The sequence below is a fragment of the Geotrypetes seraphini genome, chromosome 2 (assembly GCF_902459505.1).
Source record: "Geotrypetes seraphini chromosome 2, aGeoSer1.1, whole genome shotgun sequence".
Taxonomy (NCBI): Eukaryota; Metazoa; Chordata; class Amphibia; order Gymnophiona; family Dermophiidae; genus Geotrypetes; species Geotrypetes seraphini.
Window position 1 is genome coordinate 198,158,787 of NC_047085.1, and position 72,089 is coordinate 198,230,875.

A 72,089-nucleotide genomic window follows, 5' to 3' on the forward strand; every position below is an offset into this window, starting at 1 on the left:
ACATGTAAAAATTATTTTAAAAATGACAGATTTTAGTTTCTACTCCATAGTGTTTTCGGGCTTGCTGAGATGAATACTCAGCATAACTCTGAAATGCATGGAGAAATTTCAACCAAACTTGCTATATATATGACTTACTATCTGGGGACAAATATTGTGGGAGGGGGAAAGGAGGTGACATGTGGATGGGTTTTTTAGGCACCTAAGCACAGTAGAAAAACAGCATTTAAATTCTATTTTTCACTAATTTTCAAGGCACCTACTGGAGGCACAATTCTTATCAAAGGTAGGTGCCAAAAATGTACGCCTGGAAAACCATGGCCTACATTTCCGGTATCTACCTTTCTTGGAGGCGCGATTCTCTAACCAGCGCCATTGCGTGATAGACACAGAATCGGCGGCTGCTTTTAAGGGGGCCACCGGCAACAGTGCTGGCTAGAGAATCAGGGCCAGAGAGTCTACTGACAGAAAAAGGAAGAGAGAGAGAAGGGGCAGTTTGATTATTTTGTAGGATTAAATCATGAGAAATAAGGAGCGGACAGCTAAAACCCTGGTAGGTATCTCATACTAAAAAAAAAAAAAAGATAATAAATAGAAAAGTCATCTTTAAAGTGGACACACTGTTTTATCCTAGAAACAACAACAAAAAAAGAAATCATGCATAACACTCATAAAAGTGAAGCATCAGCAAGACAACTTGAGATTTTGAGGTAGGGGCAAGAGTTTTTTTTTTCACTCTGAGTTTGAGCTATTGCAGGGGTTTTTTTTTTCATACAGATCTTGCCTTAAGTAGTTGGCTGATCTAGCAAGAGGGGGTGGGGAAGAGCTGCCATTTGGTGGCATTCAATGAGTGAGATGCATCTGTGCACACAGCCAGTCATTTCCATGAGGCACACATATCTTAAATACAATGGAAAACTCCTCATTTAAATTCCAGAATTCAGAAACAAACAGGGTGATGAGTGACACTGGCTTATGAGCCATGGATAACATTACTATTAACAACAGCCCGCCCCAGTGAATCTCTTTAGGTGAACCGACACGGATCTCCACCTCCCAGAAATAATAATGTAATTATTTAGGTAATTTAAAGCTGACATCCAGCAACGATGATAAAAAAAAAAAAAAAAAAAAGGCAAAACAGCACGCAGTACTTGGCTGAGAAGACTTATTAATGATATCAAAAGTTCCCCATCAATTCTTTCTGGCAGGTGAAGTTCCTGTTAATCATAGATGTGTGCTAATGTCTGCAAAACTATTTTCACATTCTACATGCAAGATTTTCTAGAAGTAGAAACCACCTCCTTGTCTCGTTCTCCCACTCAAGACACCATTTGACATTTTCAGCACCACAGAGATAGTGCATTCATGATAGAGATGTGTTGGTAAGGCACTTTCCATTACTCTTAGAAAGATCTTGGGTCTAGGGTTTCTCTTGGTCTGACTTGCTGCCTTTATGATTCTAATTGGCTGTCACATTACCTTTTGGGTCAAAATCAAAAATAGCAGGATTAAAATGAACTATAAATCTTTAATAATTATTCCCCCCCCCCCTTTTTTACAAAAGTGTAGCGTTTTTAGCACCATCCACAGCGGTAACTGCTCCGACACTCATAGAATTCCTTTGAGCATAGGAGCTGTTACTGCCATAGCCGGTTCTAAAAAACACGCTACATTTTTGTAAAAGGGGGAGTTATTTATTTATTTAAAATATTTACTATCCGCCTACGACCTAGGCGGCTCATAATAGTACACACATAATATAGGCCAACAAGAAAAAAAAAATTTTTTTTAGTGCCTTTAGTGGGATTATTTGGGGCGCTGATTCAGAAAATTTGCATTGAATAGACTGCATCAGCTCTAGTTTCTTAGATATGGTAGAATTTATTAATTTTTTTTACTTCTATTTAAAAGATCTCTTCTGCAGCATAGGGATTTCATAACAAGCTTTCTCTTTTGAATGGGAAATTTATGTATTTAAATTACCCACTTTTTTTGTGTATAATGACCTTTGTTTCACAGCCACTCGTCTACTTTCTTTCCTATAATGCATACTGGAAAAAATGTAAAGCTCAAATGACAAAATCGCCTTTGTTCTATTACATAATTATGTGCAAAAAATTTAGATGGTAAACATGGTTTCCTTAGACTCCATAAATTTGTATTTCAAAGGTTTCTCAACCTGATCTGTTAAAAACAGTTGCACATAGATTTAAAGGTCCTTTTATCAAGCTGCGGTAGGGGTTTAATGCGCGTAATACCGTGCGTTAAACCGCCTGCCGCGCTAGCCGCTAATGCCCGCATTGAGCAGGCGTTAGTTTTTTAGCCGGCCGCGGGGGTTAGCGCATGATGTAATGTAATGTAATTTATTTCTTATATACCGCTACATGAAACGTCCGACACGCTAACCCCGCTAGCACGGCTTGATAAAAGGACCCCTTAAATTCTAATGAGTTTTTCAACTTTGCCTTCTGTTACCTGGTTTGTGTTTTTGCATACACGTTAGCAGATATAGTGAGAGTGTGTATATATTTCTAACCGAAGGCAAGAATTTTTGACAATGTGGCCAAAATAAGATATTCATCATTTAGGCTTCAAGTGACATAGCCGGACTGATCTCTTCCAGAATTGATTTGTTAGTTCTTCTGGCAGTCCATGGCAGGCACAAAATCCTTCTCCAGCACCAAAGCTCAGATGAGTCAATCTTCTTTCTGTCTTGTTTCCGTGGGGGAAGAGGTAAAACGCGGACCTCACGGACCTGATGGACCTCGCGGATCTAAACCCGCACGTCCTTAAAAATCTGAGGTCCGTGCCATTTGTAGTTAGTTTCTGGCTCCGACAGACCTCGGTGACAATTTAGTGCTGACGGATCCGTCTCAGCATAGGGAGGGAAAAGTATTAGGATCCGTCAGCGCTACCATGTCATCGAGGTCTGTCAGAGCCGATTTACTGGGGCTGCAGGAAACCAGTTTAAAGAATTCGTTTTAGAGCCTCTCCAGCACTAGTCTCTGGCTCCGACAGACCTCGGTGACATTTTAGCGCTGACGGATCCTAATACTTTCCCCCCTCCCTATCCTGAGATGGATCCATCAGCACTAAATTGTCACCGAGGTCTGTCAGAGCCAGAAACTAACTACCCCTTCCCTTTCCATGGTATCCAGCTTTTGCATCCATAACTGTCCACTGAGAAAATGAGTGTGGACAAGTTTAATCTTCCCATGTAGTAAGCACTGACTTTAGCTGACACAATAGTCTGAGAGCAAAATGGAGCCATCAGAACTACTTTCATTACTTGTACACTCATTATCAATTTCATGTCAAGCGTAATGTCCAACAAAGTGATTTCCTTTTTTTTTTACCATAATTAAGTGGTCATTTACATGCACGCTGTTAGGACAAAAATGTTCACTAATTTTTCCCACAATCATAAACTCAGTCCTTGCTATATTTAGCACAAACCCATTCTTACACATCCTTCTCATACAGTTGAGAGGCCAAATCCTCCCCCCAACACTTTGGGCTCCATTTACTAAGGTGCGTTAGGGCATTAACGCACGGAATAGCGTGCGCTGAATTGCCGCGTGCACTAGACCTTAATGCCAGCATTGAGCTGACATTAGTTCTAGCCAAGTAATGCACGGTGTAGCACGCGGTAATATCCTGCTTGCGCTAAAAACGCTAGTGCACCTTAGTAAAAGGAGCCCTTTATGTCGAAGAAAAACTGAACATCATCAATTAGAGGTACAATATAAGGAAAGATTACATAAAATGTGGCCCTGCAGTAAATGAAATGTGACAAGTGGGTGACAGGCGGAACGGGGTGGAACTGGGTAAGCCTAGGGGCAGGGCCATGGGTCAGGATTTTCCTTCGGGAAAAGCTGGTAACCCTAACATTACCGGCATCTATGTTTGACAACCACACCTCTGTAGACGTGATTATGTTTATTAAAAATTTTATATACCGCAAAACAGCCAAAAAAGGATCCAAGTGGTTTACAATATTTCACAACAATTAAGAAAAGAACTCCATTCAAAAATAGAAAAGAATTTTAAAAAAGATTTGGTGTTTTTTTTCCTAAAATTCATAAAAATCTATGAGAATCAAAATGCCATTAATAAAATTAACTAATTAATACAAACTGAAAATTTTCTTAACAAAAAAATCAATAACTACATAAATACAGATCACAGTCACAGAGATCTACTAAACCTTTAGCAGGAAGCATTGTTTTGGGACATTATAAATGTGGCTGTTGTAACATCTGTAGCATCACTAAAGAATGTAAAAAGTTCATCAATCCACAAGATCAGAAGACGTATTTTCTCAGACATTTCACTAACTGCAAAACCACATATATTGTTTATTTGATTGTGTGTCCATGCGATAAGTTTTATGTCAATATGACATCAAGAGACTTAAGGACTAGAATGTGTGAGCACAAATCAAATTTGAAGCTTGAACGGTGCTCTGAAGTCATAGTCGAGCATTGTAAACTTATGAACCATTCATTTCAAGACTTAAAATGTTTTGTCATTGACATTGAACCAAAGTCCATTAGAAGGGGAGATCGAGTCTGCCGTCTGAAACAGTGAGAATCTAGATGGATTTACAGATTAAATAGTACATACCCCAATGGATTAAACACTAAAGTTGAATGGTCCATGTTTATATAGCAGTCTGTTGGATTTTCTTTAAATTTACATATATATATATATACTAGCTGATGCCCCGGCGTTGCACGGGTATTTAATTATAGCAATAACACTGTAAATGGATTCAAATAAAGATACTTTATAGTGGTGAATGAAATTATTTTTTTACAGCTTTATAAAAAGTACAATATTCAAATTATAATGTGAAATATTTGACAAAATGAATACAATAAAACTAACACAAAACTTGATTATAAACAACATTTTTAGTTTCACCTCCAGGAGCAAGAACATATAAATTCTTGGGTGAACCCACCCTTGAGCAAGCAACATAGAGCTGTCCATGGGAAAAACAGGGGGATCTTAAATCCACTCCACAGTATGTAATAGTCTGTCCCTGTAAAAGAAACTCCATGCAGTTTTTTCCCGGTTCAGAATGGAACCTGTGTTCCTAGTTCAGCATATGTGAGTACTCATGTAATGTAATAGCATTATGAACTGGGGTGCATGAAGGAAACAGTTACAAACACAGTTAGAACATACAAACTCTATATGTATGGTGTCCGTGGTAGAATAGAAACGATGTCCCTAGTGGTTATAGTGTCATAGAAAGTGTTTTATAGTTGGAATTACTGTGAGAATGGCAGCTTTTTACATTTTTTCCATTGACATGAATGGGTGAAATCTGATTTTCTGTTTGTAGCTCCGCCCACATGTGCAGGTGGGCTGCGAGACCCCCAGAACATATCACCCCAGGTAGTGAGGGATCTGCATACCAAGTTTCGTTCAAATCGGTCAAGCCGTTTTTGCGTGATCGCGGCACATACACACACACATACATACACACATACATACCTCCGATTTTATATATATAGATTCATGATTTCCTTTATAATAGATTTCCCGATAAATGTTCAACAATCTCTATAAGAATTTTCACAATAACTTAATATACATTCGAATCACTAATTATTTAAAGATGCTAGCAAAATTTGTTTAGCTAGCACGCATGCGCTAGGTTATAATAGCTATGTGATTTATATTTACGTCATCAGCATTCACTGCGCATGTGTTGGCGCTCTCAGTAGTTATAAGCGCCATTTTGTACTGAATCGGGTGTGAATAGCATAGGTCTATCCCACAAAAGCAGTACCGGTAAGTAATTTTTAACTTTTAATTTTGTGATTCTTTTGTTAATATGTTATTGTTATATAGTAGTTTGAATGACTTTTTAATATTTTATATCAATCCAGCTCGTTTCCTGATGAAGCCCTTTGTAGGGTGAAACGGGACCCGTTGAGAGCTAATGAACTGAGATTAAGAGCGATTTAATGATCTGAGACGGGCTTGTGCAATATGCTTTTGAACTTAGCAGGGTGCATGTGAAGTGCCATTTTTACGATTGAGCATAGAGCACTTTAAACTACAGCACTTTAACCTGCTTCTCCAATTTGCAGATAAGTATTTTTTCTGCACTTTAAATTATATTGTGCAACTTTGTTGAGCACTGAGGACTTTAACATTTTTTGTGTGCTATCTTTTTCAGCTTTGGCTTCTTGCACTTTTCGATTGGAGCACTCAAGCACTTTAACCTGTCCTCAGCTGCAGATAAGTAATATTTTTCTGCATAGTAGCAAAATAAGAATAATTTATTACTAAATAGTGCACTTTATGAGTTTTAATTCAAACACAAATATAAACAAAAAATTATAAAAAAATACAATGGGGTTTTTTTGATCAATGAAAGAAATCTATCACCACATGATTACAGGGAGAATACATATGTGTTCCCTTAGTGGTGGATCTGAGATCTTTTCCTCCATTTAGGTTTATCTATTTACTACCAACCTGTTGCTGTATCTTGCTGTATTAAATAGTTGGTATACATCTTTCACTATCCTGTTTGATAGTTCAATTTAAAAAGGCCAATTGGAACAAATGTACTTTTACAGGTCTTTTAAAATGTATATATGATTCTTCTTTTCTCAAACCTATAGGCAAATTATTCTATAGCTGTGGAACTAAATTAAAAAACACAGTCTCTAGTTGAAGCAAGATGTGCCTTCGAGATATTGTCATTCAAAGATCGTAATAAACGCCGTGGGGCATAAAATAACACCAAGTTAAAAAGATATGATGGTTGTAACTGATATAATGCTTGATGTGCCAACATCGAGATCTTAAATTTAATCCTAAATTTCATTGGTAGCCAATGGAATTTCAGATATAAAGGTGTCACATGATCATGAATATATGCATGGCCTAACAATCGAATCGCAGCATTTTGCACTGTTTCTAAGCGCTTCAACTGTCCTGACCCTATACCTGCATATACTACATTTCCATAATCTAACTTAGATCATACAAAAGCATGAATTAACTTATGCAATGATGTCTCATCCAAAAAATCTCGAGCTATCTTAGTGCCCCAAAGCCTTTGACAACCACAGATGAGACCTGTTCCTCAAAATTCAGATGACAATCAATTATGATCCCCAAATACTTGAAACTATTTACCGTGCTGATTAACACTAATTAAAACAATTAAGTTAGATAGCCTATCTCAGAAAAGAGCACGTGATGCAGTGAGGAGAGCGGACGTGTGCTCTGCAGCTCCCGGGCCCTCACGCGCATACATAGTAACATAGTAGATGACGGCAGATAAAGACCTGAATGGTCCATCCAGTCTGCCCAACCTGATTCAATTAAAATTTTTTTTATTTTTTTTAATTTTTTCTTCTTAGCTATTTCTGGGCAAGAATCCAAAGCTTTACCCGGTACTGTGCTTGGGTTCCAACTGCCAAAATCTCTGTTAAGGCTTACTCCAGCCCATCTACACCCTCCCAGCCATTGAAGCCCTCCCCTCCCCATCCTCCACCAAACGGCCATACACAGACACAGACCGTGCAAGTCTGCCCAGTAACTGGCCTAGTTCAATATTTAATATTATTTTCTGATTCTAAATCTTCTGTGTTCATCCCACACTTCTTTGAACTCAGTCACAGTTTTACTCTCCACCACCTCTCTCGGGAGCGCATTCCAGGCATCCACTACCCTCTCCGTAAAGTAGAATTTCCTAACATTGCCCCTGAATCTACCACCCCTCAGCCTCAAATTATGTCCTCTGGTTTTACCATTTTCCTTTCTCTGGAAAAGATTTTGTTCTACGTTAATACCCTTCAAGTATTTGAACGTCTGAATCATATCTCCCCTGTCTCTCCTTTCCTCTAGGGTATACATATTCAGGGCTTCCAGTCTCTCCTCATACGTCTTCTGGCGCAAGCCTCCTATCATTTTCGTCGCCCTCCTCTGAACCGCCTCAAGTCTTCTTACGTCTTTCGCCAGATACGGTCTCCAAAACTGAACACAATACTCCAAGTGGGGCCTCACCAATGACCTGTACAGGGGCATCAACACCTTCTTCCTTCTACTGACTACGCCTCTCTTTATACAGCCCAGCATCCTTCTGGCAGCAGCCACTGCCTTGTCACACTGTTTTTTCGCCTTTAGATCTTCGGACACTATCACCCCAAGGTCCCTCTCCCCGTCCGTGTATATCAGCTTCTCTCCTCCCAGCATATACGGTTCCTTCCTATTATTAATCCCCAAATACATTACTCTGCATTTCTTTGCATTGAATTTTAGTTGCCAGGCATTAGACCATTCCTCTAACTTTTGCAGATCCTTTTTCATGTTTTCCACTCCCTCTTCGGTGTCTACTCTGTTACAAATCTTGGTATCATCTGCAAAAAGGCACACTTTTCCTTCTAACCCTTCAGCAATGTCACTCACATACATATTGAACAGGATTGGCCCCAGCACCGAACCCTGAGGGACTCCACTAGTCACCTTTCCTTCCTTCGAGCGACTTCCATTAACCACCACCCTCTGGCGTCTGTCCGACAGCCAGTTTCTGACCCAGTTCACCACTTTGGGTCCTAACTTCAGCCCTTCAAGTTTGTTCAACAGCCTCCTATGAGGAACTGTATCAAAGGCTTTGCTGAAATCCAAGTAAATTACATCTAGCATATGTCCTCGATCCAGCTCTCTGGTCACCCAATCAAAAAATTCAATCAGGTTCGTTTGGCACGATTTACCTTTTGTAAAGCCATGTTGCCTCGGATCCTGTAACCCATTAGATTCAAGTACACTATCCTTTCTTTTAGAAACACTTCCATTATTTTTCCAACAACTGAAGTGAGGCTGTAGTTTCCTGCTTCATCCCTGTGACCACTTTTATGAATAGGGACCACATCCGCTCTCCTCCAATCCCCAGGAATCACTCCCGTCTCCAGAGATTTGTTGAACAAGTCTTTAATAGGACTCGCCAGAACCTCTCTGAGCTCCCTTAGTATCCTGGGATGGATCCCGTCTGGTCCCATCGCTTTGTCCACCTTCAGTTTTTCAAATTGCTCATAAACACCCTCCTCCGTGAACGGCGCAGAATCTACTCCATTTTCTCGTGTAACTTTGCCAGACAATCTCGGTCCTTTTCCAGGATTTTCTTCTGTGAACACAGAACAGAAGTATTTGTTTAGCACATTTGCTTTCTCCTTATCACTCTCCACATATTTGTTCCCAGCATCTTTTAGCCTAGCAATTCCATTTTTTATCTTCTTCCTTTCACTATATCTGAAAAAATTTTTATCTCCCTTTTTTACATTTTTAGCCATTTGTTCTTCCGCCTGTGCCTTCGCCAAACGTATCTCTCTCTTGGCTTCTTTCAGTTTCACCCTGTAGTCCTTTCTGCTCTCCTCTTCTTGGGTTTTTTTATATTTCATGAACGCCAATTCTTTCGCCTTTATTTTCTCAGCCACTAGGTTGGAGAACCATATCGGCTTCTTTTTTCTCTTGTTTTTATTGATTTTCTTCACATAAAGGTCCGTAGCCATTTTTATCGCTCCTTTCAGCTTAGACCACTGTCTTTCCACTTCTCTTATGTCCTCCCATCCTAACAGCTCTTTCTTCAGGTACTTTCCCATTGCATTAAAGTCCATACGTTTGAAATCTAGGACTTTAAGTATCGTGCGGCCGCTCTCCACTTTAGCCGTTATATCAAACCAAACCGTTTGATGATCGCTACTACCCAGGTGAGCACCCACTCGAACATTAGAGATACTCTCTCCATTTGTGAGGACCAGATCGAATATCGCTTTTTCCCTTGTGGGTTCCGTCACCATTTGTCTGAGCAGAGCCTCTTGAAAGGCATCCACAATCTCCCTACTTCTTTCCAATTCCGCAGACGGAACATTCCAGTCCACATCCGGCAGGTTGAAATCTCCCAACAGCAGAACCTCCTCTTTCCTTCCAAACTTTTGGATATCCACAATCAGATCCTTATCAATTTGCTGCGATTGAGTTGGAGGTCTGTAGACTACACCCACGTAGATAGAAGTTCCATCTTCTCTTTTCAGAGCAATCCATATAGCTTCTTCCTCTCCCCAGGTCCCTTGCATTTCGGTCGCTTGGATATTGATCTTTACATAGAGAGCTACTCCTCCACCTTTATGACCATCTCTGTCCTTCCTAAAAAGATTATATCCCGGTATGTTTGCATCCCATCCATGTGATTCACTGAACCATGTCTCTGTGATAGCAACAATATCTAGATCTGCCTCTAATATCAGGGCTTGCAGATCATGAACTTTGTTGCTTAGACTGCGAGCATTTGTGGTCATCGCTTTCCAGCTATTTTTCAGCGATAATCTCCTTTTTCGTATGGATTTTTGTGTCGTTTCACTTTCCGTTGCAATACTAAGAAATGAGTTGCTGATATTGCTTATGTTGCAGCCTTTACTACTATCACATCTTTTCTTTTGCTGGGGGTGGTCTCTATAATTGTCCTTCGTACAAACACCACCCCCACCTTCTAGTTTAAATGCCTAGAAAAATATTGTCTAAATTTCTCTGCAAGGTTTCTTTTTCCTGCTGTAGTAATATGTAGCCCATCAGTGCAATATAGCTTCTTGTCCTTCCATGTATTTCCCCATCCTCCTATGTACCTGAAGCCTTCTTGATGACACCAGGCTCTGAGCCATCTATTGAAGTCCTCTGTGTTTTTCACTCTTTGCTCTCCCTTTCCATATGCAGGCAGTATTTCAGAAAAAGCTAAAGTCTTTACAAAAGGTTTCACACCCTCACCAAGCTCCCGAAAAGCTTTCTGTGCTGCAAGTGTGGAGTTGTTGGCCAGGTCATTTGTTCCCAGATGGATAACAACATCAGTGTTAAAATCCTTAGTTTCTTCCTTAATTATAGTCAGTATTTGCCTTGAACTCCTGGTAGCTGAGGATCCTGGAAGACATTTCACTATTTTGGTCTCCTCGCCCTGTGTTCCAAGGTTAATGCCTCTGATGATGGAATCCCCCAACAGTAATAGTTTTCTGTTTTTGGCTTTTTTATTTGTACTTAGGGTGCGCTTGTTCTCTTGAGTTACCTTCATTGGTTCCAGTCCCACCTCCCTTCTGTTTTCCTGAGTATCGCAGTGCACTAGTGGAGCGAAGGAATTCTGTAGAGGTAATATTAGTGAAGGTGGATGTTTCTGTGTTACATGTTGCAGTCTTCCTGAGCCTACTGTGACCCATTTATTCCTGGGCTGTTTTATTCTTTGAGGTAGAGGTGGTAAGTTGGTATGATTTTGTGGAGTGATGGAAGCTGCTTTAATTGTATTCAATTCCTGTTTAAGTTTGCCGAGCTCCTCCTTAATACTGGCAAGTTGAAGACAGATGGGGCAAGCCTTAAGCCTCCAAATAGTATGTCTTGGAATTAAAGCACCACAGTGATTGCATAGAATAAAGGTCATCTTGATTGGTTGTGAAGTCCTGATTATATGGGTCTCTATATATGAATAGTGGTCCCTGGGGTTGGTGGGACTATAAGTCTTACCCTTATTCCTATGAAGGGAAAGTGAAAGAGGAAATAAGATTTAACAGAGGAAAGAGAAGGGTTTATTTTTTTGTGTTTTTTTATTTTTTTTTTAGTAAGAAACAGGGAGGAGAAGAGAAATTAAGCAGATATAATGCTGTAAACCAGTTAAAAGAGCAGAATATGAAATGCTGAGTAACTTAGCTTTTAGAAGTTCACAGGGCAGCCTTGTTTCAGCAATGTCCTAAAGATAATTCAATTAACCTTAGAAGTAAAACAGAGCCCCTCCCTTCTCCACCTAATCAGCAGAAAAAAATGGCTGAACACTAGTAAGACAGAAATATAGGCTTTATACTACCTAAAACACAGTATTTTAAACAAAAATGCAGGTTCTATCAGTGCTACCCTAAAACACAGGATTTATAACAGGATTTTCCCTACTTTAGTCACCCTGAGCCACAGGCACCAGGATTTAATTAGAGTTAACAAAGTCTTACCCTTTTTCCTATGAAGAGGAAATAAGATTTAACAGAGGAAAGAGAAGGGTTTATTTTTTTGTGTTTTTTTATATTTTTTTTAGTAAGAAACAGGGAGGAGAAGAGAAATTAAGCAGATATAATGCTGAAAACCAGTTAAAAGAGCAGAATATGAAATGCTGAGTAACTTAGCTTTTAGAAGTTCACAGGGCAGCCTTGTTTACTTATCTTTTACAGGTGATTTGCAGCTTCACGGCTTCCCCCCCCCCCTCCCCGTTGGTCGCCTTATGGACCACTTTGTGTCCAAATCGGGGGGCAATTGATCCGGTAGAATAGCAGCCAAGCCTAAAGAAAAAGCGCAGCCAGCTGACGACACCATGGCGGAGGCAGGCTCGGCTACCACGGCGGACTTTACCGATAGCCAGCTGCGGCAGCTTACATCGGCGGTGACATCGGCCCTGGCCCCGCAAATGGAAAAATTGTCCAGCCAAATGTTACACTTGGAAACCCTGTTAGGAGACACGGTAACCCGCACTACCGAGTTGGAGACGAGAGTCTCTGCGACGGAGGACTCTACTCGGGCCCTGCAGGACCAGCTTGCACACTTGGAACAGTGCTTGGTGGTGAGCGAAGAGAAAGCGGAGGACCTAGAAAACCGATCTAGGCGGAACAATCTTTGGTTTATTCGGGTTCCAGAGACTCTGTCTGATCGCCAACTGAGTATCACCTTTAAAGATTGGCTAGCCGCTGAATTTACCCTGCCCGCTGGCTCAGGTTCCATCTGTCTGGAATGGATTCATAGGGTTGGACGCCCGGAAGTGGATCGGCAATTGCCTCGGGTCATGGTGGCTAAATTGCATAATTATCTCCACAAGGTGGAGATCCTCAAACAATACCGGCTTCGGAGGGATGATCTTCAGTTTGATGGCACGCCAATCCGCATCTTCCAAGACTACTCCGTGGCTCTCCAGGCAAGGAGGCGGAAGTTTCAGCCTTTATGTGCGGCCTTAGCGGTATAGAAGATCAGATTCCTGTTTTTGTATCCAGCAGTCCTTGGGTCCGGCAGGGCAATGGGGTTTGGAAGTTGTTTGACTCAGTGGAGGCTGCACAACCCTTGGTGACACGTCTTACTTGAGCACGACCACGGAGTTCCCTATTTTGGCATTTTTACTTTAGTTCATTGTTAGCTTTTGCCAGGAACTGGGGTATATAGTGCACTGGTTTGGCTGCGCACTGAGTGTGACTTTTTGCTTTTTCCTTTCTCTGTACATTTTTATAAAAGTTGTGTGTGTGCGTGGGTGCCCATTGCATTTTGTTGTTCTCCTGGGGCTCCACAGTTTGTGGGTCCTGTTGGTGGGTGTGGTTGTGTGGGGGTTGTTAGGGGTGGGATGGGGGGTAAGAGGAGGGTGAGGTCTGGTTGGGTTGTTGGGATAGGGGGGGGACCGGAGTTCCTGTTGGGTGCTTATTATGCCTTTTCATATCTTATGTTTTCCTATGTCTTGTATGTAGCTTACATTTTATCTCTTTATTTTTTCTTGTTCTTTTGGTTTGGTTTTACCCCGGGGGAGGCTGTGCTTCTGGGATTTGTTTATCTTGGGACTTATATATGCCTTCTTAGTGCGAGGGATGCTGGGCTCGTCCTTTAGGCTGGTCTCTTGGAACGTAGGGGGCATTACTTCGCCCATCAAGCAGCAGAAAATCTTAACCGCGTTGCAGCGCACTGGCACTGATTTGGTTTGTCTCCAGGAAACCAGGCTAACAGATGAGGAGCACAAGAAGTTGAGACGGTCTTGGATGGGAGAGGTGTATTTTGCCTCACCTACGTCATGGAGGAGTGACTTTGCTCTTACGTAAATCCTCTCCTATTGGTGTTACAGTTTTGGAGACTGATCAGCTGGGTAGATATTTGCTGGTTCGCTTGCAAGTGGGGAATTTACATTACTTATTGTTGGTGGTTTATGGGCCTAATTCAGGTGAAATGCTTTTCTTTCAGAAACTGACTGCTCTTCGTTTAAAATGTCCTGATGACTCATTTCTACTGCTTGGGGATGTCAATTTAGTTATGGATCCAGATATTGACAAATCCTCTCATCCATCGACTCCTTTGGGGCCTAAGAGCCTTTTGCTCTCTAATTTCTATTCTGAGTTGGATTTAGTGGATCCCTGGAGGCTGTTAAACCTGGAGGTGCGTGATTATTCCCATTTATCTCGAGCCCATGGCTCATGGTCTAAACTTGATTACATTCTAATCTCTTCTTCCCTACTTTCGCAAGTAACGGCAGCAAGAGTGGGCTCAATACATATCTCTGATCACGCGCCTGTCTGGAAAGATATTAATCTTGATGCTAGCTTTCACCGCTCCAGACACTGGAGATTTCTAGCTTACCTGCGGAATGACGTTGATTTTCAACAGTTTTTATTGGAGAGATGGGAGGATTATGTTTTGACTAATGAACAGCATCAGGATGATCCACTTTTATTCTGGGAGACAGCTAAGGTTGTTCTCCAGGGTCATATTTTAGCTTATACATGTGCACGAGTGCGGAGACTAAAGAAAGCCATTATCTTCCTGGAGCGCTCCTTGCGGGTGGCATGTCCTTCGGCATCCACCAGGGAACACTACTTGGCCGCACAGGCGGCGCTCAATTCTCTTTTACATTCTTGATCACAACACTGGTTGACTTATCGACATTATAACGTTTTGGTAACCAATCAGGTAAGCTACTGGCTAGAATGGTGGATGCTCATGCGGGCAAGAAACTAATTTTAACTTTGCGCTTCCCGGGAGGTGTGGTTGTGTCGCGCACGGATGATATAGCTAGGGTATTTTACGATCATTTTGCAGCCCAATATAGTTCTATCTCGGGACCCCATGGAGATTTAATTGATGACTATCTTCATTCATCGGGCATGCCCCGTTTGTGGGAGGTGGATATTGATCATTTGAATCGCCCTTTGCAGGAGGTAGAATTACAACGTGCTATTTAGTCTTGCAGGGAGGGCACGGCCCCGGGCCCTGATAGTTTCTCAGGGGAATTCTATAGGATGCTGTAGACTTAGCTTTGCGGCCTTTTGCTGGCTTACTATAATGGTGCGGTAGAATTGGGGGTCTTCCCCAGATATGCTAATAATGCCTCCATAGCTCTGCTCCCTAAGCCCGGTAAGCCGGCCTATCTTCCTGGATTGTACCATCCCATCTCCCTGATTAATATTAATGTTAATCTTTTTTCTAGGATTTTGGCGGATCGTCTCCTTCTCTTGATTCCGACCTTGATCCATGGGGATCAGGTAGGTTTTGCTCCGGGGAGGCAATCGGTGTTAAATGTTCAGAAAATTCTTTTAGCCTTGCTCATGCTCAACAGGTCCAGGGGCCCACATTGTTAGTAAGTTTAGATGCGGTTAAGACCTTTGACAACGTTTCGTGGCCTTATCTTTTTCATACTCTACATTATATCGGGATATCGGGCTTCTACTGCGCCGCTTTTGCTTCTCTGTATAATGGCCTGACTTCATCTCTTGTTGTTAATGGTACACTTTCTGACACCTTTCCTATTCTACAAGGCACACGCCATGGGTGTTCCCTCTCCCCCCCCCTTATTTTTATTCTTACTTTGGAGCCATTATTGTGCACCCTACGGCAATTTGAGACTGTGCTTGGTCAGGTTCTTAAAACTTTGGCTTTTGCTGACAACTTAATGCTTATTCTTACAAATCCAGTGCGCTCTCTTGAGGCAGCCCTGGACCTTATTGCAGAATATGGCTTCTACTCGGGTCTTACCATTAATTTAGACAAATCAGTGGCGTTGCCTTCTCATTCTTCCATCCTTGATTCTTGGTTGGGAGCTTTTCCTTTGAAGAGGGCTGATAAAGCTATAAAATATCACATCAAAGGCGTCAGAAAAGTAGACCTCGAAAACCCTGGCTTACATTTCCGGTGCCTACCTTTACCTGACACGCGATTCTGTACCCAGCACAGTCATATGATTGGCATGTGATTGGGGGCTGCCGACAACTGAGTCAGTTAAAGAATCCAGGCCTATGGGCAAATAGAAAGCTGAATATCAATTCTGGTGCAATTCAGTGTGTTTAGTTGGGAAATATGAGGCGGTCATAATGGAGAAAAGAGGTAAAGGGGCCAAATTTAGAACATTATGGTGCCCGTACAAGAGTTTGCAGATAATAGTTGAATTATAGTGAAAGCATGGAGATGTATACATGTAGATATGGATGTTGGTTTTTCACCCTCTGCAAATGGAATGGGTGGGGGTGGGGGAGGGAGTTTCATTTCTAGGATTTTGTCTTTTAATATCCTAAGCTTTATGTTAATAGTGTTATGAGCAATCTGTTTAATATGTTTCTCCTGCTTTATTGTATGCTACTATATAAAATTTCAATAAAATTTTGGAACTGAATAAAGAAAGCTGAATTTCAGAAATTAGCACAATATAGGAATAAAATAATGACTGAAATATAGCAAATAGCTAGGAATATGTTTTCTTTGTGAAGCATTCGCACAACTAGGAAAGCAATGAGCTTGACAGCATGCAATGTCAACAAGCACCAAGGGCAATTTGAGCAGTTCAACATTCTTTTTGAGTGAAAATATGAATCACAAAAGGTCAGTGAGTAGAATGCATCACACGTGCAGTGCATCAGCTGTCACACAAATATGCTTTGTTCTCCCCCACAATTATCACAAGCTGAAGTTTTGCCTTTTGTGATATCATTGCGCAGTCACAGCTTCATGAGCTTCACCGCACCGTCCCAAGCGCAAGTGCTGCCATTAACAGAGTGGGCTGCCCCAAGCCTTTCTCCGCTGCACCCCCAACTCACTGGTGCTGTAGAGAGGAGGGGGCAGTTTGACATCCCAAATGTAGTTTTTGGTCGCACGTAGGACCCATCTGGACTTCGGCTCCGTGGCTTGATGATTTAGGGGAGGAAGATGTGGACCACATCGCCATCCCTTCTCATTTTCATGATTTGGGGGATGCCTAGTGTACTTCCCTTTTATCGGATCTCATGGGGGTCAGATTTCAGAGGTTGGGGGGGGAGCTAGCAGAGGCTGGAAAGTATGATTAGGAGTTCGGGGGTTGGTCAGATCTTGACATTGCACCTGTCCCTTAGAACAAGCACTTATGTGTGCTGGGGGGGGAAATTGGGGGGGGAAGGTATAGATGCTGACATCTAGATTTTCAAAATGCCTACATAGATTCCCCTAGTAAGATGTGGAATATACATCAATATATTATGCCTATCCTAGCAACTCTCTAGCCTTGTCCCTACTATGCTCCCGGCAATGTAAATTTGGTGAGTATCATAATATATATTCCAATCTATGTATGTAAAAGCTGCTATTTACATATAGGGATGTTTATAAAATTAGAGCTGTGGAGCAGCATTTTAGAAAGGAAGTCCAATGTAAAATTAGACATCCAAAGTGGGACATATGAAGTTCCACTAGTATTTTGGATCAGGATCTGTTGACATAGAGCCTCATTAAAGTGCATGGTAAAATAGATGTTTATGTGCGGGAGATGTGGCGCATGAACATCTCCGTTTAAAAAATAGACATCTAAAATATCAACAGGGCAACAAAGGAACTTAAATATATCTGTGGCATCATATGAATGTCTATGTTATGAAAAAGCAGACGGAGACATTTATGTGCTGGAATATAAACAGTTAAATCAGCAATTTTAGAAATTGCTGCCAGTGGGGTGGGGGGTTATACAATATTGTGTTTTAAATCACTAGAGACAGGCAGGTTCCCGGAAGTCCTGCAGAGCTTGCCCCATCCCTGGCTATTGATAATGCCATGGTGAAATGGTGCCCTCTACTGGCAGAACTCTAGGTAGAGGACCCCTGCTCAGCTTTAAGGGAACAGTGCACAGGAGACCCTGAAGCTGTCACAGGGCCCAGAGTACCTTGCTAGTTTTGCTTTCGGGGGATGGGGGGAGGGGGAGACACAAACCACCTCCCTTAATCCATCCGGTGCAGAGCTGCTCAAGAAGAGCATGTTTCGTAAACCTGGACATCTGGGATAGCAGGTTTAACCCCCCATTGTCCATCTTTTTAGAAGCAGACAATCAAATTTCAAGTTTATTAAAAATTTGTTATACCGCCTAATCAGACTTCTAAGCGGTGTACATCTAGCAATAGTGGAATATAAAATACAATTTCAAATCAAATCAAAATGACAGGGGAGACAGTACAGACGAACTGGAACGGAGGGAGTGGGTTAGAATTACAATATTGATAGGAAAGTACAAGAGGATAGGGAATTAATTTGTATTGGTGTAATTATTGAAAGAGGTAGCATCCTTAATAGGGCAGTTATAGACCAAAAGCGTTCTTAAAAAGGAAAGATTTTAGTTTAGACTTAAAGTGAGTTAAGTGAAATGATGTATCAAAAAGTTTATTATTTGAGCCTGCCCTCATTTCACTCAAACCATGCCCGCACCATACCTTCTTAACATTTGTATTTTCTTTCGTTTTAGATGTCCACGTGCTGGCGTTGTACAATCAGATCTTAGATGTGTTCTTATAATAGATGTCTAAGTCAGTAGTGGGTCTGGCTAAAAGCTTAGGACCACCCCATGGTAGGGGCTGCCTGACCTAAGGCCTACCAAGTCATCCTTCTGCTTTCCCCTCCCCCTGCAGTCTAGTATCTCTTCCTTGCCTATTAGGTGGTCTTAGGCAATATGATGGGGTTACACTCTTATATTTGAAGTACCATTGCCTACCCTTAGTACACAGGCCAACTTAGAAAATGTTAGTTCTTAAGTATTGGTTTTGCATGATCAACAATCAAAGTACTTGGCAGAAGTGCTAGAGTGTTGTATACCTAGTAAGACCTTGTGTTCTAAAGATGCAAGACTGTGCATTTTTGGGGAAGGCTGCAATGCTGTGGGAGAATTTACCGCTGAGTCTGTGGGAGGAAAGCTCTCTACCATATTTTAAGATTAAAAACTTATCTCTTTGAGAAAGCAATTGAAGGAGTTTGTTGAGGTGATGTCAGGTTTTCTTATCTCTTCTTCCTTTTCCTCTTTTCTTTTTTTAATTGTATTTTTTTTTTATTAGTTTTATTGAATATTTTTTATTGTAATCCACTCTGACACAATCTGAAGAGTGGAATATCAAATTGTTTTAAACTATTAAACTATTCCTCCTACCCCTATCCACAATCTGGCATCCCTCTCTTTTATTCAATCTCCCTAATGTCTTTAATTTCTCTTGTAAAGTTCACTGGCAGAGGCAGGTATTCACACCTGCTGCCTGCAGCCTGCCCCAGAGTCTTCCCGCTGATGCATTCTGCCCCCACCGACTTGGTGCCCGGGGCGGTCTGCACCCCTCTTACTACGCCACTGGTACCAAGATGCTGTTACAAATTGGGGCCTCATGGGGGTACCTAGACTGAGAAACCAATTTAGAGAATTTGCACTGCTACCTGCAGAACTTCTCAGCAAAGCTGCACTCCACCTAGAGCTTTGTTTTGATAAAGGTATGGATTTCAGTGACAAGAAAAAAAGCTAAGGGAGTAGACCTCTTTGACTAAGAAAAAGGCCTGTTCATCCGCATTCCCAAGGATGGCTATTCCTCTAAAATTCCTTCCACACAGAAGTATTAGGTATTTCAGGCTTATATACATCTAGCAGAATTGTGTTTTGATGTGTGCTCCCAAGTGTATTATTTTTAGCATATCTTTATGATTAGAGTTTGTCAATGCTGAAATACACAGATGCCAGCTAAACAATAATTCACTGTGTCATGAGCACTGCCATTATTTTGATCTAGCAAAGCAAGAAAAATAAAACAAAAAAAAAACATTCCGACTTCTTCTTTTGCTTCTATTGTTTCTTTTGTGGCTTATTTTGTCATTGCTTTTAATACCAGCAATAATACATCTGCTCTTCCTTTCATACCATCTGTATTTTCCACTCACACTTAAATAAAGCACTCTGCTTTGTGGTTGGAAGGACTGAGGCTGGGTGACACATCAAATTTAAAGCTAGATTTGTTAACATGATTGAAAGTGTTAACAAAATAATCTAAAGCTAGATTTGTTAACATGATTGAAAGTGTTAACAAAATAATCTACACTAATATGAGCTATGGTTAGTAAAGAGTCCTCTCTGAGAATAATGGGAATTGCATTAAATAATGCACATTTTACTAAAGATTAGGTCCTGCTAATGAATTTTATTGTACACTAACCCCTGAATTCTATATATGGTACCCAAATTTGCATATATCACAATGACTGGATACCCACATGTATTTTGCGATATGCTTAAGAGGTTGAAAAGATTGTGCGTGTCATGGAAGTTGTTCTCCCTGCACAGTATTTTAGCATCTAACACACTATGTCCTTCAGATATTCATGAGTGTCCAATGTGAACTGGGGCAGGGAGCCATATGAAATGCGGGACTTGCAACATTTGTGAAATCACACTGGAATTAGATGGGTGGTTCAGACACCCTGTCAATGAACAATGGTTACAAGAGGAAGTGAAAGAGGCTATTAGAGCCAAAAGAATCACCTTTAAAGAATAGAAAAAGTATCTAAAAGAAGAAAATAAGAAGCAACAAGTTAGCTGGCAAGTTAGATGCAAATCATTGATAAAGAAGGCTAAGAAAGAACACGAAGAGAAACTTGTCAAAGAAGCAAAAACTAATAGCAACACCTTTTTCAGGTATATCAAAACCAGAAAGCCTATGCAACTACTGGATCATCAAGGAGCAAAAGGGGTACTTGGGCCATAGCAGATAGACCAATCCCCCTCTTCTACGAAACCGCACTAGCGTTTTTTAGCACGGGGAGTGTCGGGAACAGTGCGGGCTCACCTCGCTGCAAACTGCTAGTGCAGTTTGATAGAAGAGACCCTAAATTAATTCTTTGTTTCCTTCTTTATGGAAGTAGATGTAAAAGATCTACCTGAACCAGAAATGTTTTTCAAGGGTGACGCAGAGGAATTGGAAGAAATTTCTGTGAAACTGGAAGACATACTGTGACAAATCAACAAGCTAAAGAGTGATAAATCACCTGTACCAGATGGTATACATCCCAGGGTACTTAAAGAACCGATCTGCTGTTAGTGATCTGTAACCTATCACTAAAATCATCTGTAGTACCTGAAGATTGGAGGGTGGCTGTTATACTGATTTTTAAAAAGGGTTTCAGGGGAGATCCAGGAAATTATAAACTTGTGAGCCTGACTTCAGTGCCAGGAAAAATAGTTGAAACTATTATAAAAAATAAATTTATGGAACATGTAAACAAACATAGTTTAATGGGACAGAGTCCTGGATGCACTAAACTCTCCGATCATTGCTAAACCAGTAGAATTGGTTCAGCGAGAACCTAATTTTCTGACCCAGTATACAGAATGGTTCACTGCATGCTTTTCCTTGTGTTCTTGCATTCTCTGACTCTTCCATGCAAACAACCTCATTAGTATTAAAATGAGCCCTCCGATCAATGGCCTTAACATTTCTAGTGCATGCCTTAAATCTAGCTATGGCTGCTAAGGGCCTGAGATTACCAACAGGTCTGCCATATTTTTTCTTTTTTTTTTTATGGGCACCATTAAACTCAATTGTCAGTCATCTACTAGGTGTCATTTATAGAATCACACCTAGCAGCGCCTAAGGTGCTTCAGCTTAAGTGTCGGTAGGCAGTGCTCCAAATTCCATGCAGAACTCTTTGTTTTGTTTTGCTTTTTTTTAATGAGATTTTAATGATGTGGTCATCCTCCATGCCAGTTAAGCTCATTAATTAATATTGAATTCTGCGTGGAACTCAGCTAGGTGCCCCCAATCTAGGCCCCACTTATAGATTGAAGCCCCTGGGACTTCATTTTTACTGTCACACAGATCAGATACAACAGTGACTTGAACAAAGAGCAGTCAATCTGACAAGATCACCCCAAGACCAGTCTGGTATATTATCTGTGAAGCTAGACTAACGTCTACAGGCATCTTCTACTGTGGCTGATATAAGGGTTTGTGTGTCAAACAATCAGGAAAAAAATGGAATGGGAATAGTGTTCATGGGAGGAAAGCTAGGATTAAATCACTGCTCCCTAAAAAGAGGGGGGTGAGGAGGAGATGGCTCATACTATGCCAATAGTAGCTCCAGGTGAGTTACATTCAGATATAGTAGGTATTTCTCTGTCCTTGGAGAGCTTCCAATCTACAGTAAGTTTGTATAAGAGACAATAAGGAGTCAGTGGCTTAGGGAGTATGGGTAGACCACTCTGGGCACCATCTTGGGAGGGGCGCCATCATCTCTCCTCTCTATCCACCCACCTCTTCAAAACTTCACTGGCGTGAGCAGCATCTCCTACTTGACGCTCACACCAGCCTCAGCTCTGTGTCTGACATCATGTCCTGGTTGCAGGACCAGGAAGTGATGTCGGAGGGAGAGCTGAGGCTGACACCAGCAGCTGGTAGAAGATGCTTCCTGCTTCTGGTGAAGATTTCAAGAGGAATGTGGGGGAATGGGGGTGCACGGTGGGAAAGGAGTGCAGGAGGGGTGCAGCAGGGAGGAGTGAAAGGGGGTGCAGTGATGTCGGGCACCATCACCCCGGGCATCTCCTTACCTCGCTACACCATTGTAAGGGATTAAGTGACTTGCCCAAGGTCACAAAGAGTATCCGTGGGATTTGAACCTGGCTTCCACCATTCTCAACCTACTGTTACACTCATTTGGCAAATCCAAGCCAGGCATATAGCAGTAGCCTAAGAGCATCTGGATGAATCACAAGACTTCTGAAATAATGTTGTCTGGACAGAAACATCAAAAATTGAACTTTCCAATCATAGTAGCAACTATATGATATGGCAAGAAGCAGACACTGTGTTCATGGTAAGAACTTCATCTCATGAAGCACAGTGATAGAGAATGAGATATCATGATGTGAGACTGTTTTGCAGCATCAAGATCTGGACTGCTTGCCATCATTGTTAGAACCATAAATCCTGCTTTTTAAGATAATTCTACAGGACAATATTAGGCTTTCCATCCATGAGATGAAGCTGAGCCAAAAATAGGTCATCTGCAAAATAATGACCCTAAATGTCCATCGATACCGGGAGCTGCCCCAACGCAAGACTCGTCCCTCAGCTGCAGAGAGAGAACCTCGGGCCGCGTGGGAGTCCAGCTCCGTCACCCGAGGCCTCCTGCGGCTTAACCTTTGTTTGGTTTTTACTTTAATTACACTCTCGGGCAGCTCCATTGAATCCGGAGCTACCCCACCACTGTCCGACCCTCCGGCTGCAGGGACGAAGCTTCGGGACGCGTGGGAGTCCAGCTCCGCCTCCCGAAACCCCCTGCAACCAAGCTCTCTCCAGCGCTACTCTGCAGGGCAGCTCCATCGATACCGGGAGCTGCCCCAACGCGAGACTCGTCCCTCAGCTGCAGAGAGAGAACCTCGGGCCGCGTGGGAGTCCAGCTCCGTCACCCGAGGCCTCCTGCGGCTTAACCTTTGTTTGGTTTTTACTTTAATTACACTCTCGGGCAGCTCCATTGAATCCGGAGCTACCCCACCACTGTCCGACCCTCCGGCTGCAGGGACGAAGCTTCGGGACGCGTGGGAGTCCAGCTCCGCCTCCCGAAACCCCCTGCAACCAAGCTCTCTCCAGCGCTACTCTGCAGGGCAGCTCCATCGATACCGGGAGCTGCCCCAACGCGAGACTCGTCCCTCAGCTGCAGAGAGAGAACCTCGGGCCGCGTGGGAGTCCAGCTCCGTCACCCGAGGCCTCCTGCGGCTTAACCTTTGTTTGGTTTTTACTTTAATTACACTCTCGGGCAGCTCCATTGAATCCGGAGCTACCCCACCACTGTCCGACCCTCCGGCTGCAGGGACGAAGCTTCGGGACGCGTGGGAGTCCAGCTCCGCCTCCCGAAACCCCCTGCAACCAAGCTCTCTCCAGCGCTACTCTGCAGGGCAGCTCCATCGATACCGGGAGCTGCCCCAACGCAAGACTCGTCCCTCAGCTGCAGAGAGAGAACCTCGGGCCGCGTGGGAGTCCAGCTCCGTCACCCGAGGCCTCCTGCGGCTTAACCTTTGTTTGGTTTTTACTTTAATTACACTCTCGGGCAGCTCCATTGAATCCGGAGCTACCCCACCACTGTCCGACCCTCCGGCTGCAGGGACGAAGCTTCGGGACGCGTGGGAGTCCAGCTCCGCCTCCCGAAACCCCCTGCAACCAAGCTCTCTCCAGCGCTACTCTGCAGGGCAGCTCCATCGATACCGGGAGCTGCCCCAACGCGAGACTCGTCCCTCAGCTGCAGAGAGAGAACCTCGGGCCGCGTGGGAGTCCAGCTCCGTCACCCGAGGCCTCCTGCGGCTTAACCTTTGTTTGGTTTTTACTTTAATTACACTCTCGGGCAGCTCCATTGAATCCGGAGCTACCCCACCACTGTCCGACCCTCCGGCTGCAGGGACGAAGCTTCGGGACGCGTGGGAGTCCAGCTCCGCCTCCCGAAACCCCCTGCAACCAAGCTCTCTCCAGCGCTACTCTGCAGGGCAGCTCCATCGATACCGGGAGCTGCCCCAACGCAAGACTCGTCCCTCAGCTGCAGAGAGAGAACCTCGGGCCGCGTGGGAGTCCAGCTCCGTCACCCGAGGCCTCCTGCGGCTTAACCTTTGTTTGGTTTTTACTTTAATTACACTCTCGGGCAGCTCCATTGAATCCGGAGCTACCCCACCACTGTCCGACCCTCCGGCTGCAGGGACGAAGCTTCGGGACGCGTGGGAGTCCAGCTCCGCCTCCCGAAACCCCCTGCAACCAAGCTCTCTCCAGCGCTACTCTGCAGGGCAGCTCCATCGATACCGGGAGCTGCCCCAACGCAAGACTCGTCCCTCAGCTGCAGAGAGAGAACCTCGGGCCGCGTGGGAGTCCAGCTCCGTCACCCGAGGCCTCCTGCAGCTCAAACTTCTTGATCTTACTCCTATCAAGTCTCACCACACCTGTCAAGTTTCATCCTACCCTAGTCCACAATCAATACTCAAGCCTGACACTGTACACTGTTTAAATCCGCCAAAGATTACCTGTTTTCTTCAACTGTTTCTCCGCCCCCCCCCCCCGATCCAGCAGGAGGACATTTTATCATAAAAAAGCCAGCGCACAGCACCAACACGAGCCAGCCAGATCGGGCCGGCGTGGGAGCCCTGCTCCGCCCCCCCCGATCCAGCAGGAGGACATTTTACCTTAAAAAAGCCAGCGCACAACACCAACACGAGCCAGCCAGATCGGGCCGGCGTGGGAGCCCTGCTCCGCCCCCCCAATCCAGCCGGAGGACATATTACATTTAAAAACGACCCAGCGCACCACTTCACAGAAGCCAGCCAGATCGGGCCGGCGTGGGAGCCCTGCTCCGCCCCCCCAATCCAGCCGGAGGACATATTACATTTAAAAACGACCCAGCGCACCACTTCACAGAAGCCAGCCAGATCGGGCCAGCGTGGGAGCCCTGCTCCGCCCCCCCGAACCAGACATCAAAAATGAAGCTCTCCCTGCATACACACACACTAGCCACCCTTTTGATAATCCTCCTCATTTCTAGTTGGAAAGCAGCTGCAAACAACTTACCCACCACAACCACATCCTCCAGTACAACCAACTTCCAACTTCCCAACAGAAGAATACTCACATCAAGAAACTCGAACCACCACGCCAGCACTCAACACTCCATCACTGTTACCTGGAGAAGAAGATCAACACTTCCGAAAACAAAATCTCATCCATCTCCCACAACACTCATATACCCAGAAACAACTCACATTCCCCAGACTGACACGACCTCCCTTACATGTGCCTATGTTAACATCAGAGCACTAGGACCCAAAACAGAAAACATAAAAAATTGGATAAAAACAGAAAAACTTGACTGCCTATTCCTCACTGAAACCTGGTTAACCTCAGACACAGACCCTAGAATAAAAGAAGTATGCCCGCCAGGATACAAAATAACAGTAACCTGCAGAGAGAAAAAAAGAGGAGGAGGACTAGCAATAATATTCAAGAACTCCCTAACTCTAAACATACTTGAGAAAACATCCACTCCACAAATGGATTTCCTAGCGTGTCAACTCACAAACCCAACACTAAAAAACTCTCTAAACTGCTTGCTCTGCTACATAACACCAGGAAACTGGACCACAGTGAGACCTGAATTTGAAAACTTCATCTACCAAAACTCACTAACAGCTGAATATAACCTCATCCTAGGAGACCTAAACCTACACCTAGAAGACACAACCTCCACACCAGCAAATAACTGTCTATCCTTCCTCAATGCCTTATCCTTCCAGATCCTAAACCCACAAACCACTCATGAAAAAGGTCATCAACTGGACATTGCTGCATTCATGTCTCACCAACCATCCAATCCAGCAATCCAAACTCCTAACGGAACATGGTCCCCATCCCTATGGTCAGACCACTACATTTATAACTTCAACATCAATTGGACCAAGACCAAACACACACCTCAATCAAAAAAAACCACATATACCTCACGCAAACATATCGACCCAACCATTTTCTGGTCAAAGGTAGACGAAACTATCCAAGACTGCGACCCAAAAAACTTCATCTCCCACTGGAAAAATGTATCCACCAACATCCTTGATGATCTGGCACCCCTACAAACCAAAACCAGAACCAGCAGGAAATCAGACCAATGGTTTGATAATGAATTACTCCAACTCAAAAGACAGTGTAGAAGATTAGAAAGAAAATGGAGAAAAAAGAACCAAGATCAAACAAAAACCGACTGGAAAAAAACCAACAAACAATACAAAAATCTACTAAAAGATAAGAGGAAAAGCTACTATACTAATCTCATAGGCACGGAAACCCAAGATTCCAAAAAAATATTCCAAATCCTGAAAGAATTAACAGACACCAAACCATACACTACCTCCACGAACACACCTCCACCATCACCCACCCTCTTAGCAGAACACTTCAAGAACAAAATCACCAACACCAGAGCCACACTCATCCTTAACCCATCCCATCAAAATCCAATCACAATCCACCCTACAGGAAAAGAGGCAATCGCAGCAGACAGAATTTGGACTCAATTCCCTAACATACAATGGTCAGAATTCAACAAATGCTACAAAAAATACAGCCATGCCTCCTGTGACCTCAACCATTGCCCCTCATATCTCCTTACCACCTCTAGTGTAAAATTCCGCACCATAACTCTACAATGGATCCAATTCACGCTCACAGAAGGCACATTCCCTGCTGACCTCAGCGAAATTGTCATCACCCCAATCCAAAAAGACCCAAAAGCACCACAAAACCTCCCATCTAACTTTAGACCTATAGCCTCAATTCCGCTATATGTCAAAATTATAGAAGGCCTAGTAGCCAAACTCCTCACCAATTACTTAGAGGACCATAACCTACTCCACCCCATGCAATCAGGCTTCAGAACAAACTTCAGCACAGAGACACTACTAGGCTCCCTTATGGATACCGTCAGACAACAACTTAGCACAGGGAAAAAAATGCTACTCATACAACTGGACCTATCGGCGGCATTCGACCTAGTAGACCACAACATCCTTCTACAGATCTTAGATGCAATAGGCATCTCAGATAAAGTATACTCCTGGTTTGAAGGATTCCTAAAACTCAGAACCTACAGTGTAAAATCAAACAAAGAAAAGTCAGAATCCTGGTCAAACCCCTGCGGCGTACCACAAGGATCTCCACTATCCCCTACCCTCTTCAATCTCTACACTGCTTCTCTAGGAACGCATCTGGATAATCTAGGCATAACCTCCTATAGTTATGCGGATGACATCACCATCCTCGTCCCATATGATCATTCTAAACCTACCATGACAGACAAACTTCACCAAACACTTGAAGCAGTCACAACCTGGATGAAAAATCACAAACTTAAACTCAACCAAGATAAAACCAAATTCATCCTCCTAGAAAATGACAAGATCCAAACCACAACCAACCTAGACATAAACGCAACCAAATATCCCATCCAAACCACCATAAAACTACTAGGCATGACCATAGACAGATGCTGCACAATGCAACCGCAAATAAATAAAACAATTCAAAAATCATTCGCAATCATGAGAAACCTGAGACAAGTTCGAAAATTCTTTGAAAGAACACAATTCCAACTTATAGTACAATCCCTAATACTAGGTATATTGGACTACTGTAACATACTCTTCCTTCCTTGTCCTGCAACTACGATAAAACAACTCCAAACAATCCAAAATACAGCTTTGAGACTCATCTACTCATTGAAAAAACATGACCACATCACTGAAGCCTTCATCAACTCACACTGGCTCCCAATCCAAGAAAGAATCCATTTCAAATTCTACTGCATATTATTTAAAACCCTACACGGAGACAGCCCATCATACCTGAACAATCGCCTCATCCAAGCACCCAGTACCAGACACAGAAAAACGCACTCCCCATTCATACCCCCCCCAATCAAAGAAGTAAAAAGAACAATACTACACGACGGCCTCCTAGCCACTCAAGCCGCAAGACTGGACAACCAGATCTCCAACCTTCTGATGACCACCCCAGACTATAGGACATTCAGAAAAGAAATAAAAACCACACTTTTCAAGAAATTCCTGAAACAGCAATAACAACACGACCCCTAAATGCTCTTAAGATCTACAACTTACCTCTCTAGCTAATCATTGTAATTCTGTCCTTTTTAAATTAACCTTTTGTAATCCGCCTTGAACCGCAAGGTAATGGCGGAATAGAAACCCCTAATGTAATGTAATGTAATGTAAATCTATCACTGACTAACTCAGGAGTGGGCAACCATGGTGCTTGAGAGCCACACAATGCAGTCGGGTTTTCGAGATTTCCACACTGAATATGCATGAGATTGATTCACATTTACTGCTTCCATTGTATGCAAATAAATCTCATGCATTTTCATTGTGGAAATCTTGAAAAATCAACTGGGTTTTGGCCCATGAGGATCATGGTTGCCCACCCTGGACTAGCTGAAGAGGAGATTTTATGTCTTGAATTAGAGGATGACAAGGGGACAAATTTATCCCTGTCCCCACAGGAACACAATTTCCCTGTCCCGTCCCTGTGAGTTTTATCGCTATCCCTGCCCCATTCCTGTAAGCTCTGCCTTAACCGCAAAAGCCTTAAATACTTATGATTTTAAAGTGTTTGAGGCTTGTGCAGATGAGGATGGAGCTTGCAGGAACGGGGCAGGGACAGGAAAATAACTCATGGGAACGGAACGGGAAAATGAGTTCCCATGGGGACGGGGAAAAATTTGTCCCTGTGTCATTCACTATCTTGAATTGAATAAATCAGTCTTAACCCAAAGGGTGTACCAAGACCTGAAGAAAGAAAATTGCAAATCTCTAATAAAAACCTGTTTTTTATGGAAGTATGGGCCAAAATTTCTTAAGGACAGCAGGACAAAATGAATTTATTGCTACCCAAGAAGATGCCACCAGTTACTATTTGAAGGATGCAAATACTTCTTGCCAATGATATATATTTTCTTGATTTTTTTTAACTGAATAAATATAAAAAATATCAAAAAGTATTCTGTTGGGGTTGCTATCTTTCTATTAGGATTTAGATAGGGATCTAATCACATCTTAAACATGAATTGTGCTAAAATAGAAAATGTCCTAGGAGATTCAAAATCTTTTTTTTTCAGCCTTATATATACCAACAACAGGGAATGAACAGTCCTCACCCCTCACCAGCTATTTGTAATAAAAGCAAAGAAAATAATTAAAAATATTTATTTTAAGACATTCTACCTTTACAGGCATGAAACATTTTTCATACAGAAATACAAAAAACATGCATAGACCAATGTGGCCTCTTACGATGAATATTTTACATAGTAAAAGCAGTTAAAACATTTTTAAGAATAATATAAATACCTATTTTAAAAATATATTCAAAAATAGACGCATAATGCATCTCACATTTCAGTCCATCCCAAAATAGCAAACTTCACTGATGCAAAGAGATTCACTGCTACAGACACATATAACTTTAGCCCACCTGTGACCAAAAACAACTTATTCGCCATAGGTACACCAAGCCAGCCACTAAAGAAAGAACCTTTTTGTAGATCAGGTCCAGCCAATTCTTAGTGAAGTGCAATCATTGCTACTGGACCGGGAGAGGAGGCTTCCAAAGACAGGGGTTGGTGTATACGGTCCCAACTAAAGCAAGCCAAGAGAACAGGCAAAAAGTTCCATAAGAGGGCAACAAGTGAGGTAGATGAAGTAAGTCTCAAAGAAAAGGAGTGGTTTGACTTTTGCATTCTAAGGGGCCCTTTTACTAATGTTTAGAGTGCACTAACAGAATTAGCGCCTGCGAAAAAGACTATTTTATCCCTCTGGGAATCATAACATTTAATGCATGTTAAGCTTTAGTAAAAAAGACCCTTAACTGAAGTGTTCATGCTCTCAAATTACCGTTTCTTATAACATCGACTCCTTGAAAAACACTACAGTCCCAAGGAAGTGTCTGTTTGTCTCTAAAGCTTCTAAATCGAACTATTAACAGTCCAATTTATGCCGTGTTCTTGCGGAAAAATAAAAAATATCCAGGCACTTGAATGAAAAAGATTCTCTTTCACCTCTTCTTCTGAATGAGATGTGTCATGTTTAAGCATGCTAATGCTTTTTTTTTTTTTTTGGAATAATTTATTTTTGTTGTTCTCCCTGAGACAAGGCATATCATTTTATCAAATGCCATCCTAAAGACAGGAAGATCTCAGCAGCAAGACCACTTCCCTCCTACATCTTCAGGGGGCCATATCATATCCAACATGCTCTCTTCTCCAGCACCTTCCTCTGATATTCAAAGTAAAGTCCTCTGGCCCTGGCAGGCAGATAAGCTCTCGTGGATATAGTCTACAAGCCACACAGAGCCACGTGGCACACTGAAACCCCTCCCCTTTGCTGGGGGACAAACTTGGCTGAGCCGCCCACTAAGGCGTTGTCTTCAGATGTTCCCAGATGCTCTGCATTTTGTATGCTCTGTTGTGCTTTGCTTTCTTCTGCTCGCTTAGCCTGGCCTTCAGCTTTGCAGTGTCAAAAGAAGTCTGGATGGCATTCCTGATAGCATCAGACCTAGGAAAAATACATAAACGGAATAGTCAATCAGTTAATTTATCCACAAAGTCAGAGAAAACCTAGACCACCTTTGTTTGAATTGCTTTGCATCATCAAAGGAATGCAAGCCGGGCTGCCTAGATCACGGGAATGGAATTTGAATTTTGCTACTTGCAAATTAGGAATGAATGTCTAGAGAATGACATGGTGACAGAATTTGTCACCGTCCCTGTCCCTGTGGATAACCGTGGGAAACCATCCCCATGTCATTCTTTATGGAGAGAGGGAAGAAGCAGCCACTGACCCTCAAGCCTTGCATTGAAGAATGCTGGTGTAGAAGGACTGAGGTGGAGTTAGACACTAAAGAATGACACCTGATGGTTAGAACATAAGACCATAAGCATTGCCATACTGGGACAGACTGAAGGTACATCAAGTCCTCCTGTTTCCAGTAGTGGCCAACCCAGGTCAGAAGTACCTGGCAGAAACCCAAATAGTAGCAACATTCCAGAGCTGAGATTGTGATGTCATAATGCCTCATTCCACCAATGCCTAAGAGCTAACCTCATCAGTGATGTCACGATGCTTCATTGTCCTATACTTGGCTCACATAAGAATCAGAGTATGAATGGGCACAGCCACTGACCTTGAACTGAAGAATACTGGTGAAGGATTGAGGTTGAGATAGACACTACAAAATGACACAGGATGGTTTCCCCATTCGCGGTTTCGGCAATTGCGATTTCACATATTCACAATTTTTTTTTGGGGGGGGGAGGAAAAAAAGAAAAAAAACCCACAGTTTAGCCTTCCCCCTGGCGTCCCGGCCTTACCTGGAGGTCTAGCGGGCTTTCGGGGCAGGAGCGATCTTCCTACACTCCTGCCCCATGTAGATCGCCAATGGCTGTGGGGAGTTCCCGTCATAGTCTCGAGAGACTAAGGGAACTCACGGCAGCTATTTCCTATTGGCGATCTGCACAGGGCAGGAGCGTAGGAAGATCGCTCCTGCCCCAAAAGCCCGCTAGACCACCAGGTAAGGCCGGGATGCCGGGGGGAAGGCAGGAGGGAGGCGGGGGTGGGTCAGAGCCGGACCAGAAGATATTTGCGGTATTTCACCATTTGCAGTCCAGCTCTGCCCCTATCCCCCACGAATCTGGAGGGAGAAGTGTATCTGCAGGGGACAGGGACAAATTCTGACACCATGTCATTCTCTACTTAATGCACAAAGTATTTTGAGATCTATGTGGGGGAGGGGCAGTTGTGAGAAGTAAGGGGCAAGCTGTTGTCACTTGTCTCTTGATCAGCAGCTGAGTTTAAGAGCCCTGTACATCACCTTCAGACAACTGGAGAATGTTGTATATGAACAGAATTATTCTTAATAGCCAGAATGTTGACTGCATTAAAGTAATCCATATGTTGACTCTGCACCCACTATCTGTATAGGCAGCAGTAATGAAAATATGAATAGTGCACTCGTGGTGTTGGTACTATTTCCATTGTATATCCCCTTCCCAAAGTTGCAAGAAATGAAATCCTCAAGCTCAAGATGCACAAGAACTGTCCAAGCAAACAGACTTGGGGAGGGGGAGGGGACTTCTGTACTTCATTCTCACCCCAATCCTTCTGAATTCTTCATGCAGACATTTTTAAAGAGGTGGCAGAACATTGGGCAAGGTTTATGAGATCTGTAACTGAGACTGTGTCGGTCTGTACACGTTTCACACATGTGCAGCTGGAAAAACACATTGAAGGCAGACAGGCAGGAGCTGCGAGCTGTGTTAGTGGTGTGGAACAAGGCCGCTTCTCCCAGAAAAGAGACCAGAAGCTAAGGCAGCTCCCAATAAACTCTTCTCTCCCCTCTTTGTGCGGCCCCACACACATAAGCTTAGTAAAATAAGGACCAGTTCAAAGCCCCACTGGTAGCAACAGAAGCAGCATGGGATAATGACGCACCAAGGCCATCCTAACAGTTGTGCAGTTGATACGATTGCACAGGGCCTAAGGGAGGTGGGGGTGTAAAATCCTTCCTCATCCATTTTCTCCACTTTAGTGGCCATGGAGCAGTGGGCACACCGAGGACATAATTCCAGCTCAGGATGCTCCTATGATGTAGGGTTACCATATGGCTCCAGAAAAAGGAGGAAAGGTAGCTGATAGATGGAAAAACTATTTTTATCTGTTCAGTGTCAGCTTAAGGGATTCCTAAGGGATTTATCTTATGTAGTAATTTATTAAATAAAAGTTAATAATCCTTTAGTGATGAATGTTTCATTATTTATAGGGGGATCCTTGAAAAAGCTTCTAGTGAACATGTTGGATCCAAATCTCCCCAGGTCATAAATTTAAAATGAAAGAAATGAAGATATACTTGAGACAAGTACATATTTATTATGAGTCAAGATTTATCTTAAGGAAAATAATAATAGGAATCAATTTAAATAGATAAAAAGCCAGTGACAAATTAACACCTACGATACCATGCTAAAAAGTGATTATGAGCGGTGGTGGCGGTGTAACTGAGGCTTGTTAGAGACTTTAAGTTGAATTTCTGATTTTGAAAAGCATGATCAACTCAAAGGGGTTAAGAACATAAGAAGTTGCCTCGGCTGGGTCAGACCAGAGGTCCATCGTGCCCAGCAGTCCGCATGCCCATCAGGCCCATGACCTGTAATGTGATCCTTCTCTAAGCCCTTTGATCCCTTTTATCCTTCTATCCATACTCTATCTAAAACCTATCTCTACCTCTATCTGTATCCCTCAATCCCCCTATCGTTCAGGAATTTATCCAATCCTTCTTTGAACCCCCGTAGTGTACTCTGTCCTATCACAACCTCTGGAAGCGCAATCCAGGTGTCCACCACCCTCTGTGTAAAAAAGAACTTCCTAGCATTGGTTCTAAAATTGTCCCCTTTCAGCTTCTCTGAGTGCCCCCTTGTGCTTGTGGTTCCCCATAGTCTGAAGAACCTGTCCCTTTTTACCTTCTCTATGCCTTTCATGATCTTGAAAGTCTCTATCATGTCTCCTCTGAGTCTCTGCTTCTCAAGGGAGAAGAGCCCCAGCCTTCCCAACCTGTCTGCGTATGAAAGGTTTTCCATACCTTTTATCATTTTCGTCGCTCTTCTCTGGACCCTTTCAAGTATCGCCATGTCCTTCTTGAGGTATGGTGACCAATACTGGACACAGTACTCCAGATGCGGGCGCACCATCGCACGATACAGCGGCATGATGACCTCCTTCGTCCTGGTTGTAATGCCCTTCCTAATAATACCCAACATTCTGTTTGCTTTCTTTGAGGCTGCTGCAGATTGTGCCGTTGATTTTATCACAGTATCTACCAGCACTCCCAAGTCTTTTTTAAGGTTACTATCCTCTAGCACTGATCCCCCCATTTTGTAGCTGAACATCGGGGGTTTTTTTTCCCAAATGCATGGCCTTGCATTTCTCTATATTAAAGCGCATTTGCCATTTACTTGCCCACTCTTCTAGTTTGTTTAGGTCCCTTTGTAGGTCTTCACATTCTTCCATGGTTCTAACCCTGCTGCAGAGTTTGGTGTCATCCGCAAATTTTATAACTTCACACTTCGTCCCTGCTTCTAGGTCGTTTATAAATACATTGAACAGCAGCGGTCCGAGCACCGACCCCTGGGGAACACCGCTCGTGACCTTCCGCCAGTCCGAGTAGTGGCCCTTCACTCCAACCCGTTGCTTTCTGCCTGCCAACCAGTGTTTAATCCACCTGTGTACGTCCCCTTCCACCCCGTGGTTCCACAGCTTCCTAAGAAGCCGCTCATGGGGTACCGTGTCAAAGGCTTTTTGGAAGTTGAAATAGATGATGTCTATGGGTTCTCCTTTGTCCATCTGGTTGTTTATCCCTTCAAAGAAGTGCAGTAGGTTCGTTTGGCACGATCTTCCCTTGCAGAAGCCGTGCTGGCTCGCCTTCAGTTGTCCATTTTTTTCTATGTGCTCACAGATGGTGTCCTTTATCAGTGCCTCCATCATCTTGCCTGGGACTGAAGTCAGGCTTACTGGCCTGTAGTTCCCCGGGTCACCCCTCGATTCCTTTTTAAAAATAGGTGTGACATTTGCTATGTTCCAGTCCTCCGGGATCTCCCCAGTTTTCAAGGACAAGTTACAAATTTGACGGAGAGTTTCCGCTATTTCATTCCTTAGCTCTTTTAGAACCCTTGGGTGGATTCCGTCCGGGCCCGGTTTTGTCGCTTTTTAGTCTGTCTATCTGCTTGAGGATCTCCTCATGGCTTATCTCTATATGCGCCAGTTTTTCTTCTTGATTTCCACTTATGATCTCTTCGGGTTCTGGTACATTTGATGTGTCCTCGCTCATGAAGACCGATGAGAAGAACTTGTTTAACCTGTCGGTTACCTCTTTTTCCTCCTTTACCACCCCCTTCCAGTCTCCATCATCCAACGGTCCTACTTCCTCCCTCGCCGGTTGCTTCCCCTTGACATATCTGAAGAACGTTTTGAAGTTTTTGGATTCCTCAGCCAGCCTCTCCTCGTATTCTCTCTTTGCATTCCTAACCACTCGGTGACAGTTTTTCTGATGTTTTTTGTGTTCTTTCCGGTTTTCCTTGGTTTGGTCCTTTTTCCATTTTCGGAACGATTTTTTTTAAATCTCCTATCTCCCTCTTTACTTCTGTCGTTATCCATACCGGGTCTTTTGTTCGATTTTTTTTACACCCTTTCCTAAACCTGGGAATGTACAGGTTTTGTGCTTCCAGCACCGTGTCCTTGAATAGGGACCAGGCTTTCTCTACGGTTTCCATCTGTTTTGAGCAATTTTTGAGTTTCTTTTTCACCACTGCTCTCATAGCGTCACAGTTCCCTTTCCTGAAGTTGAGCGTCGTCGCTGCAGTTCTCTTCACTTTGGATGTTCCTACCTCTAATTTGTACTGGATCATGTTGTGATTGCTGTTTCCTAGTGGTCCTACAACTGCCACTTCCTTTGCAGGTTCATTGAACTGAGTGGTTATCCCGAAAAAGGAGGACAGATTGAGACATCCAGGTTTTATTTCCGTTGAAAGCAATAGAAGTAAGGAGGACAGATTGAGACATCTGGGTTTTACTTCAACTGAAAGTGATGGAAGTAAAACCCGGATGTCTCAATCCATCCTCCTTTTTCTGGAGCCATATGGTAACTCTGCCTGTGTGACCCAATTTTGATTTCCTTCATGAGGTGTTGCTTGGAAGAGGACAGTGCTGCTGCTGCCTTGGGCTGTGTCTTTTTCTGAGCAAGTTTATCATTGTGGGGAAGAGAAGTGTGTGAGAAGGGGGAGTTGTCTAAAGCAGTGATTCCCAACCCTGTCCTGGAGGAACACCAGACCAATCGGGTTTTCAGGCTAGCCGTAATGAATATGCATGAGAGAGATTTGCATATGATGGAAGTGATAGGCATGCAAATTTGCTTCATGCATATTCATTAGGGCTAGCCTGAAAACCCAATTGGACTGGTGTTCCTCCAGGACAGGGTTGGGAATCACTGAAGAGGCAATAGAGAAAAGGAAAAAGAACCCCTTTGGCACCCTCTGCATGTTACAGTTTGATCTTTTTTTTTAACCCTTTATTTGGCATTGTTGCTCAGAAGCAACATGTGTCTTCTATGGCTCTTAGGGGAGATCTGCATCTCCAAAAGCCTGTTACTTGGCACTGTGGCTCTCGTTCAACATCAGGTTACGTAAAGCAGCCGTTTCACCATCTGCCAACTAAAGGATTAATATCCATTTCTGTGGAATGTTTGGGTGTCTGGCATTTTCAGCGTAGTTGTACATGTATACACACACAGACACATGCTCACCTTTTCGGCTGCCTGTTGTTTGTTTGCTGCTTTGGAACACACTTCAGCCCAGAGCTCGAACAATCGTTCTCCTTGTTAAATAAATGCAAACGGTATCCGCCTTTTTCCAGGGAAGACTGCACCCTGCGCAAAAACAAGCAGAAAGAAAAATACTTGTTAGGGACAAAATGCCACTTAGAAACACCTGCGCATAATAAATAATTCTTGGATAAGGGATGGGACAGGGCTGCTTTGAAGATAACCCAGTATGGGCTGTAGGAAAACATAGAATGGGGGGGGGGGGGGCGCGGGGCGGGAACAGGAGTACATTTATACATACCGGAGCTCTGGCTTTGTTTGGCAGAAGCTGGAACATTTCTTGTCTTTCTGGTTGGCACAGCTGCACCTGTTCTGAAGTCCTGAGAGATTCTCATAGACTTTCTGCCTCAGCGACCGCTTTGACCGGGGGCCTCCGAGCCCGTAAGAGACAGTTCTCCTGCAATTCAGAACGACAGCGTATAAAGCAATTAAACCGATTGCCCTCGCAGCTGCGTCTTCATCTGAACTGGCTGGTTCCTCTGCTAATCCACAGGCAACGGACCGTTTCATACAATTTGATGACTGGTCCCAAATAGCGGCTGAGGAGAGCCACAAATGACATTTTGTGCCCTTTGACTCTCTCTCAGCCCCTCCATTTCTATTCCCCCTCCCTATATAAACCACTCCCCAGATATGGCACGTTCTAAACATGTGCTGCCTGATAGTCAAAAGTTAAACCCTGCATAGTAACTTGGCACACAAGTGCTTCTGAATATTGACAGTTAGGTTAGGGGCGAGTCCACTTAGCCAGTTAGCAGCGATTTTCAGTCCGCTAACTAGCTAAGTAACCACATAAAGTTAGGACTCCAAAGATAACTTAACACCAGTCTGAATATGAGTTAACTTCCGGATGGCTGCTGACATCTGGATAGTCAAAGCTGGGAGCCACGCATGCCCCGGCCCTGAATAGCCAGAGTGATTTCACTTCACGGCTGTGAACGGCTCAGATGCCGCTCACCTGCTCAGGCTGAATAATGGGTAGCGAGTACCGCCTTCGGGTATGTATCAGTCTGAGGGAGTTCAAACCTCTCTTGCTTCCAAATTTGCAAGCATTATAATGTTTCAGGAGGTCAAGTACATAAACAAAGCCAAATGATTAAAAGGGGGAGAAGATTGGGGGTTTTTGTTTGGTTTTTTTTAGTTGAAATACATCCGCCCTCCTTTGTGCAAGTTTTGAGAATTCAGGAAGGCGTGGGATAGGCAAGTGGAATCTCTCGGAGAGAGAAAGAGATAATGGTTACTGCAGAAGGGCAGACTAGATGGTCCATTTGGCCTTTATCTGCCATCATGTTTCTATGTTTCTATAACCATAAAGTTCTATGACCTCACAATGCAGGTGTAAAGAGCCTTAGCCAATAGGGAGAAGAGGAGATAGTGGATATTGCAGATAGGCAGACTGGCTGGGCCATTTGGCCTTTATCTGTCATCATGTTTCTATGTTGCTTTAGGGCTAATCCAAATGCTTGAAAGATCCCATATCTCATCTCAGGGTTTGGATTTTCAAGTGCACATGACACCGTTCTAGCTCTTTAGAGGGCATTTTCATAAAGAGGTGCCCACATTTAGGCACCTAGAGGGCAACTACGTAGAGCATATTCTATATCAGATTGTGAGCATGTCAGATGTGAGTATTTACACCAGCCATAGAGCCGACATAAATGTTCAAACCTAGGGTGTTAAAAAAAAAAACACATGTAAGTTACAGTGTTCTATAAGTTATGAGGTCAGTGGCGTAGCTAGGGTGAGAGGCGCCTCCCTCCCCTGCCCTCTTCTGTGCCCCCATCCCCATAGGCTCCTTCCCTGCCCCCTCCTGCCACACGTGCACGCCCCTTCTCCCCATACCTCTTAAAGGTTCACAGCGCAAGCAGCGACCCCCAACCCGTTGTTCATGCCAGCGTCGGCTCTGCCTCCGACATCAGTTCCTAGGCGCAGGTTCAGGAAGTGATGTCAGAGGAAGAACTGATGCTGGTGCAAGATGGTGCTTGGAGTGGACCGCCCCCCCCCCCTTACTACTCCACTGTATGGGGTTGATATTCAGAAGGGTAGGAGATGCTCCTGTGGGGTTAAGCTCAACTGAGGTAGTCGACTGCCGATATTTAGCAGCACGTAACCAGTTAGGCTGAAGCATGAACTTAACTAGTTAGCAGTGATATTCAGTCTGCTAACCAGTAAGTAACCGCACAGAGTTGGGATAGCAAGACAGCTGCTCTAACCTCATTTGCCAAGTTAACCAGATATCGATCTGAATATCAGCTTGGTTAACATGTGGGTCAGCAAACCTACTTAGATATTCAGTGACAGGAGCGGCACGTCCCGGCTTTGAATATTCAGGGTTGTCAGCCTGCAGAGGGAAGCAGCTTATCAGCTGCTCAAACCCATAGGCTGCATATCAGATGCTCTGTGTGTAACTGTGCCCTGCCCATACTCCATCTAGACTCTGCCCTTTGCGTATTCCCACCTTTAAAATACAAGCCATCTCATGAAGATGACAGATTTTAGAAAATTGCACAGCCAGAATATTGACATTCATGCACTTGTAATTTAATAAAATTTACAAACCTGCACTATTTAGAGATTCTAGGTGGGGTACATAAAAAAATCTACACAGTAAAATGTAAACAGAACAAACAAACAGCACAATGCTAATATTTTGGCTTACTGGAAGACTCTTTTACCATCACTTAAATGCCATCATAGCATTTTTGAAACAAACAAAAAAATGTTTTAAGAGATTTCTTAAAAGTCTCTAGACTTCTAATTGATCTCAAACATCAAGGTAAGTTGTTCCACAATTTCGGGTCAGCATTATAAAAAGATACATATATGCTAGGGATGGGCGGCCAGAAAATATTTGTTTCTTTTACCATGTCATTTCCAGGAATGCTTGTTTAAATCATTTTCACTTGGCCATTATGTCATCACAGGAGCAAATTGCTTGTTTGCAATTACCCCACAGAAACTTTGCTCCAGCAATCAATTATTTGAATCAGGCATAAGTTTATTTTTGCTGTGGTTTAATTTGATACTTTTCAAATTAGGGACCCCTGATGAAGGCGTGTCAACCGAAACACGGACCGTGTCGGGTCCCCTGGTTTGTATAAAGGTAGTGACACTAACCGCAACCATAATTGTTTTAATAAACCTAGCCTGCATCTTATACCTCTGTCTACAGTTGTTCTTTGTTTTGCTTTCACAGGAGCAAAGTCATTGAGTGTGCTCTTTTGGAAAGGATATGCATTCTTTTCCAAGTAGTGCACACATACACATATTAACTTGTCTATGCTTAGTTGTTCACATGTGTGCAATATTTCGAATAGGTATCCTGTCAGGAAAAGTGTGTGAACTCTTTCTGAAACCGTGGGCCCTCTGTGCAAAGAGTGCTCAGCTTTTCATAAGAATGTATGTTAATATTGGTAAAAAAAAAAAAATTTAAGCCCCACAAATTGTGTTTCTTTCTGCTCATTTTCATCTGTCATTCTCATGTAACCACATGGGATATGTGGTGGATACTTCCCATGCACCTTGTGAGGCTGGAAGACGGTGTCAAAATGGTAGATGACGTTTAATGTGAGCAAGTGCAAAGCGATGCATGTTGGAAAGAGGAACCCAAACTATAGCTATGTGATGCCGGGTTCTGTGTTAGGAGTCACTTCCCAAAAATAGGATCTAGGTGTCATTGATGAAGAAGCATTGAAACCCTCAGCCCAATGTGCGGCGGCTGCTATGAAAGCAAATAGAATGTTAGGAATTATCAGGAAAGGAATGGAAAACAAAGATGAAGATGTTTTAATGCCTTTATATCGCTCTATGGTATGGTCGCCCCTCAAATACTGTATGCGGTTCTGGTCACCGTATCTCAAAAAAGATATAGAAAAAGTACAAAGAAGGACGACAAAAATGATAAAAGGGATGGGACAATGTCCCTATGAAGAAAGGCTAAAGCAGCTAAGGCTCTTCAGCTTGGAGAAGAGATATGAGCTGGGAGGGGTGATATGATAGAGGTCTATAAAATAATGAGTGGAGTGGAAAGGGTAGATGTGAATCACTTGTTCACTCTTTCCAAAAATACTAGGACTAGGAGACATGCGATGAAGCTACTAAGTAGTAGATTTAAAACAAACTGGAGAAAATATTTCTTCATACAATGTGTAATTAAACTCTGGAATTCGTTGCCGAACAATGTGGTGAAATCGGTTAGCTTAGCAGGGTTTAAAAAAGGTTTGGATAATTCCCTGAAAGAAAAGTCCATAGGCCATTATTGAGATGGCTTGGGGAAATCCACTGCTTGTGGTAGAGGAAAGGTAGGGAAGGAGCGGGAGGAGCAGAGGTGTCAGCACCCTCACCAATATGGCGCCCGGGGCGGTCCACCCTTCCCCTTACTACATCACTGATTCTAGCCATTTACATGCATTCTGGCATCTAAACATTGGTACCTTCTTTATAGAATTACCCTCTTACCCCCAGAATCTATAAATGGTGCCCACATTTTTGAGCGCCCACAGTTGCACGCTATCCTGACATCCATATGCAAATAAATTAGATACAATGAACTGTTAACAATTTATTACTGGTGTTAATTGCCACAAATTTTGATTTGCATAAGGATCTGGCTATGTGGGATTCTATAAAGATCCACACCCAAATCTTCACATGTATAACCCAAAGAGGGTGCAGCCATTGGAAGGGCATAAGAGGGTCAAGGGCAATCTATTTTATATATTTGTAATTTATATTCTGCATACCCTACAATTCTATGCGGATTACCAATTATTCAGGTACTCAAGCATTTTTCCCTGTCTGTCCCGGTGGGCTCACACTCTAATGTACCAATCACCAAAGATGTGCACGGTGCTACAGCATTCCAGGGATATACACCAGGTTTCACTTCCTGTTAAGTTCTCGTGCCCAAAGTTGGGTGCACCATTCATAAAGAGCACTGAGCCTGGAGAACCCCGCTGAGCACGGATTTGTGCCGGTGCCTAGTTTTCTTTAATCCCAATACCAGTGTACTTTTAATATATGTACTACCAACCCTCTCTAATACAACATATGAAATGAACAAGCTAGGTTGGTAAGTATACACTTTTACACTAATTTATTTATTATAAAAAAGTATAAAAAGAAAAAAACTTTTGTATGAACACAGACACAGCGTTTAATAAGGAATTACCTATGATGAGGCACCACATAAATCTCCCGCTTTTGAAACTGACATAGCGGTGGAGTGGTGGGGCTGAGGTATTTCAGTGAAGATTTTCATGTTGAAATATACCAACCTAGCTTGTTCATTTTCATAGGTGCCTAATTTTCAGCACCATTTACCGAACGCAGCTCGTAACGTGCAGTAGAAAATACATTTTTGGCTTCCTATGAGGTCATGAAAAGTTCTCAGTCCAACCAAAAAGAGAAAGACATGGATATGGTTCAATGTCAAAAAAACCAGAGAATTTTGCTTCTGCAAATTGGCACTTAACGAAAGAGAATAACACTCTTTTCAGCTACAGTGGCAAAATAGCGCTCAGAATTTAGGAACTTGATTGGTTGCGCTGAGAACTTTTCAGCACCCCCCCCCTCATAATTCACTGGCCCTTAGAAGAATGCACAGAAGCACTTTCAGTACAAGCCGCTCCTTGCATGTGATTATTTAATGCCTCTTAAATCATAAGAAAAACGTTTCATTGCAAATTACTTTAGAGACTTGAAACACTGTAAATATTTGCAACCATTCCATACCTAACCCTGCCGTTTGTCTAAGCTTGCATAAAATGGTAAGAAGCGCTCTAAGTCATATTAGGCTGCCAAGTCTGTTGAACAAAACTGGGCAATATTTACTTATTCATTCATTTATTCATTCAGGTGTTTAGCCCATCCTCCCAAAAGAGCCCAGAACGGGTTACGAGAGTACACCCACAGCAAAGTCAGAACAGACATGGGCAAGACTTATTTGGGAAGTGAGTGGTACAAAGACTGAGGGCTCTTTTTTTCAAAGGTGCGCTAGCGTTTTTATCACGCGCTAGCCGAAAAACTACCGCCTGCTCAAGAGGAGGGGGTAGCGGCTAGCGCACGTGACATTTTAGCTCGCGCTATTCTGCCCGTTAAGGCCCTAACGCATCTTCGTAAAAGGAGCCCTGAGTTATGATAAACAGAGAACATCAGAGATACAGTAAGTGATTATACATGAGATAGATAGATAGATAGTAGAGAATGACACGGGGACAAATTTTTCCCCCGTCCCCATGGGAACTCAATTTCCCCATCCCGTCTCCGTGAATTTTGTTGCTGTCCTTCTCCCTGCCCCATTCCTGTAAGCTCTGTCTTAACCACACAAGTCTCGAAAACATGATTTGAAAGTGTTTTGAGGCTTGTGCAGAAGAGGACTGAGCTTGCAGGAATGGGGAAGGGGCAGGAAAAGAACTCGCTGGGACGGATGGAAAAATGAGTTCCCACGGGGACGGGGAAAAATTTGTCCCCGTGTCATTCTCTAATAGATAGATAGATAGATAACCTATGTATCTATCTTTAAAAGCTTTCTGATATGACTGAAATCTTTGACAGCATTAATTCTCCTTCCAGTATTAATTTGGAAGCGAGATAATAGTGAGCAAATAACCACTGACCTCTGCACCATCTTTTGTTTGGAGTTGAGGTATAGTCTAGTGCAGTGATTCCCAACCCTGTCCTGGAGGAACACCAGGCCAATCGGGTTTTCAGGCTAGCCCTAATGAATATGCATGAGAGAGATTTGCATATGATGGAAGTGATAGGCATGCAAATTTGCTTCATGCATATTCATTAGGGCTAGCCTGAAAACCCAATTGGCCTGGTGTTCCTCCAGGACAGGGTTGGGAACCACTGGTCTAGTGGTTTGTGCAGTGGGCTAAGAACCTAGGAACCAGGTTCAATTCCCACTGCAGCCCCCTGTGACTAGGGCAGGGGTGTCAAAGTCCCTCCTCGAGGGCCGCAATCCAGTCGGGTTTTCAGGATTTCCCCAATGAATACGCATGAGATCTATTAGCATACAATGAAAGCAGTGCATGCAAATAGACCTCATGCATATTCATTGGGGAAATCCTGAAAACCCGACTGGATTGCGGCCCTCGAGGAGGGACTTTGACACCCCTGGACTAGAGCAAGTCACTTAACTCTCCGTTGCCCCAAGTACAAAATAAGTATCAGTATATAATATGTAAAACCACTTTGATTATGTAAATCTATTCCCTCCCCTTTTCAGTCTGAAACCTCTCTGGAACTCAGCTTTGTTCACTGTATTTTTTTTTTTGGGTTGGGGGGGGGGGCATTTCATTGCCCTAATCCTACACAGATCAGAGAAGAGCAGCTTCTTAGTTGATGCTGTGGGTTTGATGTATAAAAGGGTTTCTTTTATTCTCCCATCCATAGACTCCAAATGAGAGACACCGTTTATCGTATGGTTTATTTACTGTTTTCTTATATTATCTGATCTCACAGGAATAATGTAGGTATTTAGATATTAAAACTTCAGCACCTTCCAATCCAGTCTTGCTGTTTACACGCTGGGGAGGGGGGGTGATGTCATTTATAGCACAAATTAATTTCAAAGTTATGATGTAATTAATATATGGCATACAAACAATTGCAAGCAGCCTCTAATCCATGAAATACGGTATGTCTGTTTATCTAGGAGCCAAGCAGATTATTGCTTTTTGCCTTGAAACAGACAGGGCTGGCCCAGCCATTAGGCAAGTGTATTAGGCATCCCAGGGAGAACCCTCATTCCTTCAATTAAACTTCTGGTCTTTAGCCCATTTCCCCTTCAAGATGTTAGCGATAAAACTCAGCAAATTGTGATAATCCCCACAGCAATCCTATAAAAACACATAAATAATCTTCATACGTTTATTAAATATTAAACTTGCTGCCGTAGATGACCACTTAGTCTTGCCTAATGTTTGGGCCGGCCCTATTTAAAGCATATTAAGCTCCGGCTTTAGAACCTTACTCTGGCGTGTTGATCCAGATGATGTCCAGGTGGCAGAAGTAAACGCACTCCTTATCCATCAGCGAGGAGCAAGAGCAGCGCTTGGGCCGACGCGGCCGCCAGGGGGATCCGGGAGAGCGCGGGGCAAAGGTAGCGGCGGCGGCCGTGGCCTGGAGTCCAGAGTCCGGGCGGGAGAAAGAGCGCACGCTCACGGAGGCTGCAGGGGAGAGAGAGACAGACACACAAGACGGTCAGCACACCCTCAGGATTCAGAAACAGGCAGGCGGCGGGACGTATATTTGGGATCTTTCTGCACTACCTGGCACAACTGCAACATAAGAACATAAGAACATAAGCTGAGTCAGACCTCTGCTGAGTCAGACCATAGGTCCATCGTGCCCAGTAGTCCGCACCTGCGGCGGCCCCCCAGGTCCATGCAACGTAATTGAATTCCCATGGCGAAAAGGAGGAACTTCGTGGAGACAAGCGGCTAACCTGGGTTCCAGGGGAAGGTGCCTTGCGACAAATTGGAGCATAAGAGGGAGCGCTGGGGATCGAGACAACCAGTTTGGGGATTTTTTTTTTCGTGCAGCGTATGTTATTTAAACGCAATCAATCATCAAAGCGATTAAACTAGCATTTATTAGAATAGCATGGCGTAAAAACAGGTGGCTTGGAAAGTACAGCTCGCCTAGTTGTCCTCCCCTTGCACTGGAAGCCTGCATTGCGCAGATACTTTTAGGCTGGATTAATATGCCGCCTACCTTGGCAAAGGCTTTAAAAAGGTGTGCCCGGCTTCGAGAACAGGTCTAGATGGGGTGCTTTGTTGGGGTTTTTTTGGTTTTTTTTTTCACGCTCACAGTTGGTCTGGAAAGAGGAAAATTATCTGATCTGATCATTCTTACATGTGGAATCTAGCGACCTGTTTGAACTGAAAATCAGAGGGCTTTAGATGAAGCAGGCGTCTGCCAGGAAGGTGAGGCTGCAGAGGAGCCCAGTCACCGGGTCCTGCCTTCCCCCAGTACCACCCAGTAAACTTGGGGATAGGATCTCTATGAAATAGAGGTTCTAGTCCCCTTTCCACCTGGGGGGGAGGGGTTAAGTAGTAGATGTTTCCCTTGGAGGGTACCCGCTGTCATGGTGCTTTTTTTTTAACAATATACAGAAAATTAGCTCCATGAAGACATGCTTTATTCTCTTCGTTATTAATATCTATTGGTGCCTCTTCCTTTTTATATCATTCATTCATTTGTTTATTTAAAAAGATGTGCCCATGGAAGTTAAGAAGTTACAAATGTATATTTCAAAAAGTGTATTCGTTCCCCAAGACAGGTGAATCAGCTCTTTGATTGTTCTGTATTACGATAAATCCCATCCCCCCCCCCAAAAAACCAAAAAACAAAAATCCTGCTAGAATTTGCAGGATAAACAAAACCACTGTTCCGTCTTTCTTTCTGCCTGCTGTCAAGAGATGGGGCTAGGAGTTTGTGTGCAGCAAAATCCCGGAGCTGTAAAGCGCATGCACGGCTATTTAAGCCAGGTTTAAACATCGGACTGTCAGAATCAGTCCATGATTGCACCGAAGGGAGTTCCAAAGCGAGAAAAGTAGGAAAACTCAGGCTTTTTATCAGGCATTGAAATGATTTTAGTTGCTAGCGTTTTGTTTGGGGTTTAACATTTTGCGAGGTGCCTGCATTTCAGAATACCCTTTTTTTTTTTTTTTCACATTTATTTTTAATTTGTAACACTCAGGTTACGAAAAGGATCCTATTCCCCCCACAATCGTTCCGGAAAAATCAGTGGATTACATACCTGCCTGGAAAGCTCCTTGACAGATCACAACAGCCAGCAGCGAAAGCAACGTCTGTAAATCCATGCTGGAAAGAATCATCTTCTTTACGAAATTAACGACAAAAAAAAAAAAAAAAATGACAATGCTTCCCAAATATTTTCTTCTTCGCGGATTTATTATTATTACAATATTTCAAAAGGCAGCAGGTATTCAGCTACACAAGACAAGGTGTCCCTCCTCTCTTCAGACCGGGCTTTAAAAAAGCAACCTGGAAAACGAAAACAGGGAATCCCAAACAGAAATCAAGAGGAAAAGCCGAGACTAGTTGATTCTTGTTTTCAGGGGGGGCCAAAGGGGCGACTGCTCCTGCCCGAGTCCCCAGTGCGAGTGTGGTTTGGGTCAAAGTCTTCTCCTCCCTTATATACTGAACCCCCCATAGGGTTTGTAAACAGCCCTCCGACTTTATTTTATCCTTACACAATGTTATTGTGTTATTAGTCACCGAGAGGCAACGTGCAAGCTGAGATAAGAGCCGGCTGGGAAGGAAATCGCTGCAAACTTCAGAGAGGCAGACGCCGTCTGACAAGCCAGGGGTAGGGCTGGGATAAGTCATTAGAGCAGACCTCCGTTGTAACCTGCTGCCTGCCGGCCGGTGCGCTGCATTACCTGCTCTCCGGCGCCAGGGGGCACACGCCAGCTTGCAGGCGGCCGGCTTTTTATTCGGTTCTGCGGTGCCGCTGCTTTGTCCTCTGGAAACCCCATAACAGAAGGGACGAAAAAGTTCTTGAGACTGGGTGAGGAAGGTCTTACACGAAAAAAAAAAAAAAAAAAAGTATGCAAAAAGCTGGAGGAATGCTCTCTAAGCTATAACCTAAAATGAGAAAGAATCCATTCTCTTTTTTTTTAGAATTAAGGAATAGTTTCAGATTGAGTAAATGCATTCAGGGCCAGATTAACAGTACAGTAAAACCTTGGTTTGCAAGTGTAAAACATTTTATTAAATTTTAACTTGATATACAAGCAATGTCTTGCGATACAGAATACACACATCACAACTGAGCCATGGTTCTCTTTCTGAATCCGCAAGAGTGTAGTGACTGTTCCAAACAAGAAAAGTCTTGCAATATAAGTACATATAGTATACAGGGGTCACATCATCCCAACTGAGCCGATGGTTCTCTCTCTCTGATGTTTCAGGAGTGTAGTGACTGTTCTAAATGAGCAGGTCTTGCAATACAAGTAGGTATAGTATTGTGTATTAAAGTTTTGGGGTTGTGGAACGAATCATCTGGGTTTCCATTATTTCCTATGGGAAATTTGCTTTGATATACCAGGGCTTTGGATTACAAGCATGCTTCTGGAACGAATTATGCTCGCAAACCAAGCTTTTACTGTATATTGGGCCCCTGGCAAATATATATTTGTGGGCTTCCCTACCAGGGCCCCCAGCCACCATTATTTTACTTCTTTAGAAGTAGCAGGGGAAAAAAGTGCAGAACTTAGCTGTAGGCATGAGCGTGGAGACTGACTGGGTAGAGGTGGAGAGCAGAGGACTTACCCAGTTCAAGAGGGAAACAGTGCTGCATTTCTGCAACCCTATCCTGGTACATTATGGGACCTGAAATGCTGATTTCAATTGGTGGAATCAGGGACTGCAAATAGAACATTGAATTTGGGGATATAAATTCAAAAACAGGAAAGGAAATTGAACTTGTAACCACAAAAAGGCTGTATACAAGTTCCATTCCAAGTGATTTACATATATAAAGGCATATATTTTGTACCCGGGTAGGGTTGCCATGTGGCTCCAGAAAAAAGAAGGCTGGATTGAGACATCCAGGTTTTACTTCTATGCAAAGCCATATGGTAATTATAGAGTTGCACAGGACAGAAATCAAACCCGTCCCCACTGGAATCGAATCTGTCCATGCCCATCCCCGCAAGTAATCTCTTCCATCCCTACCTGTCCCCATAAACTTCAGATGTAGTTATTTCAATAAATTACGCTACTGAATTAAAGGCTCTGGCAGAGACCCATTTACATATGAGCAAAGACACTTTATTAATTTGGAAATATTAATTGGAAATAATACATACTTTTGTAAATGGGTCCCTGCCAGAGCCTCAAATATAAATATAAATACGCCAGCTGACGAGGACCCTCAAGCTATATCAGCTGAGGACGGGAAGGGGTAAAATGCGGACCTGACGGACCTCGCAGATCTAAACCCGTACAGCCTTAAAAATCTGAGGTCCATGTCGGTCCGTGTCCGTGGCGCTTGTAGTTTCTGTTGCTGACAGACCTTGATGAGATTTTAGCGCTGACGGATCCGTCTCAGCATAGGGAGGGAAAAGTGTTAGGATCCGTCAGCGCTAAAAATCTCTTCGAGGTCTGTCAGAGCCAGAGACTAGTGCTGGAGCGGCAGAGCAGAAGCCAAGAGAGTGGGGACATAGGTTTTGGACATGCGTTATGGAAAAGAAGTCTCCAAACTCCAGCACTAGTCTCTGGCTCTGACAGACCTCAAAGAGATTTTTAGCGCTGACGGATCCTAACACTTTTCCCTCCCTATGCTGAGACGGATCCGTCAGTGCAAAAATCTCATCAAGGTCTGTCAGCGACAGAAACTACAAGCGCCATGGACACGGACCGACACGGACCTCACATTTTTAAGGCCGTACGGGTTTAGATCTGCGAGGTCCGTCAGGTCCGTGAGGTCCGCGTTTTACCCCTTCCCATTGAGGACTTCCTATAAAGGTGGCCAGGGGTCCCTTTTACCAAGCTTGGCAGGCAGCAGCTGCAGCATCCCTGAGTCGCAGATGCTGGCACCTCAGTGGCTCAGGGATGCTGCCAACAACTGCTATGCTTGATAGAGGGAAGTTCTGTTTGCCTTTGAAGGAGGTCCTCAGCTGGTAATGCTTGGGGATCCCCACAAGCCACAGCGGGTGTCAGCAAGTACTTCAACACTGGAGAAATAAAACCAGAAATGCATTTCCTTTTCTGCTGAACACAATATAAAGGCATCTGCTATATACATTTCCCAAAGCTAATATATTTCAGTCAATGAATTCCTTTGTTGTCTGGAGATTTATTTTTTCATCAAGTTGGTTCCAGTTTCTCTTTTTTCTATTCTCCTGTCCTCTACAAATTCTTCTATAAGCGGTTACTGTCCATTGATTCCTCCTACCATGGTCCAGCATTTCTCTCTTCCCTCCCTCCCATTGTAAAGCATCCTCACTCCCTTCTATCCTGGATCATTCTCCCTCTTTTTCCCCTCCCAACTCCTGCACAGAATTTCTTCCTCTCTCCTCCACTCCCTTGTGCAATGTCTCCCTCTTTCTCTCACTATCCGCCATCTCTCTTTCTCTCATTCCCTCCCCATGGGGAAAGAGAGAGAGGGAAAGAGGGAGCCAGGGTGCATCTGTCCCCCCCCCCTTCTACTGCCACATCCAACATTTCTCCCTCTCTCATCCCTCGGACCATGTGCAGCATCTTTTGCCCCTGCCCACCAGCCCCCATGCCCAACATTTTTCCTTCTATCATCCCTCTCCAGGATCATGCCACATCTCTTCCTCCATTCCCTCTCCCACTATGACCAACATTCCTCCCTCTTGCATCCCTTTGAATCTGTCCCACTGTTCCCTCTCCACCACCATATCCAACATGTCTCCCTCTCATCTTTCTCTTCCCCATGTATCTCTACCCCTCCTCTCTCCCTCCCTATGCTCAACAATTCTTCTTTTTTTTCTTTCCCCATGTGCACTCTCTCTCTGTCCCTATCATTCACACACTTACAATTCTCCCTTTCTATTCCTTCCCCCACCTCAGCATTTCTTTCCCTCCTATGTTCCAAGTTCATGCCCCTTCCTCTCTCCCTTCTGTTTCCTGAGTTCATGCCCCCTCCCTCCTTCCAGCCTTTGTCCCAAGTTCGTGCACCTCACATGTTCCAACACATTCCTTCCCTTGTCCCACATTCAAATATCCTCTCTCCCTTACATTTCAACATGCTCACTCACTCCCTCCCTTCTGTGGCCAAGTTCATGTTCTCCTCCCGCGGTTGTGTACCAGGGCTGTCCAGGTGGGCCTCCTTCTTCTTGCCTTCAGCTGCACTTGCTTCTTTGTAAGGTCATGACTAACGTGACCATTTATTTTTTTTCATCAAAACGGGACATCTATTAATATTCAGTCCCGCCCCCTATCCCACCCTAGCTCCACCCCCAATACCGCCCTAGCCCTGCCCTAGCCCCATCCCCAATTTCTTCCATTTATTTTTCATGTACACACAATATCTTATTATTTCATAATGGTAACCATAAAATTAAAAAAAACCCACAAAGCACCCTATATGCAGAGAAAATGTTAATTATCATTTATATTTGGGGGGTTTTCAAAGATGTCACCTCAGTAATTATAGAAAAATAGACAAATATAGTGCAAAATATAGACAGCAGATATAAATTCTCAAAATTGACACATTTTGATCACTAAATTGAAAATAAAATCATTTTTCCTACCTTTGATGTCTGGTGATTCCATGAGTCTCTGGTTGCGTTTCCTTCTGACTGTGCATCTTTTCTTTCATTTCTTTCTGTACTCAGGCCCAACAATTGTCCATTTCTATTCCCTCCCTCCTTCCTTCCTATGTCCTTAGTGCCCCCAGTGCCTCCTTCCTATGTCCTTAGTGCCTCTTCCTATGTCCTTAGTGCCCCCAGATCCAGTGTCAGTTCTCCTTTGTACCTTTGTTCCAGGTCTCCCTCTCTCTCCCTCCTCTGTTATGATCTTAGCTTTCTCTGCTCTTCCTCAGGGTCTCTCCCCTCTGTCTGCACCTCCCAAAGTCCTGCTTCTGCCTCTTGTCTTTCCCCTTTGGTCCAGGCCTTTATCTCTCTAGTCTTTCTTCTACTTACAACCCCCCCCCCCTTTCTCTCCTTCTTTCCTCCTTCCTTCCTATGTCCCCCTCACTGCCTTCCAGCCTTTGTCCCACCCCCTCCCAAAAAGCCTGCCTGTCTACCTCCTTCAAAGCTAGCCTGCCTGCCTGCCTACCTCCCCCAGAGCCAGCCTGCCTACCTCTCTGCCGCGCCAAAGCCAGCCAACTTGCCTGCCTATCTCCTTCCCTCCCTATCACGGGAAAAAAAAAAGCCTCCCTCCAGTCCCGATTTAAACCTTCCCCCGGTCCGCCGCCGCTGCTCCTCTGCTTACTTCACTGCCGCTAATCGCGCCCAGAAGCCTTCTTCCCGACGTCAATTCTGACGTCGGAGAGGACTTTCCGGGCCAGCCAATTGCTGCCTGGCTGGCCCAGAACGTCCTCTCCGACATCAGAATTGATGTCGGGAAGAAGGCTTCTGGGCACGATTAGCGGCAGGGAGGTAAGCATAGGAGCAGCGGCGGCGGACCTGGAGGCAGGTTTAAATCGGGCCTGGAGGGAGGCTTTTTTGTTTTTGGTGTGGCAGGGAGGGACAGGAAGTGATCACCTGTCCTGTTGTCCCCGCACACAGATTCGGGATGCTGTCCCTAAAAACAGGGCATTGTGGCATACCGAAGCTGTGTGTGGGGACAACGGGACAGGGGATCCAAAAACGGGACTGTCCCGTTCAAAACAGGACGTTTGGTCACCTTAGTCATGACTGGCTGTTCCTGCACACTGAATGTGGTTGATCCGGAAGTCTTCCCTTTGATGTCAGCTCTGATGTCGGAGGGAAAGCTTCCGGGTCAGCTTTGGCAACATGCTGGGATCACTGCATTTGGCTTTGTGGAGGGGTGGGTGTGGCTGGAAGGCAGGAAGAAGGAGGTGCTTCAGAGGTAACACATGGGAAACCCTTGAGGTGCCTCCATCCCTTCAGGATCCCTATGGACCCAGGGGGGAACCCCATGGGATCCCCATAAACCCAGGTGGAACCCCACAGGATCCCCATGGGATTCCCGTTGACCCCGTTCCAGTGCAGTTCTCTAATGGTAACCCTCTACTTGGGGCAATGGAGGACTGACCAAAAATTCTCCCTTCTGGAGCTGAGTAACTTGGCTACTCTGCAGCAGTGGGCTGCGAATCAGGGAAGCTGGACAAGTCATTTTTACTCTCCATTGTCTCTGGTACAATCTAATCTAATCTAAATCTCGGATTTATATGCTATGTCATCTCCCCAAAAGGAGCTCGGCCAGAGTTTCCAAGGGTAGACTGCTCAAAGGAGTGAGATTTAAGAGCAATGTGTACAAGATATAAATTTACAAAGTTTTACAAGTGACAAAGGTTCACAAGGGGGAAAAACAAAATAAAATATTTAGGTGTTTTTTTTTTAAGCTTCTGAAAGGATATAGGCAGAGTGGAGGCAGTATTAGAACAGTGTTCAAGGAATTTGCCCTTGAAATTTAATAGTCAACAGGGTAAATTCCTTGGGTTGAAACTTCCCTCTACGTTGTATGTACACAGGTACCAATGAATCTCTCCACTGCAGCCCAGATTTTCAAAGGGAAGCTTAGTTGTCATTTCTCTTTAATTTCAGTTTGATTTCCTTACACATCCAGGGTGGGCGGGAGGGGAGTGGGAATGTATTAACACTTTAAATAAGAGTGGGTTATTGGAAGACTAAGTGTATTTATATCATTGATTAAGTAAAGGGGTGGGGGAAAATGATTACTTTGAATATCTGTAAGTTAAATGTGCTATTCTTGATTTGTTATACATTCAGATATATGTGTATTTCACTATTAATACTTGAAAATCAATAAAGATTAACCCCCCCACCCCCGAAAGGGAAGCTTTTTATATATATATATATATATATATATATATATATATATATATATATATATATATATATATATATATAAAAGACTCTCCTCACCAAATACACAAAAGCATATACAAGTGCATGCACTCTCTAGTAAAGATCTCTTTTCTACTGTTGGGCACTGGGTAAAACATGGACCTCGTGGATGCCATGGGCCTTGCGGATCTTAACCACACGCCCTTAAAAATCGGCTTACCTCGTTTTTGACCATTGAGGTTTGTAATTTCAGTTTATACCTGACGGACCTGTAACCAAGGATTCCACGGACCTCGCAGATGCCAACCACACGACCTTAAAAAGAAAGTGGCCTTGGTGCGGGGTCTGAAGGGATCCTAAGTGACTTTATCTTTTCCAATTGCTGATTATGGAGATGGATTTTCACACACCGTTACAAATTCACTTGAAGGAAAAATGGTTAAGAAACATTAAAATAACAACAAGGTTTTTGGACTAATGATGATACCCCATTAAAGATATTGATCTGTTGGTGGTATCTGGGTGTTTGAAGTCCTTTTCCTTGTGTTTTTGAAACAATTATTGCGGACTTGTGCTACACTTTCCTTTTTTGCATTCATTTGTTTTCATGTTGCGTGAGCATTTTTTCTCCCAAGATGATAAAGGGGATGGAACTCCTCTCGTATGAGAAAAGATTAAAAAGATTAGGGCTCTTCAGCTTGGAAAAGAGAAGGCTGAGGGGAGATATGATTGAGGTCTACAAAATCCTGAGTGGAGTACAAGTGTATCAGTTTTTTACTCTGTCAAAAATTATAAAGACTAGGGGGACACTCGATGAAGTTACAGGGAAATATTTTTAAAACCAATAGGAGGAAATATTTTTTTCACTCAGAGAATAGTTAAGCTCTGGAACGCGTTGCCAGAGGTTGTGGTAAGAGCGGATAGCATAGCTGGTTTTAAGAAAGGTTTGGACAAATTCCTTGAGGAGAAGTCCATAGTCTGTTATTGAGAAAGATATAGGGGAAGCCCCTGCTTGCCCTGGATCAGTAGCATGGAATATTGCTACTCCTTGAATTTTGGCCTGGTACTAGTGACCTGGATTGGCCACCGTGAGAACGGGCTACTGGGCTTGATGGACCATTTAGTCTGACTCAGTAAGGCTATTCTTATGTTCAATTTAGTGTAAAATGCATCTGACATGACCACGTTTCGCCTGAGGGCTGCATCAGAGGCAAAACTAAAGAAGAAAAACAGGCAGCAAGCTTCTCTCTAGTGCAGGGTTGTTTGGTAAGCTTTACACTAGAGCAGGGGTAGGCAATTCCCGTCCTCAACAGCCAGGTCAGGTTTTCAAGATATCCACAATAAATATGCATGAGATAGATTTGCATCTCAAGGAGGCAGTGCATGCAAATCCATCTCATACATATTCATTGTGGATATCCTGAAAACTTGACCTGACTCCAGCTCTCGAGGACCGGAATTGCCTACCCCTGCTCTAGTGTAAAGCTTGCCAAACAACCCAGAGTATTTATACACAAAGAACGCACTTCTCGCCGGTACAAAAATTCAGCAGCCAGTAGTTCCGCTGCATTACTCCTTCAACCACTTCCCGCCAGAAGATTTTGACTGAATGATCACAATAATCTAGGGGGAGAATAAGGAATAATTTGCTCTGATGCAGGAGTAGAAAGGCGTGCTATGCTTACCTACCCCGTGCTCGTGTTGCACTGTCTTCTGACTGCATTGAACAAAGAATCCTTCTGTAGATTCAGAGGTTTCTCTTAATCCTGCTACACCACATTCCTGCTTTATGGCATCCTTATCCACTATTGTCTACCTGTTCATTCCACTTTCTTCCTTTCTGTGGTTGAGTTTTCCTCCCTCGCTCCCCTTATTGCTGCCACTGGAATGAAAGCTGGTCCATGCTGCGTAGAGAGAATTTGAACGGGGGGAAGGGGTATAATTTCTAGCTAAAAAAGACTCTGTCTTTCTGCCCTCCTCACTCAAACTCTAGCACTATCCCCTCCTTGATTCCAATATTCTACCTCCTCTCCCCCTCCCCCTTACATACACCAGCATGTCATCCCCCTTCTCAGCTTGATGCCATCACTCTTTCCATGGCCCAACTCCAGCATTGTTCCCCTTTCTCTCTTTTGCCTCTGAGTCTGCAAACTGATTTATCTCCAGTTTGGTCCCTCCTCTGGCGCACATAGGCCAAGCCAGCCACCACAGAAACTTCCATTAGCCCTTGCAAGCCAGAAGATAGCATATCCAGTGTTTGCATTTTATCTGGCTTGTTTAGCCCCTGCCAATGCTATACATCCTCCCAGTCACACAGGTCAGTTCCTCTGCTCTGTAGCCTTGATCACCTGCCTGGAAATGCCAGCTGGTACTTAAATGCCATAGCACATGATACACACACAGTCTGCAAGTACTGTATATTGCTAGTGTTTGTTAGGCTGAAATACTAACAGTGGCCACAAGGTGTCGCTATCATCTAGATTAATAGGAAGAACAATCACACAGATCTGGTTAATTTCTACAGATTAATAAATTATTTTTTACTTGGTTATACAATAATCAGATTAACCAAATATTGCTTATATGCAGTGTTTTCGCAAGACTAGGAATGAGGGGTGACAAACTTCTCTGATTTTCAATATACCAGAACATAAGAACATTCAAGACAGTGGATGCAGAATGCAGTATGTGAAGATCTCTCTCTCTCTCTCTCTCTCTCTTTCTCTCTCTCTCTCTGCATGGCCAAGAAGAAGGGGAAACTTTAGCTATATCTCTTTGAACCAGATCTGGGCACACCATCTTTCAGAACTGGTGCTATGGGCATCTTCATTTTATGAGAGGTAGTTATTTCCTCTCAGGCTGAAGTCTTATTAACTAGTGGGGAGAATGTGGAGAGCTCTCACCTGTTGTTGGAGGTGCTGCTACTACTCCCCCCACCCCTTCACTCCCCCCTTCACTCCCATCCCCCCCCCCCACACACACTGTACCTCTGATCTTTGCCGGCACAGCCTAAACCTGCTGCTTGTGCCAACCTCAGCACTCCCCTCTGATGATACTTCTGGGCCCCATGACTAGGAAGTGGCATCAGAGGGAGAGCCAACGCCGGCAGCAAGTTGCAGATGCTCATGCCAAGGAAGCTAAACAGATATGGGGGAAGGGAAGGGGTGTTTGTGTGGCAGGAGGGGGCAGAGAAAAGGGTGAGGGTGGCCGCCCCTGCCCCGGGTGCCTCCCACCCTCTCCATGCCTGTGTATGTAGGAGCAATACTGCCAAGATCAAGAACAGGAAGTACAGGGTACAGGAAGTAGAGAGGACGTCCCATGAAGCATTAGAGATCTGGGAGTATCTTAAAGTGCTTGAGGATCTACAATTGGAAACCTATTAATGAAGGACAGCTAATGGACCATCATTAAATGTCATGCATCATCATTTGCAGAAACACTATCCTTTTCAGCTGGGGGGGGGGGGCGACGCTAGGGACTTTTTCCTACTGGCAGAAATGTTGCAGGAAAGAGGAAACTGGATTCACAACCTCATTCCCAGACTCTTTCTCCAGTGAGGTGACAGGTCACCAAGAACAAAATGGGGTGATTTTCGGAATCATTATCCAACTGTAAGCAGTAGGGAACAGTGAGGGTGATAATACAGAGCCTCAGGGAAACGATTGCATTGGGTGACCAGCCCTGCAAGTGGCTGAGAATGTAGTGTTTGAGGCTATTGCACAATCCCAATTACCAAATGCCCTCCAGGTCAACTTTTAGTAGGTGGGTGATCCCCAGCCTGAGAGGTGAGAAGCTAAGGGGGCTTGAATGAGATAAAAAAGTGTGTAGGCAAGGCATGAGAGAGGGAAGACAAGAGGTGAAGAAACATAAAGGAACATAAGAATTGCCGTTGCTGGGTCAGACCAGTGGTCCATCGTGCCCAGCAGTCCGCTCAAAGACCAGTGCCCTAACCGAGACCAGCCCTACCTGCGTACGCTCCGGTTCAGCAGGAACTTGTCTAACTTTGTCTTGAATCCCCACAAATGCTGTAGTTACTCCTCCCCTCCTCACACACCCATTCTACATTCCACAGCCACTCTCGGGATCTCCCCACCACTAACCACCCACCCAATTACATTACCCATGTTAGACAGGAAGGTTATAAATCGATTCAATAAATAAATATCTGTAAAATCTTAGTGCATCTTTGTGTATTGCATATAGCATGCATGTTCAAACTGGGTTTTTTATACATGGCACAGTGACAACATGAAGCCTTTCTTCTTCGAGTTATCAGGGGAAGTGGCTTTCTTTGAAAGGGCACCAACCTAACGATATTACTGACAAAGTCAAAGGGCCTGAAATTCAGACCACGGTCTGTGGTGAACCCAAAAATTCAATGCTATGGCCTTATCTAGCCACCAGCATTGGTTTAGCTTAGCAGGGTTGAAAAAAGTTTTGGATAATTTCCTAAAAGAGTCCACAGGCTATTATTGAGATGGCTTGGGGAAATCCACTGCTTATTCCTAAGATAAGCAACACAAAATATATTTGTTTGGTTTTTTTTATAAATCTTTTTTCATTTTAAAGCTAAAAATAAGTGCAACATATTATACAGACATTTTACACTTCAACAGCACTTAAATTCTATCAACTTATATTTCATGACAAATACATGTATCACCCCCCCCCCCTTCTACATATCCAACAATTGTACTCAAATTAAAAGTATTTCCCCCACCCTGGACGTGTATTTTCAAAGGACAAAATCAACAATCATTCCTTACAGAATCTTGTCAATGGCTCCCAAACAACCTTAAATTTCCTATAATGTCCCTACTGTGTGGCAATCATACGTTCCATTTTTTAAAATGTGGCATAAAGATTCCCACATAGCATGGGTTTAGTGCGCACGTAGCGTGGGTTTAGCGCGCACTAAAATCCTGCGTGCACTAAAAACGCTAGCGCACCTTAGTATAAGGAGCCCCATGTTTGTCTCATAGATGTAGATGCTGTACATCTCATCCTCCAAGTCCAAATTTGTGGCCATTGAGACGCAGAAATCTGCTGCTTTATCTCAATGCTCCAAATGTCACGAAGACCAGTCTTTGGTTTCTTATTCAAAAATTCAGATATTAATTTGTACCACTGGGCGACCTGATGCCCTAGGAAATCTGTCTGGAAGCATAGGATCGGCAAACTATACTGATTTTTAAGATTTCGCCAATCAGGGAACCCCTTCTGAACGGCTTGCTTCAACTGCTACCACTTATAATTTTGAGACTTAGCAATACCAAATGTTTGTTGCAGTTGTGAAAAGTCAAGCAGCTTTCCCTCTGATATTACATCAACCAGAATACGTATGCCCGCCTGCATCCAGTGCTTCCAGAGGATCTTAAACCCGCCAATTTGAATCTTGGAGTTCAGCCAAAGGGACTGACAGGTGGATTTATGAATTGGAATAGGTGTTAAATTATTAATAAATTTTAATGTCTGCCAAGTATCTAATAAAATTCAGTTGTCCTTATACATCCTAGGTAACTTGATACTTAACATGTGATACAATCTCAATGGAGACAGGAGTTGCCATTCCAGCCTTAACCAGTCTGGAAGATTTTCCATGAGCTCGGGGAGGATCCAATGCATACCCAGGCGCAGCATATAGGCCTGACGGTAGCTATAAAAATTGGGAAAATTTACCCCAACGCCGCAATTGGTTTTTGTAAAGATACAAAAGCAATTCTTGCAGTTTTACCCAGCCAAATAAATTTAGTAAGAATACTATTTAACTTCTTGTAAAAGGACCCCTGAAAAAACACTGGCAACATACCCATTTGGTAGCAAACCACAGGTAAAATCATCATCTTAACTGTTTGAACTCTCCCCCACCAAGACAGATGTAAAGGGTTCCATCGCTCACACATTTCTATAACCTTCAGCAATAAAGATTTTCATTTACTTTCATTGTCTCTTCCAGTGTTTTCTGTATCCAAATACCTAAATACTTTATACCCTCTTCCTTCCAAAGAAAAGGGAATGTATCAAATAATCCTTTTGGACAATGTACATTTAGTGGAAGAACCTCTGATTTACTCCAATTTATTTTATAGCCAGAAAATTTGCCAAATCGGTCAATCAAATCCAGGGATGGAAGTTTCAGGATTCCTCAAATGAAGCAAAATATCATCTGCATACGCAGATACTTTATATTCCCAACCTGCCTAAGGAATACCCTGTGTCTCTTTTGCCTGTTGAATAGCCAATAGCAAGGGTTCCAGCAGTGGCGTACCTAGGGTATGTGGCACCCGGGGCCCATCATTTTTTGACACCCCCCCATGTAAAAAAATATCTTTTGTAATGACCATGAAACGGAATAAATGGTCAGAATAGAAACAGGCAGTGAAAATTTTCTTATATTCCAAACATAACATAACATAACATAACATAAATTATGTCTGAATTGTCATGACATCAGAAGTACATATGGAGTAGTTGCAGGTGATGCTTGGGACAGTTCTGATTGTGTTAGTTCGGTTTTATGTGTTTTTTGAATAGAAGGGTTTTTATTTCTTTTTGAAGGTTTTGCAGTCTGTGGTCGATGTCAATTGGTTGTAGAGTTGGGGGTTGAGTGTTGCAGCTCGAATGGCTAGGAGGTTGTCGAACAGTTTTTTTCCTTTTGACGTTTTTGGTTGGAGGGTGTGTGAATGGTGCGTGAGTTCTCCTATGTCTGTTTGAAGTGGATTGAATTATTTAGCTGAAGAAATTAGTTACCCCCTCATCCCACACACATTAATTCTCTTCCATTTTTGTTCCCATTATAAAAAAACACTGATAAGTTCCCAGAAAAAAAATACATTAAAATAAGAAGTGAAAACAAAGGCCCCTACGGATGAGAACATAACATAAGAATAGCCTAACTGGGTCAGACCAATGGTCCATCATGCCCAGTAGCCCATTCTCATGGTAGCCAATCCAGGATACTAATACCTGGTCAAAACCCAAAGAGTAGCAACATTCCATGCTACCGATCCAGGGCAAGCAGACACTTCCCCCATGTCTTAATAACAGATTATGGACTTTTCCTCCAGGAATTTGTCCAAATCTTTCTTAAAACCAGCTACACTATCTGCTTTTACCTTAACTTCTGGCCACTTCATTTTTAAGTTTAGATCTTTCCTTTCAAACAGAGACCTTGCTAGATGTCAAATACAGCACAAGGTAACTTCACATGGACTTAGCTGTGCAGGAAATGTGAATCTCCTCATACATCCACCATATAGTGCAAAAATGTGCAAAGGTCTGTTTTTTTCTTTCGATCACTACATAGCCTAATGCCACACAAGCAGCGCTGTTACAAACATATTCTGTAGGTCAATGCTAAGGATAACAAAGTTTCCTTCCTTGGACCAGAAGGAGATACTGATAAACCATTGGAAGAGATCCCAACACAACACCCAAAGACCCACTCAGTGTGTGAACCAGTTGAGTGGAGTGGACTAACTGGGGGGTGGAAATGGGCCCGGAGTTTGCTCAGCAGAATTTCCCAGACCACCTCTTCCTCTCAACACATTGACACGCTGCCACCACCACCACTAGAAACACCTCACTGGGTAGGCCAGCTATGCTATAAACTTTATAAAACACATTATTATATTTTCTTATAAAGCACATATTTAACTGAACTCTCTGGCATCCTCAGCCTTTCCATTCACAAAAATAGAAGGAAGAAAAGTTCCCATTTCCTGCTGTTTCATGTCCCCGGCCTATACAATATTTTTTTTCTGCAGACCCTTCAAAAGTCTGACCAAATCCTCGTTTCACTTGTATTATAAAGTACTGAGGATGCCATCTCTCCCCAATCCCAGGTCCTAAAGTCTAAGACAGTAGCGCAAACTAATGCTGCCAGATTCAGGAAAAAAAATTTCGATTTGATTCAGCCCTATTGAATTGGTTTTTCAATTCGATTTTCCTGCCCAGTTGGGTGATTTTTTTCAAAACTCCTGGTGGGTTTTATAGCTTTTTCACCCCCTTTGGCTTCTCCTAACCACACTGGCGCTGTGGTGTAAATAAAATAAAGAAACAAAAAGGACTTTTCCTCTCTCTGTTAAATCCTAGCTCACGTTTGCAGTCCAACACCAGCTCTGTCAGGATACACATTTCAAATCTGACATATTATAATCACAAAACAGAAAATAAAATTAATTTTTCTACCTTTTGTTGTCTGGTTATATTTCAAATCTTGTTGGTCCAAGGCTCTGGTTTTCTTCTGATAACTTGCTTGCCAGGGTCTCCTTCTTTCTTCTTTCTGCGTGCTAACCATCCATCTGCCAACTCTGTCCTCCCTTTCCATTTCCCTTCCCTCCCCAGGAAGTCTGGTATCTGGTATCTTTCCTTTTTTCATCTCCCTCCACAGATCCACCTTTTCTTAACTACCCTTTCATCCGGTATCTCTCCCTCCTTCCCCACCACCCCAGAGTCCACCATCTCTCCCTATCTTTTTCCAATTACCCTCCTATCCAGTATCTCATTTATTATCCAATTACCCTCCAGTATCCAATTACCCTCCTATCCAGTATCCCATTTATTCTTAAAGTCTAGCACACTGTCTGATCGAGGCAGACAGTGTGCCAGACTTTAAGAATAAATGGGATACCCATGTGGGATCCCTACGAGGGTCAAGATAAGGAAATTGGGTCATTAGGGCATAGACAGGGGGTGGGTAAGCAGAGTGGGCAGACTTGATGGGCTGTAGCCCTTTTCTGCTGTCATCTTCTATGTTTCTATATCTCTATCCCTCCTCCACACCATCCCTTGTGTCCAATTTCTCTCCCTTTCAGTTCCTTCCCTCCCTAAATCCCATGGTCCATCATTTCTCTCCCTCTCCTCTATTTTCAGACCCATTATTTCTTCATCCCCCCCCCCCCAAAGTTTGGCATATGCACGTCTCTTTGAACACCCCCTTCCCTCCGTGTACTTCTAAACCAGGGTCCCCCCCAAAGGCCTGTCCCCCCTTAAAGGTCTGCCTGTCCCCCCTTGAAGGCCTGTACCCCCCTTGAAGGCCTGTCCCACCCCCTTGTAGGCCTGTCCCACCCCCTTGTAGGCCTGTCCCCCCCCTTGAAGGCCTGTCCCTCCCCCTTGTAGGCCTGTCCCCCCACCTTGAAGACCTGCCTGCCTGTCCCCCCCTTGAAGGCCTGTCCCCCCCCTTGAAGGTCTGCACCCCCCCGAAGGCCTGCACCCTCCTGAAGGCCTGTCCCCCCCTTGAAGGCCTGTCCCACCCCCTTGTAGGCCGGTCCCCCCCCCCTTGTAGGCCTGTCCCCCCTTGAAGGCCTGCCTGCCTGTCCCCCCCTTGAAGGCCTGCACCCCCCCTGAAGGCCTGTCCCACCCCCTTGTAGGCCTGTCCCCCCTTGAAGGCCTGCCTGCCCCCCCTTGAAGGTCTGCACCCCCCCCCCGAAGGCCTATCCCCCTCTTGAAGGCCTGCCTGCCTGTCACCCCCCTCCCCCTTGAATGCCTGCCTGCCTGCCTGCCCACCCACCCCACCCCGAAGGACCGCTCGCCCCCCTGGCCTCCCCGCACCACCTATGAAGCAGCACTACCTATGCTCCCGGCCTTGCCGTTCAGTCCCCACCACCACCACCACCCCCGAAGGACCGCTCGCCCCACTGACCTTCCTGCACCACCTATGAAGCAGCCGCAGCAGGATCGCGATGTCAGCTATCCCTGCGCTGCTTAGGCGCTGCTTCCTGCGCCGCGTTCCCGCCCCTCCTCTGACGTCAGAGGAGGGGCGGGACTGCGGCGCAGGAAGCAGCGCCCAAGCAGCTCAGGGATAGCTGACCTCGCGATCCTGCTGCTTGCTGCTTCACAGGTGGTGCAGGAAGGTCAGTGGGGCGAGCGGTCCTTCGGGGGTGTGGGGGGACTGAACGGCAAGGCCGGGAGCACCCCTTCAGGGCTGGCATCCGGGGCGGACCGCCCCTCCAGCCCCCCCCTTGGTACGCTACTGAGTTCCAGTACAATGTCAAAAAGCAAAGGAGATAACGGACATCCTTGTCTAACTCCCCTCTCCAGACAAAAACGTTATGAAAAAGTATTATTAATATATAATCTGGCAGAAGGGGAACTATACAAGGTTTGAATCATTTGTATAAATCTGGAACCAATACTAAACCAATCCATTGCTTGATACATGACAGTCCACTCCACACGATCAAAGGCCTTCTCTGCATCCAAGGATACAGAGGGCCAAATTTTCCATGGCTTTTGTTAAATTTAACATGTGGAAAGCCAGTCTGGTGGTGTTTGAAGAATGTCTTTGAGCAATGAACCCCGTTTGGTGCATACCAATAATATAAGGGAGAGCCTTAGCCAAGCGTAAAGCCAATAACTTAGCCAGAAGATTTTCATCTACATTAATCAAAGAAATAGGCCTGTAATTTGAAACCAATGTAGGATCTTTATTTGGTTTCAGCAGAACTATAATTAAAGAATATACCATAGTACCTGTAATGCAACCTTTAGGGCTCCTTTAACGGAGTCGTGTTAGGGCCTTATTGCATGGAATAGCGCATGCTAAAATGCCACATGCACTAGCCGCTACTGCCTCCTCTTGAGCAGGCGGTAGTTTTTCAGCTAGCGCGCGCTATAGCGCACGCTAATCTGGTGCGTGCGCTAAAAATGCTAGCACACCTTCGTAAAAGGAGCCCTTAGGCAGTTGAACCTGATATAAATTTAATAGATGAGGTAATAGGGTAATTTGATATGATTTGTAAAACTCTACAGTGAACCCATCACCACCTGGAGCGGATCCAACTCTAAGGGACTTCAACGCTGCTTGTAGTTCTTCCATTGATAAAGGCGAGTCAAAAGTTCCTTTTATATGCTCGGGAATTTTAGGCCCCTTAATTAACTTCAAGAACTCTAAACCCTTAAGTTCTTTATTTGAACTGGCTGGGCTCCCTGGCTGGGCCTCCGTGTGTGCAGATCGCCAGACTTGATGGACCGAAGATCCAGATGGCAGTTCTTATGTTCTTATGAATAAAGCTCAGAAGAATATAAAGTTTTATAATATTTCAAGAATTGTTTTAAGATATTTCTAATTTGAGAATGAGTTTCCCCATTCTCATCTGTGATAGCCACAATTTTTACTTTTTTTTTTAGCTTTAAGGTAATTAGCTAATACTCTTCCCGCTTTATTCAAGTTTCCATAATACAGAGCCTGTTGAGAAAACAACTCTTTCCTAGCCATTTGAGAGGAAATTTCATTGTATTTATATTTAGCTTTTAAGAGGGTCTGTAAAGTAGTTTGTTCCCATTTCAAGGCCAATTGGGACTCTAACACCTTAATATTTTGTTCCAAATTAGACTATTCTATTTGAAGTTGTTTCCTAACATATGCCGAATATGAGATTATTTGCCTCCTCATGGTAGCTTTGAAAGCATCCCATATTGTTTCTAAAGAGATTTCCTCTGAGGCATTAATTTGAAAATATTCATTCATTTTTAATTGAAATTCCTCAATAAAGTTTGAATCTGCAAGCAATACATTATTGAATCTCCAAACAGGTCTATAAGAATCTTGTTCCTCAAATTTTAATTCAATCCAAACTCCAGAATGATCTGATAAAACAACTGGGTCTATGCCAGCTTTGATAATCTGTTGAACTAATTGGTCTGATACAAATACATAATCTATTCTTGAAAATGATTTATGAACATGGGAGCAAAAGGAAAACTCCCGAGCATTACAATGGAGAATCCGCCTGATATCTTTTAATCCACAGGATTTAACTAAATTATCCAAGCCCATTGATTTCAAAAGCTTACTGGGTTATTTATCCAGCAATGGATCCATAACACCATTGAAGTCCCCAGCTACCACTACATTAAAAGCAGCTAGTGGCAGAAGTACCTGTTGAAGAGTTTTGAAAAATTCTGCTTCATTTGAATTAGGGGCATAGATATTAAATAGCGTCACAACATGTTTTCCCAAGGTCATATTCACCTGAACCCACCTTCTTGAAGGATCTGTAGAAATAAAATTAAATACAGCTAAACATTTCCTATGCACTAAAATAGCCACCCCCGCTTTCTTTCCCATAGCCGGCGCAACAAAACACTGCTTGACCCACCCCCCTTCCAACTTCATCAATTCCCCAGCAGACAAATAAGTTTCCTGTATCATAATATATCCTCATCTTGCTGCTTTAAAAAATTGAGTGTTTTTTTTCCTCTTAACAGGATGATTGAGGCCATTGACATTTAAAGAAAACATTTTAAAATTCTTTGCAAAATTTCAAAGAAGAAAACCCATAATAGTATAAAAGATCCTTTTTTTCCCCCAAATACCCTTTGCTCAATACACGTCCTAAACCCCTTATTAAAAAACTCCTGTTCTCCCCCCCCCTCAATTCCCTATCCCCTGTATCATATGATTTCTTGAAGACAAACATTTAGACTAGCAGCCAGAACCCTCCCCCAGGCAACAAAATGAATTACTTCCCCTTATAAAATTAAAATTAATCAACCCCTATAGTCTAAAATATTTCATAAATACCTGAATAAATAAATAAATACTCATAAGAAGTGAACAAATAAATAATAGCATATAATAATAAAATAAAGTACATTTCCTATATATGTGGAAATTCATTAAATTAGTGAAATTACTTAAAACAAATATATTTAACTAATATAACCATTGAGTGCCCTTTATATTGCCCCAAATCAATCAAAAACTCCCTCTATTAAGTTATTATATATATATCAACAAAATTACATCAATGAGACCTGAAACCTGAAATTTTAAAAACATATATCAGGAAATAAATATAAGATTAGGTGTTAGGATTAAATTAGTCTGTAAAATAAATTACTTTAAAATTCCTAAAGTGAATATGTTAATACCCTAAAAAACTTTAATTTGAATGCAACGGTTTGCAATATATATAAACCCTTACTCCACTCAAATTATTTCTGCTATACAGATACCAGTCTGTCAATGTTCCTGTTCACATCTTCCATCTGTTCCCAACAAGTCCTTTCACCGCATTCTTGTTCTTTGTTACATACATGATTCTTGAATCCTAGATTCAAACAGTTTTTATTGATGCAAACATCATCAAATATAACAAATACAACATCAAATTATGTATTATTATAGATGATTCTTGAATCCTAATGAGATGCTTGATGATGTGCTGTGGTCACTGTACTCGTTGGCAATGGTCTCGATGCCTCCGGCCCAGGCTGAGAGGTTGGAATGGGGGATGCAGCACCCTCTCAAATAATACCTGTCTCATGCTTTTTGATTTTTTGACTTCCGCCATGGCACTGCTTTGAATTTTTCAGAGGGAATCTTTCCCCTTGTTTGTCAGTTACTTTGCCAGTTTTGCCATATTTTCCCTGCACTCCTTGTTACTTTAGGAATTTGCACACAAATTACTGTCCCGTCAACTTCAGGGTTCATTCGACTTTCTTGCAAAGCCTTCAGAGCTGCAGCTGTACTCTTTAGAAAATCGGCTATGTTTACAATAAGCAGCTGATGTGATTTCACAGAAATCTGTCCAAGCTAATTCAGAGGAAACTTTCCATCTTTCATGGTCACAGTTACACTGTAAAGAGCTCCTGGTGAGGATCTTATAATAAGATTCTCGCTGAAATCCTCCTTCAGACTTTCTATCATCACTTGCATCTCCTTTTTAAATCTCTCCCAAACTTATTATGTCCTCTACTAAGCTTGTGTTGATATTCATTTTAGTCTGGGCGTAACCTTTACCTTTACTTTTTTAGTGGCAAGAGATCTTGTCAGTACTATTTTTCTGGGCTTCACATTGCCTGTGGGCAAACAAGAAAGGTGCAATGTTCCCCATTATGAACCTAAGACTAGGCCGCGCCATTACCAAGAGGGAAGTAGAAACCAAAAGATTCAGCCGGTGAACACATCTCAGCGCCATGCTTGCTGCACTTCTGATCCAAGCTGTTCGGAAACACCTAACCATAGACCTATCTGCTGTCAGTGTTTCCCCAAATCATATACAGCACCTCCAAAATTAGTAGCCGTGACCCCAACACATGCAGCGCCGTTGCTCTGAGCTCATCTGATCCTGGGCATGTTCCAGCACTTCCGGCCCACCTATCTTAACTTCTCCCTTCAAGCCCACGAACATAGCAGTTCTGGAGACTGATGTCAAAGCCAACCACTGACATATGGGCTACTCAGAGAGGGCAGCGGCGGAGGCAGGCTGACTGATTACCATTAGACAGGAGAGGCTCTCACTAAGGTGGAGCAGCCAGACTGGAAGACTGCTGCTACTATTCTGATGCCCAACAGTGTACTTCCGAATTGAGAAACTCCATTAACATAGTGGGCAGGACCTGTCCGCATGCTGACCAACCACTCACTGAAAGGGGAAGAAAGGTCGAATTCTCTCCAATCCGAGGCGTATTCAAATTAAAAAAAAAAATAATGTTCACGTGGTACTGTGACAGTTGGAAATCCAAAGCAGTTATGTCAATTAATATTAATAAAATAAATTATCCAAATCACCAAAATTCAGCCTTACTTCACCAAAATTCAAAAGAAAAACAATAAATAAAGGCTCGATTCACTCCAAGGTCCATACACTCTCCTCTACTGTGCCCTCCACAACTGTCAGGATCATCAGCTCAGTTCATCGGTGTCTCTTGTTGAGACAGAAACTCCTTCAACTTCTCAGGGTCTTCAAACTGAAAGAATTTATCTTTTATAAGTTACCCTCATGAATGCAGGATAATAAAGCCCATATTTTGCCCTGATCTCCTTTAATGGTTGTCTCAATTATAAGAATTATTTGCGTATATTCACTGTTGCACTCACAAAATCCGGAACAAATATCTTTGAATCTTGGTAAGTCAGATTTTTGGTCTCTTTTGCCACTCTTAAAATTTCTATAGCATGCTGGAAACGAAACAGGTGAAATATTAATGGTCTAGGTTCTGACTGACCATTAGATCTCCTTCCTGGGATCCTATGACATAGCCAGTGACCGGCTAAGCCACTGACCAGGACATTCAGTGGGAGATAGCTGCTATTGGTGGTTAGCCAGTTTAAAGCTTTTAGCCAGCCAGGAGCCATTCCCAGCCTGCTAAATAGCACTGGATATCTACTCCAAAGTGCTCCAAATGGGCAACATATGATTTAAAAAATGATATGATATGAATACTTTTAAACCATGATTATTGAACTATTCAGCTTATTGCAGAATTCACAAAATACATAGACTAGACATTTCTGGGGTGTCACAATCTTTCAAAATTCTGTAAAATTAACATTCGATAATTTTTTTTTTTTTTAAACCCTCATAAATACAAATGTTTTAAATTGTTGACAAAACAATTTGGGGCAAATTCTGTAAAGGGCACCTAAAGTTAGGCATCTATAATTTAGACATCCATATACGTAGGCGTCCAATAGATTGAATAATAAGCACTATTAATAACTTTAACAAGCAATAATTAGAAGTTAGGCATCCAAAGGCTGTGCATAATTCTCAGAAAAGGCGTTTATAATTTCATAGACGCACATCAGAAAAAAATGTGCCTAATGGGATAGGCATAGGTGTGGTCTCAATATAGGCATCCATTTGCAGAATTGCATGGCACTCAGTGTTCTATGATGTCTATATTATCACCTATAATGTAGGTGTTGCAAAACCAAGTCTACTTTAAAGTGTTCCTTATTAGGCGTGTAAGATTCTATGTGCTTTTTTGTAAGTTTTCTAAATACTGTATCCCGGATTTCTACATATTGTAACTCGCTGACTGTCCAGCTCTCTTCGGTATGAACTGCCTAGAAGTCTCACGACTATAGCGGTATAGAAGAATAAAGTTATTATTATTATTATTATTATTAGGCATGAAAGCAGTGCATGCAAATAGATCTCATACATATTCATTGGGGAAATCCTGAAAACCCGACTGGATTGCGGCCCTTGAGGACCGACATTTGACACCCCTGCTTTACGAGTAAGGTTACCATATGGTTCCAGAAAAAAAGAGAACAGATTGAGACATCCTGGTTTTTACTTCCATTGAAAGCAATGGAAGTAAAACCTGGATGTCCCAATCCATCTTCTTTTTTCAGGAGTTATATGGTAACCTTATTCATGGGTGCTAGAGGCGTTCAGATATAGGTGTATGTGTTTAGTTGTGTTTGGGGGGGGGGGGGGTAACGAGTACTTTTCTTTGTTAATAATGGAAAAAGATGTTTAATAATGCATTACTCAAGCAAAGCATATGAAAAAAAATATATTGCATACTAAACCTCATTCCCAAAGGATAAGAAAATTAGAAGATAAACCCTACTCACAGCGGCTGTGGCTCAGAGCAAGTGGACATGTTTGATGCACGTTCTTGACATCATTGTGACATCATCAATATGCACCTAGATGGCAAATTGTCATTTAAAAAAATGAAAATGTGTTTTGGAGTACCTGACCATCTATCAATTTCCTGTGGATTTGAACCTACAGCCAGGTGAGATGATTCCTTAGGAGTCTCCTGAAAACCTGATCCAGGGTCCAGGCAGCAAATGTCTCTGATGCTATATCACCCCAACACCTTCAGGTCATCCCAAACCACAACATAAATGTTCAGAAAGAGCCTTGGTGGTTTCATATCCACTGGAAACCCTCATGGTACTAAACAAAACTTAAACTTGGATTTGTAGACCAGGTTATCACCAAGAAAGGAGTTTGACTCGGTTAACAATAATTAAAAATACCTTCACAGCCTCCTTTTGGTCTCATAAAGAGAGGACTTGGCATTTACATTTGCACTCTGTCGTTTCCAGGGTCCAGATAGCTATGATCTCCTAAGGTACCATCTCACATGGCAGGAATCCCTACCTAAAAGGCAGCTGATGTGGTTCAGTGGTTAAAGGAAAGAAAAAAATTGACCCTCATGTCCCCACAGAATAAAAGTCCAACAATAAAAAATGCTATGGAGAGTTGATGTTCCTGATATGGAATGTGTTGTAAAAATCAATTTGATAATCCACATAAAAACATGTAGGACCCAATCCCTTGGGAACTTTGGACCCAACTGTAGGGGTATATTGTAGGGGTATATTCTTTATAAGCTTATTTTGCTACACAAGAAATCACAAAAAAACATTTTCTCTTTTTGTTATCTGTAACTATGACTATTTGTACTGGCTGTGGCATTTCCCTCCCCCCTCCCTGTTTTCCTGAGAAATAAAACTTATCTTTCCTCAGAAACTACACCCATAATTAGCTTGTGACTGAGCATGTACAAAGGGGGGAATATAAATATGTGTTGTACTGAATAAAGTGGGACATCTCTTTGGCCATGCAAATAGTCTGCTTGTGTGTTCTTTTCTTTCTAATGAGATGCACCCCCCCCCCCCCCCCGATGCATCGATACCAGAGACGACAGAGTATGTGTGTGAGGCAGTATTGGGACCTGAACCTTTTCACCAACACGGTCCATGTTTCGACAAGAATGTCTTCCTCAGGGGTCCTATGGGTAATGATGTAATGATGAGATAGTATAGTGTAATGTGCAATAAAACAATATGTAGTGAATAAGTGAAATGAGATTAGGTCCGTGTGATGTCATTCATAAATGTGATGAGGTGACTGGGGGGTGTATAAAATGTGAGTATGTATGTGATACAATCGTATCAGATCCAGAAATAATAAGGAAGACATTCTTGTTGAAACATGGACCGTGTTGGGTCTGAAGTTCCCATGGGATCACATGCTTTTACAATAAAGTCCATATCAGGAACATCAACTCTCCACAGCATTTTTTGTTGTCAGTGGTTAAAGGCATATCTTCCCAACATAGTGGGCTCAAATCCACAGCAAACCCCCTGGTACCTTCACAACCTCCTTTTGGTCTCATAAGAGAGTATGAGCTGTGGATAAGTTTCAAGTTTATTAACTTTTAATATACCGACCATCAACTGGTATCTAGCCGGTTTACCATAAAATGTTAAAAAATAGAGATAGAAAATTATATTTATAAAAGGAGTTAATAAAAGTGTACATTAAGGACATGAACTGGACGAACTTGAGAATGATGGTAAAAGGGGGAGGGAGGGGTAAAGTTACATAATTAGGAGAAGAAAAAAAAAAAATGGAGATTGAAAGAAGAATGGAGGGAGAGGATAAAACATGTAGGATGGGATCGCTTCATAGTATCCAACAGTTATCAAGAGGACTTTGCCATTTACATTTGCACTCTGTCATGTTTAGGGGCCAGAGGGAAATTCATTTTTACAGAGATGGCTATGATCTCCTAAACAATCATCTCAAATGGCAGGAAGCCCCAGGTCTGAAAGGTAGCTGATATGGCTCAGTGCTTAAAGGCACCTTCCAAAGGTAGTAGGCTCAAATCCCCAGGAGAGTCAGGTACCTCAGCACACACGTAGTTCTCATTTTTTTTAGCGACAATCTGTCATCTAGGTGCATATTAATGATCTCACAATGATGTCAAGATTGTGCGTCAAACATGTCTGCTTGCTCTGAGTCACAGCCACTGTAAGAGGTGTTTTTCTTCTTATTTCACTAACATAACATAATGTAATTGCCTGATTGGT

The 72,089-nt window shown here is 43.2% G+C and overlaps 1 protein-coding gene across 1 annotated transcript; it reads right to left on the reverse strand.

Annotated features, from left to right (window-relative positions):
* Nucleotides 1–29,777: 29,777 nt before the first annotated feature.
* On the reverse strand, nt 29,778–47,404 carry EDN1 (endothelin 1). Its single transcript, XM_033935141.1, has 5 exons — nt 46,780–47,404; nt 44,989–45,184; nt 37,252–37,407; nt 36,933–37,055; nt 29,778–31,138 (listed from the first exon to the last, which is right to left on the reverse strand). Exons 1-5 carry the CDS (start codon nt 46,856–46,858, stop codon nt 30,997–30,999), a joined length of 696 nt encoding a protein of 231 aa, XP_033791032.1. The 5' UTR covers nt 46,859–47,404; the 3' UTR covers nt 29,778–30,996.
* Nucleotides 47,405–72,089: the final 24,685 nt, after the last annotated feature.

Bases quoted from the DNA above. Each gene is read 5' to 3' on its own strand.
- EDN1 (XM_033935141.1), bottom strand. From the start codon at position 46,858: ATGATTCTTTCCAGCATGGATTTACAGACGTTGCTTTCGCTGCTGGCT. The intron at 45,185-46,779 runs GTATGTAATCCA...TCTCCCCTGCAG, and splicing joins TCAAGGAGCTTTCCAGGCAG to CCTCCGTGAGCGTGCGCTCT. The intron at 37,408-44,988 runs GTAAGGTTCTAA...TCTGAATTGCAG, and splicing joins ATCTGGATCAACACGCCAGA to GAGAACTGTCTCTTACGGGC.